At 35.4% G+C, this 72,089-nt stretch overlaps 4 protein-coding genes and 1 long non-coding RNA gene across 12 annotated transcripts; 4 read left to right on the forward strand and 1 right to left on the reverse strand.

Moving 5' to 3' along the window:
* The first annotated feature begins 19,571 nt into the window (after positions 1-19,571).
* LOC107899434 (uncharacterized) lies at positions 19,572-26,293 on the forward strand. Of its 5 annotated transcripts, none has more exons than XM_016825149.2 (6): positions 19,572-19,702; positions 20,110-21,061; positions 21,178-21,236; positions 21,311-21,410; positions 21,506-25,366; positions 25,880-26,293. In XM_016825149.2, the coding sequence occupies exons 2-5, from the start codon at positions 20,122-20,124 to the stop codon at positions 25,330-25,332; spliced, it is 4,926 nt and encodes a 1,641-aa protein (XP_016680638.1). In that variant the 5' UTR covers positions 19,572-19,702; positions 20,110-20,121; the 3' UTR covers positions 25,333-25,366; positions 25,880-26,293. The 5 variants fall into 5 exon arrangements, with proteins under 5 accessions (XP_016680638.1, XP_016680640.1, XP_016680641.1 ...); XM_016825151.2 differs by having other exon boundaries at positions 25,891-26,293; XM_016825152.2 differs by having other exon boundaries at positions 21,311-21,341.
* Positions 26,294-26,448: 155 nt separating this feature from the next.
* LOC107899436 (salt stress-induced hydrophobic peptide ESI3) lies at positions 26,449-26,951 on the forward strand. Its single transcript, XM_016825153.2, has 2 exons — positions 26,449-26,602; positions 26,696-26,951. The coding sequence occupies exons 1-2, from the start codon at positions 26,522-26,524 to the stop codon at positions 26,777-26,779; spliced, it is 165 nt and encodes a 54-aa protein (XP_016680642.1). The 5' UTR covers positions 26,449-26,521; the 3' UTR covers positions 26,780-26,951.
* Positions 26,952-34,492: 7,541 nt separating this feature from the next.
* Positions 34,493-35,167, forward strand: LOC107898219 (uncharacterized). Its single transcript, XM_016823751.1, has one exon. The coding sequence runs from the start codon at positions 34,493-34,495 to the stop codon at positions 35,165-35,167; it is 675 nt and encodes a 224-aa protein (XP_016679240.1).
* Positions 35,168-36,768: 1,601 nt separating this feature from the next.
* On the forward strand, positions 36,769-38,793 carry LOC107899437 (uncharacterized). 3 transcript variants are annotated; one of them, XR_001684683.2, is made up of 5 exons: positions 36,769-37,024; positions 37,594-37,661; positions 37,762-37,847; positions 38,428-38,475; positions 38,547-38,793. XR_001684683.2 is itself a non-coding variant. In XM_016825155.2 (5 exons), the coding sequence occupies exons 1-5, from the start codon at positions 36,982-36,984 to the stop codon at positions 38,751-38,753; spliced, it is 429 nt and encodes a 142-aa protein (XP_016680644.1). In that variant the 5' UTR covers positions 36,774-36,981; the 3' UTR covers positions 38,754-38,793. The 3 variants fall into 3 exon arrangements, 2 of the variants coding, with proteins under 2 accessions (XP_016680644.1, XP_016680645.1); XM_016825155.2 differs by having other exon boundaries at positions 36,774-37,024; positions 37,617-37,661; XM_016825156.2 differs by lacking the exon at positions 37,594-37,661 and having other exon boundaries at positions 36,780-37,024.
* Positions 38,794-56,362: 17,569 nt separating this feature from the next.
* Positions 56,363-58,611, reverse strand: LOC107899438 (uncharacterized). Of its 2 annotated transcripts, XR_001684684.2 has the most exons (3): positions 57,779-58,607; positions 57,308-57,669; positions 56,363-57,211 (listed from the first exon to the last, which is right to left on the reverse strand). It is a non-coding gene; the product is annotated as an uncharacterized lncRNA (long non-coding RNA). The 2 variants fall into 2 exon arrangements; XR_005912605.1 differs by lacking the exon at positions 56,363-57,211 and having other exon boundaries at positions 57,487-57,669; positions 57,779-58,611.
* Between the last annotated feature and the right edge of the window lie 13,478 nt (positions 58,612-72,089).

Here is a 72,089-nt window from a genome sequence, read left to right on the forward strand (position 1 = left end):
AAAGAGCCCTCCCTTGGCCGACCACACATGTGGCAAGGTTGATAGTTTCAACTTTGTTAATTTAGGCTTAGGGCAAATCTATAAAGCCACCAATTGTGGAGCGGTTTGAATGCAACTTGAACAAGTCTTCAAGGGCCTTTTTGCAAGCTTAAATAATCAGCTAATAAGTTGATTTGGGTCAGCTCTTGGGACGATTTTTGGGCTATCCATTTCTTGGTCGATTGGGTTCACTCGGTTCAGTTCAACTGGACCACTTTTTCATAATTAATTAATAATAATTTATTAACCCAAATTAAATTGGATATAAATTAAAATTAAGTATATTATTAATTAATACATATAATTTTGGATCGTCTTAGGCTGAAATTTAGTTCGCCTTAATACTTCAAATTGCTTCTCGGTTTTGCGCTTTTAGTAGTGTTTGCAGAGCCATTTTTCGTCCTTTGTGCAAATCTATTGAAAATAAACAAAATTCATCAAAACTAATTATAAAATTAACTAAAATTCAACATGTTCATATTTTAAGTGCACTTTAATTATTTTGTAAAAAATTAATTATTTTTTCGACAAGAATTTTATCGAAACTGTATGATTTTAAGTTAAAAAGGTTATGTAAAAATGTGTAAACTTTCGTGTTTCCATACATCCTCTACACCTCCTGTCCCACCTTGTAGAGTGAATATACCTGATGAGGCTGTAAACCCTCTGATGGAAGCTATGATTGCAGTGTTTCAGCGAATTGCTGGTGCTAACCCTACTCCTGCTCCTTCCAATCATATGCTTGTTAACCGAGGGTTGCCACTTGAACGTCTTTGGACATTGGGTGGTAAGGAATTTTCTGGAGTGAAAGGTACTAATTTGACTATAGCTAAATACTCGTTGAAAGGATCCTCGAGTAGATGTCATGTTCTGACGTGGAGAAGTTAGGTTGTGTTGTGTCCTTACTCGACTGTGAGGCTCATTGTTGGTGGAATACGGTTAGGAGAGGTATTGTTTCTGATAGATTGACTTGGAATTTCTTTCTTGAAGTTTTAAAAGAAGTTTATGGGTGAGCAATATATGGAGGCTCGTAAGCGTGATTTTTTTTATTTGGTTCAGGAGATTTGTCAGTGGTCGATTATGAGGTTGACTTTGTAAGACTTATCATTATGCTTCTTAGATGATACATTCTGAGAGGGACCATTGTAAGAGGTTTTGATTTGGGATTAATCATGAGATTTGGGTTTACTTGGCAACTCAGAATGTGGAGATGTTTGATGAGTTAAATGAGAAAGCCAAAGAAATTGAAGAGACTTTGGTTGATATGCCTCTTTCTGTGGTAACTAAATTGGGTTAGAGGACTTCTGATGATGCATCTTAACGACCTTCTGAGAGAAGACGTGATACTCAGGGTTCTGGTAGGAGTGCACAACACGAGTTATGACCAAGTCAGTCTCGGCAGCAAGATAGTGTTGTAGTTAGTACTGGTGGTTCGTCGGGTGGTTTTGGATAGATGCATTGTGCACATTGTGAGCATAGGCATTTGGGTGAGTGTCGTAAAGTAATAGGTGATTATTTTAAGTGTGGTTCAAAGGAACATTTTCTGAGGGGTTGTCCAAACAGATTTGAGCTTTCACAGACTCAGAGTTCGACACTTGCTTCTGAGCTAGCTAGAGGCCATGGTCGTGACAGAGGTAATGGGAGACCGTTTGGACAGCGAGTTGTTGCTCACACTTTTGCTTCACAGATTGAGTTTGGAGGTCCAACTCAGTTTTATGCTACTAGGGAGTCACAGGATTAAGACTCGAACGTCAAGATTGCGGGTATTTTTGTCTTGTGATCACTTCTTTTATTCTCATTGATAGATTTAGGTTCTATGCCTTCATAAATTTTAAGTGAATTAGTTAATAAGTAGAGAATCCCGATAGGGACTGGTGAATTAGGAAAAATGGTTACGATTTCTTTAGACGAGAGTGTCGTAGTGAGTAGAGGAAATTGTTAGCAAAGTTATTGTAGAATAAGTTCATGGTAGTGAATAGAATCGTTAAGAAAAGTACTAGAAAGTTAAAGGGAATAGGAATCAGAGTGCGCAGCAAAAGTGTGATTGTCAGTTTAGAAGTACAAGTAGCAAATTCTATGATTAAGCATGTAACGTCTTAATAAGGAATTTCGAGGATCAAATTCTTTTCAAAGGGGGAGAATTGTAACACCCCAAAACAGGGCCTAGGAGTTTTAGGAGCATTTTAAGGATTTTAGCCTTGGAGTGTTTGGAATTTTGCAACATGGTAGATTGGTTATGATTTTAATATGGTTTTTAAAAAATTAAATCAACTTCTGAAAATGAGTTTTAAATATCGTTAATTTTGAAAATAGGACTGATTTGTAAAAGGGTCAAAACTTTAGGTTTTTATAAAGTAATTTAACCAAAATTTTAAAAAAATCACCCTAATACTTCCCCCACCTATAGTTATTTCACGAAAAACCCTCCCCTTTTGTTTTGTGTTTACCGTCCCAAGTTCTCCCCAAATTTTCCCCTTCAATTTTATTTGTTAAACTTTATTCCTTTGGATTTCCATCATTCCTCTAGTATTAAACCTCCATAAATCTTCAAGAAGAACACCCAAAAAAACAATAGATTTCTCTATTGTTGAACTTTTTGAGATTTTCGGGTTTTTCGGTTTGTCGATCAAATGCTTGCATTTTTGTCAACTAAGATAATGAATCGTTTCCTTATTAGCTTTTAATGTTATCTGGTCTTTTAAATTGAGTTTTTAACCATTAAATCGTATGTTTTGAATAAAAGCCAATAGTTGGGTCATTAATGCTGAAATTCAGGATTTTGTATAAAAATGATGTTTCAAAGTGTTTTTCAATTAGTTTTGATGTATTAAAAGGTTTCTAAACTTGCTTTAAAGCTTTGATAAGGATTTAATGAATTTTCGTGAAAATAGTCATAAACATGTCAAAAATTTTGATATCAAGAATAGAGTAGTTTTGTGTAGTTTAAAGGTTGAGATTTAGTTGTAGGTGAATAATTCGGTCAAAGGAATTAGTTTTAGGTGAAAAGATCAAGTATAGAGGAAGATATTTGAGTTTCAATTTTGTTAGTTGAAATTTCAGTTTCATGAGAAATATAGCTTAGACTTGCATTTTTGGTTGGTTTAAGTGAGCCTTTGGCTTCATATTGATTGTGTAAATTGTTTGGTTATTATGTGTGAAGCGCCAGAACCGTTGGAACCTTCTTCAAACAAGGCAAAAGGCAAGGAAAAGCTAGTATAAGCTTTCAAATTTTTTGTGAAAGTGTAATTGGTGAGTGTTTGGGATTGCTACTAGTAGACAAGATTCATAATTATTGTTAAATGAATTATATATAAGTGAGTTGAGTGTAATTGCATGTAGGAGTATATGTTAGTTTTTTTATTTAATGAAACGTGAATATGATATTTTGACTTGATTAGAATATGGTTGTGAATGTGTTGTAGTATGCTCCTGTTTAACCTTTGATATTGTATGTACATTGTGGTTATTCTGAGCATTCACTAAGCTTGTTAAGCTCAACCACTCCTTTCTTAAAACCTTTGCATAGTAGTTAAGTGTCGGTGTGAGCGGTGTGGTTCCAAGGGGTGATCCAAGTAAGTCCTTTTCCGTTATTTCGTAGGTGTTATTGTTAATTGGTTACGTTTTGGGAATAAGGCAATGTGATAGACTTTTATTGATATTTTCCATGATGTTTTGGATGCTTCCATAGACTATATGCTCCTAAGTTTATGAGATTTGTTTCGTATTATGTTGTTTATAGCTCGGACTTACTTGTAACAGCCTGATTTTCAGTGGTGTCAGAAAATAGTGGTTTGAGACCACCAAATCCGACGACTAAGCTAGTAAATTTTATTTTTTAGTATTTAAGAGTCAAATGTGATTTTAGAAAGATTTTTGAATTAGTAATTTGTGTTTTATAAGGATTTATTAGGTTAAGTGGTTTAGAAAATGAGGTATCAAGACCTCGATTTTATAAACTGAGTCGTAAATATTTACGGAGTGTCATTAAGGTAGTATTAAAGTTTCGTTAGAAAATTTTAACATTTTGATAGTTAATTAATTAAAAAAGACTAAATTGAAAAGGTGCAAAACTTGTTAACTAAAGAAATAGTGATTAAATGGCCTAAATGGTAAATACGGAGGACTTAAAGAGTAAATTGTCCTAAGTGAAGTGGCTGAGGCGGCATAAGCAGAAAAAAAATCTTGAAATTAGGTGATTTAAGGGAAAAATTGGAAATAAAATCAAATTAAAATAGCTAAAATAGGATTTTAAAGGTTTCTAGCCAATTCTTCTCCAATTTTCAACCAAAAACAGCCACATGAGAACTCTTAAAGCTGGTTTTTTTATATTTTTACTTCAAGTGAGTTCAATTCTTGCTTATTTCTTGTAATTTTATGTTTTTGAGACTTTTACAATTAGGTCCAATTAGATAATACCTTAGTTTTTGGTTTGATTGAAGATTTTGGAAGTTACCATTGAAGAATAAAGGATGTATTAGATAAATAAACATAGATTTAGAGCTTTAATTTTTTTGTATGATGATTTTATAAAGTGATTTTGTTAACTATTGATTTTAGGACCAAATTGTGATGAATTAAATTTTTGTTTATCAAGGGCTGTATGATAGCCTAGAATATTTAGATAAATTGTGAATTGAGAAAAATTAGTTCATTTGATAAACTAATTAGTAAGGGACTAAATTGCAAAAAAATATAAAAGTTAGGGTAATTGAGTAATTTTGAAAATTAAGGGGTATTAAGTGTAAAGTGAATTGGAACTGAAATATATGCTAATAAATAAATAATTTTTTATTTTAGATCAAGAGTCTGTAGACAATCGTGAAAAAGGGAAATTAGCATAATAGTCCCTGAACTACTACAAATCTTACAATTTAATCCAGGTAAGTTTGTATGGTTAAAGTTTAATAATTATATTGAATTGATGTATGATATTATGTATTTAGTATATTGTTGAAAATGGAATAATTTTAAATTATGAAATTGAAGTGAATATCCGATTTAAATAGAACGCGGGATTGAATATAATCATTGTGTGGCGATCAGCAAAGGAAGAATTGACGGGAATTTACCCAAGCAAATCGAGGTTCAGCATTTGTTGCGAAATTTAGTTTTTATCCGTTTAGCTCTCACGAGCTTCTGTTTAACTCATATAAGTTTCCGTTCAACCCTAATAGGTTTATGTTCAGCTCTTTTGAACTTCTTTTTAACCCTTATGAGTTTCTGTTCAGCTCTTATGAGCTTTCGTTTAACCCTTATGGGTTTCTATTTAGCACTTATGTGCTTCTGTTCAGCCTTCGGGATTCTGAAAATGATGTACTCATATCCGTAAGCCATTCTCTGATTCGGTAAGATTTGGTAAATGATTTATGTGATAGAAACTGAAAGATTTATTGTTTATTATTGATATTGATTTGAAAGAAGTGTGTTCATCGACTGATATTATGATTGACAAGGAGAGTGCATGAATAATTTACTATTTAATTTGTTATATTAAGTTCGGTAAGATTTATGTTTAACCTATCGAACTTACTAAGCTTCATTAAGCTTACTTGTGTTGTTTAATGTTCTTGTAGATTAACGTGAGTTCAGGAGATCGGATCATCACATTAAGTCACACTATCCAACTTAATCCGGTAGCTCTTGCAACATCTACTAAGGTTTATATGGCATGTATAGGGTTGGAATGGTTTTAAGTAAAGTTGGTTTGTGTAAATATTATGAGTTACACTTTGTTTATATTTCCAATCCACTTATATAAGTATGGATTAATCATGCATAAGATGTATTTGAAATGGTTAAATGATGGTTAAGTAATAGGCATAATTGAAGCATGGTTTGAGCTAGTGAATTTAGTAAAATATGTATATAGGTGTATATGGTTAATTTGGTAGGTTAGGATATTTGAATATATGTGATGATATGTTAGGTATAAAACTTGGTTTTAGTTTGAATTGAAAGTTTTTTTTGTGATTTGTGAATGTGCAAGTGATTGTGCCTAGGTTGATATCAAGATTGGGTGAGAAAAGTGGCCATAAAATGGTCTATTTTCGTCCACACGGGCAGAGACACGGGCGTGTGTCTTAGCCGTGTGTGACACACGGCCTAACGCATCGAATGCCCAGGCATATGGTTTGGCCGTGTGTCCCCTACGTCTTTAAAATTGAGAAACAAAATGCCCAAGTTTTTGCACACGGCCTATCACACGGGTGTATGGCTTGGCCATGTGACCCCTATACCTTAATTTCATAACACACAGCCTAGCACACGGGCATGTGGCTTGGCCGTGTGACCCAAGTCAGAGAGTTACCACGGGATGGACATGGGTTGGGACACGGTCGTGTGCCTTACATCGAATGCCTACACGGCCTAAGACACGGGCGTGTTTCTTGGCCGTGTGGCACACAGGCGTGTGTCCCCTGCACCTAAGGGAAATTTTGAAATTTTGAGAAAAATTCTCTGAGTTTCTGGTTTAGTCTCAGTTTACTTCTAATGTGTATTTTTGGGCCTCGAGGGCTCATACAATGGACAACATGAGTGATTTATAATTGGTTTCTGATATGTATATTAAATGTTATGAAGTGTTCGTATCTAATCTGAAAAGTTTGGTAATGCTCTATAACCCTGTTCTGGCGACGGATAGGGTTAAAGGTGTTATATTACTTCCAATGTTTGGGACTAGTATTACGGTCGTTTTGATGTTTATTTGATGACGATATGTTAGAATGATGGATTGGTACCTATTGGAATGATTTATATGCTCAAGTATGTTGTATCTTTTTGGTCTGGAGCAGAGGTATCTATATTCATGTTGTAAAAATGATACCTTTGTAATTTTGAAATGTGTAGAAAGGCAGTAACATAATTTGGTATTGATACCTTATCACTAGTATCGATACTTGAGGTAGTAATATCGATACTTTGGCAGAGGTACCGGTAATTTTTGAGGTTTGGGTTGTTAAGCAAGAAACAATAAGCAGCTTTGGTACTGATTTTCCAATCAGTATCGATACCCCTTGATAGAATTATCGATACCTCACCTTCAATATTGATACCAACGTGGTCAGTTTTGAGATTCTACTAAGTTGTCCTAATGCATGTTTAATTTTTATTAAAAGTTTCTCTAAAGTATGTTTGGCACATTATAATGATATTGATATATGTTTAACTGAAAATTCATAAGATTGCAAATAAAGACGATGATTTCTTAATAATATGACAATTTACTATGAGTATGATGTGTGACGGTGGTTTGACATCCTGATATTCGGACTGGGCGATCGGGCCAACTATAGCGTGTTACAAAAATCGCCAATCCCCTTGGTACCCTAGGTACAGTACACCGACTACGTATAAATACAAACTTAATATGTCGCCAGAACTCCACGGAACTCCTTCGTCATCCACATAATCTCACCTTATGCACATGCAATATGTCATACTATCTCATACATAGCCATAAATCAATATTTTTCACATTTAGTTGGCACTTTCAATACATGCCCTCAATTATCATATACTTTCAGAATATGGAATCAATAACCCAACTTTCAAACTACCATAAATATGGTAATATTCCCAAAACAAAATTTCATGTACCTTCATATTTTTTTCTGTGTGCATGTACAGTAGTCTTTCAAATGTTCTTGTCCATACTTGTCCCATACGTTATCTCTTACACTTATCATACTTTCAGAGTCCTATCTTTACTTTTCCTTTAAAGGACCATTCATACCCTTCTTTCCTAATTCCTTACACACCATTCATTTAAAATGTGACGTGAAGGCATTCCTTCAGTTAAATAACCACAAAGGCTTCCTTTGTATTCTCTATAAGGGCTTTCCTTTATAGAGTTGCCACTAAGGCATCCTATTCTTAGGTTGTGCCACAAAGGCGTTCCTTTTCATATATATCCACGAAGGCTTCCTTTACGGAGATTGCCTCAAAGGCTTTCCTATCTAGAGTTTTCCACAGAGGCTTTCCTTTGACAGAGATCACCACAAAGGTGTGTTCTTTCAAAGATTTGCCACAAAGGTTGTCCTTTAATAGGTTCACCACAAAGGCTTACCTTTCTAGAGTTTTTCCACAAATGCTTTCCTTTAACAGGTTTGCAAAAAGGCTTACTTTTCTAGAGTTTTTCCATAAAGGATGTCCTTTAACAAGTTCGCCACAAATGCTTACCTTTCCAGAGTTTTGCCACAAAGAATGTCCTTTAACAAAGATTGCCATAAAGGTTTTTCTTTTCCTGGTGATTTACGCGATAAGGATTTGCTTAGACTCGCACTTAGTGAGGTTTGCCCCTCATCATCTTGGGACGCACAGAAGACCACATTAAGTAATAACCTTAATTTTTCCTATATGATGCCATAACCCACCAATTACAATCTTACACGATATGGTCTTCTTTCTATATCATGCCATAACCCACTAGTTACGGTCTTACATAGTATGGTATTCTTTCCATATGATGACATAACCCACCATTACAATCTTTCACGATACGGTCTTCTTTCCTATTTATAAACTTGTCCTTTTAGAGATTCGGGTTTTTAGTCCCGATAGACCCCTTTGACGACTCCAAAGATAGACACAAACTCTTCATACTTAGACCCATCTTTCATGAACTCATCATATCTTGACTTACTCATAACAGACATATTAACACATTTCCATTATCCAGACACAAACATCCTTTAACCTAAAGATTCATGTTTCATACTTGACCACGAAACATCATGTTATCCATACATGCAAGTCCATAATTCGTATGTTCCTTGTTAGAGTCATCACATCATATTTTACTAGTTATATTTCACGATTTGGTTACTTAACATAGAAGTTTCTAAAAGGCATATTATGCATGCATGAGTCAGTTTATGGACTCACATGATAACCACAAAGGGAAGCTTAGCCTTCAAATCCATCATTCAGCAAAATGCTACAACCTCCTTTGCCTTGTAGAATATAAACACTTTGTTAGAACCCATTCGGGTAACCATTATCATCATTTCAAAACCGAAACATCTCTTAAAGCCATATTTCTTTAATCATACTTACAAATCTATATTTCCTTGACAGAAAGAGTCATGAAACATACCTTGTAGTGAAGAAAATCACTAGAAACATCCAAGATTCCAAACTCAGCTCAAAGCAATGATTCTATATCTTTTTAGCCCAAAATCCTTTTTATTTTTAGAGGAAAAAGGGAAAGAAGATAATCTTTTTCTTAACCCAACCGGAGTGTCCTTTTAAATTAACTCAAATCTTTATGGGAACTTGGTAAATGTCACATCAAGACTGAGTGGCATTATTAAATTCTACCATATCTAAGAACTTATTCGATTACTCATTTAGCCTTTAACCCTTCTAGTTCATGTTTTGTTAATTCCTAACTAGATTTCCTTACAATTTAGCTAGCACAGGACCATAATGACTACATGGTGTAGTATGCCACTAAAATGGACTCATATCTTAAAAATAATTTTACATAGCCATAAGCCTTATTTCACTACTCATAGTTATCTGACGCGGAATCCTTATTTACTTATTTTCTTTTCGGAGTCAACCCACTCTATACACCACAATGGGCTTTTAGGTGAACATTACTTCACCACTCGCACTTCTTTATAAATATGCGCCATATTTATATATATACATTCTTACTAGTACTCATTGATTCATCATACTTACCTTTCTTCAGAGTTAGCCATAAGCTTTCTTCTTTTAGAATATCTTATATGCTACACATACCAAAGTTAACCATGGATTCCTTTCCTTTCGCTTAGAATCCACCAGACTAGGGCATCACTAGCGCAATCAGAAAGTCCCTACATTTAATCAAATCCTAACATTGTGCACTTGAAACTTACCCTTCAGCCTTACTTTTATAAACAACACTTAAATAGTCAAAACTTCTCTAAATGGGATGTTACAAGCAAATATTAGCTCACTGGTTGTCTAATGTTTAACTAATATTAAGCGGTATTATGTGGTTGGATCATAATACAAAAAAACAACTTATATTAGTTGACTAACGTAAATGTGTCCTTAATCGGATAATTAGTCCCTAGATGGCATTCCCATTCACCGCTTTCGTCAGCTAAAACTTCTATAATCTTGTCCATGTTAATATTCTGGAAAAGCGTCAAATCAATTTCTTACACAAAATCGTACAAAAACAAAGGAACATTATAATATTTAGAAATTTCTGATGGGGAATTTTTTTTTCTTTTCCCTGAACTATTGTCCACGACCACAACGCTTCTCCCAATCGCTTTAAATTAGCTTTTTTCAACTCGGCGTAGAACTCTTGAACAACTAGGATGCTTGCAGATTTGGTTGGAAGTCTACAAAAAATTTCCCATCTATGGTAACAAACTATTTCTCGAGTAGCATCGTTTAGCACGAATAAGGATTTGAAACCTCTTTCTTGAAGAGGTGTTTTTCTCTTAATCTTTTGGAAATAACTTTTAAACTTCTTTTCCTTTTCTTTGATTTGAACAAAGTTGTCAGAATAGGATTCACTATCGAGAATGTGGTTGTGCATGTTTTTGAGGATGAAAAACACAAACAATTATGCAAAAAAAATTTACTAATGAGTTGTTTTGATGTTTCAAGGTGGCTTGGGACTTTGGCTGTTGATCAAGGGGAATTTTTAAGGGTTTTTAGTGCAACTTTGGCATGTAATCTTTTTGAAATATAGACGGTTTCATTTGGGCTAGAAAAAGGAAAGTTGTGGAATTTAATTGGTGTGTCACAACAAAATGAGGGCATGTCGCGACACGATGTTGAATTTCCACAATCTGGCTAGTTCAATTTTGTTGTGTCACAACACAAAGATTGTGTGCCACAACACTACTTTGATATCTCCTATTTTCATGTTTTAAAGTTGTATGTCTCAACATAAGGTTGCTTGTGTCACAACACAACATGGAATATGCCAAATTTCTTCTTTTGGTGCAAGTCAAAGCCCTTTAGTTGTCTATAGTTACCTTGGGCAGCTTCGTGCTTCATTTCTTGCTTCCTAAAACCTTTTATCTACTAAATCTAATACAAATATTAAAAAAATCATAAAATTCAAAACAAAAATTTAATATACAATATGTACAAGTTTAATTTAGTTATTAATGGTTCAATAACTATGTATTGCTACCGGAATTGTCCAATAATTTGTCAAGTTTCACCATCAACTTTTGCAGCCTTTGTTGATCATATTCATCCACCAATAGATTTCATTCCAATCAGGATCTTTACATTTCTCTCGTTTCCTTGAATTAGACTCACCTGCACTTACACAACTACACACATACCTTCAATTAAGGTCATTAGGGGTTAAATCGCACAAAACAAAACATTCTTTCCCTAATAATTCCTCCATTTAAGAATCATGGTGACATTTGAACAATTCTATTTTTCCATTGATTTTCATTATCAATTCTTTTTTTTCAAGGTCAATGGTCAATATAGATGTGGCCAAAAATGGCCTACCCAACAGAATGGGAATTTCTTGATCCTACTCAAAATTGAAGACTACAAAGTCTACCGGTATTATGAAGCCCCCTCACTTTAACTAATACATCTTCAAACACACCTTTAGGGTGTATTAAAGATCTATCGGCAAACTGTAGTGTTATCAAAGTATTTTTTAACTGCCCTAATATGAGTTTTTGGTAGATCAATACAGGTATCACATTAATGCTAGCACCTAAATCACAAAGTGCTTTGCTGAAATGCCTATACCCTATTTCTACTAGAATTGTAAAATCCTCGGGTCTTTTAATTTAAGGGGGTATCTTTCTCATAATAATAGCACTACAAGAGGCATTAATGTCGATTTGTTCACCCTTTTTCAATTTTTTATGGCTTGCAATGATTTATTTTTGGTACTTTGCATATTTAGGAATTTTATCTATGAGTTTTAAGAATGGTAAATTAACATTGACAGATTTAAATAAATTAAGGAAACTTACAAAATTAGTTTCATCCCTCTTTTGTTTGATTTTGAGATTACTGGTTCAACTACTGGTTCCATTACTTCTTCAGTCGACTTTTCGTTCTCAGTTTCTTCCACAGGCTTATCAACATATTCAGACAATTTCTCCTCTTCATTTATAGGTGCACTTAGGTTGTCGAGTTTCTTATCCGATTGCAGAACAATCGCATTCACATGTTTTTTCCCATCTCTCCAAGGGTTGTTCTCTGTGTTACTAGAGATGCCTTGGTCGATTTGTTTTTGTAATAAACCCATCATTTGGCGCATTTGTTCCTTCATGTCATTCATATCTACACGCATGGCTTTCATCTCCCATTTGATTCGAAGGAATCATTGACCACATGCAATATGGTCGTATCCAATGGATCTTTCTTGAGTTCTTTGTACATGTGGTGGTTGGTATGGAGGGTTCGGTCTTTTGTACACTGTGTGCTCTCCTTATTTTATGTTCGAATGATCCTTTCAACCAGGATTATATGTATTTAAATAGGGATTTCTACCCCCTATTACCAATATAGCTAACATCCTCTGGTTGGTTCTCCATGTATGACTCTATTCTCATAAGTTTGATGGAGGTTTCTAATCGATTCAACTTCTCCAAAAATTTTTGATATTTGTCTTCTTTGCTGATTGTTTTCATGGTTAGAGATTTTGGTTTGCATGTGAATCTTTCATTTGGCCACATATATGAGTTCATCTCCATGTCATTTATGATTTGATATGCTCTCTCGTATGTGTAGCTCATAAGAGATCCTTCGGCTGCTCCACCTATACTAGCCTTTATGTTACCATCTACACCATTGTAGAAAATTTGAATCTAAAGGCACTCTTTTAATACATGGTAAAGGCACTTTCGTATCATCGATTTGAATCACTCTCAGGCCTCATATAGTGTTTCACCTTTGAATTATTTAAATTTGACGATATCATGTCTAAGTTAAATGGTTTGGCTTATATGGAAAATTTTTTAAAATTTATGGAAAACGTTTTCCTCTAGTTCATCCATGTTGTTATGGAACCTAGTTCCAATGAATCAAACCACTCAGTTGCATTATCACATAATGAGATTGGAAATAACCGCAAATGAACATAATCATTAGTTACCTCATTATACTTAAAGGTGTTACAAAGTTGAAGGAATCGCTTCAAATGTTTATTTGGATCCTCCATCATATTTCCTTTGAACTACAACATGTTCTGGATCATCAATATTGTAGTCATCTTTATCTTAAAATCATTGGCATTGATTGCCGATCTTTCAATACTATCTCGCATGTTGTTATGTGAACTCGCGCAATATTCGTTGAGCCATCAGTAGCTCTCAATGGATTTGTTCTTGATGTTCAGGTGGATCATCAAACAATGTGTTCTCCCGAAGTAAATCAATTATTGCGGTTGGACTGTCTTCCCTTGTTTAACGATGACACCTTAAGAGTTGCTCTGGATCAGGGTATGCCTCGATTGGGATGCTTCCACTTTGAGTCATACACTAAAACCTAAGGCAAAAAAATAAAAGTTAGTAATTAAACAGAAAATAAAAGAAATTGTATCTATAAATTCTAGCTTTCTTATTTATCTTATTAATTTTAGAAAATAAAATTTTTATTTAATGCGAAAACCTCCTCGGCAACGGCACCAACAACTTGACCACCGCCAAACATACGAACATTTGACTAGAAAATAACACATCGAAATATATAAAATTAAGTAAGCAATGTTCGCAAGTATACGAGTCAAATTATAATATAGTAAAGTATTACAACGGAACATAGGGAAGTATTCTGGGGATTGTACCCAAGAGAGGACGAATTAAATCTGAAATCTACTTCTAAAATAAGAAGTCTAAATAATAATTAAAATCTATATTACGAAAACTAATAAAAGAGATAAAAATCATAAACTAAATTAAACTAAATTAAATTATATAAAATAAACTAACAACTAAATCAGGTTAACAGGCAAAAGAGTAACTCATTTAAGTGGTTGTAGTTAACTTTAAAAATTGCGTTTAAACATAATTAACTTTTAATTAACTAGTATTACCTCTCATCCTCTACTAATTAACTAATCGACAGGTACTCGTTTATCTCCCGACCTCATTTTCCCTATCAAGATAAATTACAATTTACTTGGCAAATTTATCCCCAACCTCATTTAACCTAGATGACTTCCTAGGGTTGTTAATCCCAGGGTTTATGCACACATAATTTAAAACCAGTTAATTCCTATAGGAAACCCATATTCCTCCGTTAACTACTACCACATCTTCTCGTTAATCTTCCTAAAGACTTAGCCTCTCATGGATCTAGATGTCATAACTCTTAGATTTAATTTAAACATGCAAAATAACACAATTAAATTAAAATAAGAGAAAGGTAAGAAATTGTTCAATTAATTGAATTGGATGTGTTCGAAGTTGCGTAATCTCTTGATAATTAATTAATCTTTGATGTTTGCAAAAGAAAAATAAAATAAACTGTTGAATACTTCAATAGAAAAGACTTAGGTTCAAACTAAACCTAGTCGAAAAGAACAAAATTATTTTGAAACAGAAAATAAAACGAACTAAAACCTAAATCTACTAAATACGGCTCCTAAAGGCTTGCTTACATATTAGCAATAACCTTTATATTTATACTGATGTTTAGAAACCCTAATTAGGTTTATTGCAAGCCCTAATCTTGTAAACTATTGATTGTATGGACGTTTATAGCCTTGTCGAGTCTTGTGTCCACGTTCAGACCTATGTCATGACATAGATAAGGTGTGTAGCGACACGACACCAATTTCCCTAGCTAGGATGTTCGATTTCACGTGTTGTGTCTCGACAAACTTGTGCTACACTCAGGTGTCGTACATAAAGTTGTTGGCCTGTTAAATACACATCCTACACACTTAATTAAACATATTAGAACTACCTAAGGCCCGAATTGGCCTAATAGGTCAACTAACAGCAATTCTTTCATAAAAATGCTTATTTTGCAAAAATTTAACCTAAAATACGAAAGCTAAAAATACGATAATTAAATATAAAATGGCCAAAAAAAAGCTCCTTAAGTGTCGAAATGTACTAAAACTACCACTATGTTTGGCTGCAGGTTAATAATGTAGCATACCTAAATCCTGAGTGGATGACAGACTATGTATGCGTGACATATATACTTTGATGTAAGTAAAATCTTGAGTTCAAATAGATAAGAAATCGAAAGCTAGTGTGTTGGGTATACAACTTTTATAGTATGTAATGCCATTCACAACAGTGGAATTCATAGCCCGAGACATGAGTAAATGATATCCTCTCACTGACATTACATGGTTGATGAAAAGTAAACATGGTCACAGGTTGTTCGTCATTGTGATGTACTTGATTACTATTTTATAATAATTGACTTTTCATGAAGAAAGATGTAATGGTTATCATGAGATAAAATAAGATCATATTGGGGGAACAGATATTATCCCAAAGAGATTAAGGATATCCTTTGAGGGTAACACACTTATGGCAAGGTCATTGGACGAGCATTCATATACTTGCTTTCATAATGGTATGTCATTGAAAAGAGCTTAGTCACGATACTATAGTGGAATGACTTCATGACTAAATGAGTTTATAATTAATAGGCGAAAAGCTAGAACTTAATTATAAATCATTTAAGCCCTAATCCCATATGTCCAATTGGTCACTCTGCTAGCTCGTTGAAACCAGAAATGAATTGCATGTTAAATCAAATGAAGAGAAATTGATAGAAATGGTGAAAATGGAAAAATGAGAAACATTTGGAAATGAATGTGGTTTTCTCAAAAATGGAAATGAAAATGACCTGGAAATGAATTTATGGTTTTTGAATTAAAAGAAGTTTGAAAGTGGAAATAAATCATTTGGTCATAGTAGACTCGTTGAATGTGGAAATATTAAATATGCTTTCTTATAAATTCTTTTACGGTAAAGTTGGCATGATTTTAACGGAATTAGAATTAGGTTGAGAAGATTATTTAATTGAGAAATTAATTTATTAACTTGAGATGTTTATTTTGGGAATTAGAAAAATAAATATTGGGTTGGATCGAATTATAAAGTATTGGTTAAAAGTCCAGGAAGTACTTGTAATTGGATCTGATATGGGAGAGGTCCAAAAGCTCCTTATGTTAAAAGGAGGGATGGAAAACCCTAGTATTAACTAGGGTTGTCATCCTCTATACTTATAGTTAGACTAGGAGATCGTTTTTCTATTTGAAATAAACTTATAGAATTCAACAAGGGTTTTACTTTTTCTTCCTATAAATAGATGGCACCGATAAGGCTAAAAAACACAACTTTAAGATATTGTTATTTTGCCCAAAAATAGTAAGTTTATTCTCTAATTAAATATATTTTTCGGAATAACAATTCTGTCAGTTTTTATAGAGAAAAATTTTTTGTTTTCACACTAAAAAGTAAAGAAAACTAATTTTGGTTTTGTGTTTGATTCGAATCATTCAAGCCTACACTCAAAATAGTTTGTGGTACGAAAATAGCGGAGAAGGTTGTTTGGTTGAAAGCCAGGAACGAAAATGATCTATCTAGTTGAAAACACAAGTGCGGTTTCAGTAAAGGGTTTATTGTTATAAATATCACAAATCAGTTCGGTTTTCAAAATTTTTACTTTTCAATGTGCAAGAAAATTGTTTTTGAACTAGATTTTTTTTCCAACACCATATACCCCAACAATTGACCTATATAGTATAGGTTAGGGGTTTGAATCCCACCAAGGGTAAGACGCTCACGTTACTTCTTAGTGGGTGAGCATACATCCACGTACAGTTCAGGCATCCCCTTCGTGAACCATACACGGGTCTTCGGGAGTGTGGGACAAAACCCTTCCCCGAGGGACAATACCTTTATTTGTTAAGGAACGGGGTTGGAGTCCCCAAAGACGACACTTTGAAGACTTTTCTTGTAGGAGCTGGCCACCCCCTCAACATAAAAGACTCCTTTTATTGTTGAGGGTGGATCGACTCCTCTAGGAAAATTTTTCAAAGTGTCATCCTCGAGGACGCCAATTCAATCACTCAACAATGGGAGTTATTGTCTTTTTATTCTTGAGGAGGGTCAGGTCCTTTGAGAGAAGTCTTTGAAGTGACGTCTTCGGGGATGCTGACCTGGTACCTCAACAATGGAAGGTATTGTCCCTTGGAGGAGAGTTTCGTCCCCTATTCTGCGAAGAGTCATGTACAGTTTACAAAAAGGGGCACTTCAAACGTACATGGACATACGATCACCCACCAAGAGGCAACGTGAGTGTCTTGCCCTTGGTGGGATTCAAACCCCTAACCTGTACTATATAGGTCAATTGTTGGGGGTATATGGTACCATATACCCCCAACAATTGACCTATATAGTTTACGTTAAGGGTTCGAATCCCACCAAGGGCGAGATGCTTATAATGCCTCTTAGTGAGTGGTTGTATGTCTATGTACGGTTGAGGTGCCCATTTTTATGAACCGTACACAACTCTCTGTGGGATGGGGGACAAAACCCTCTCTCGAGGTACAATACATTCCATTGTTGAAGAACCGAATCGACATCCTCAAAAATAATATTTCGAAGACTTCTCATAAAAGGATTAACACCCAACAAAAACCTGAGTGAATCATTTAGAAAGAAGATAACACATTGAGTCATAAAAAGGGTCATTTAAGACCATGCATAAAATGCTTCCAAGCTTGCCACAAAAAAATCTCTGGGCCGATTCTTTATTTGAATTGATCCATTATGGCAATTAATTTTATTAACATATGTTTGCCAGTTCACCATCATTGAAATACACCTAATATCATAATTTGATGTCACTTACTGAAATTTAAATTTAAACCGGAAGAAAAATTAATATATTTAATATTGATTTAAATTAAAATAATTAAAAATAATATTTAAATTATTTGATTCTAATTTTAAATTAAAATAGTACATAAAAAGCAAGTACATGGGAATGAAACACCATGCTTCGACCGCTTCTTTAATTCCTTATAAAAGTTTCTAGCAAATGCTTAAAATCCAATGATAATAAGGCACGTAAAATATCACCGTTTAAAACCTGGATTTCGCAACAGCTTTTATATTGGGAATTAATTTATTTTTTTTACTTCATAATATTTTTGTATATTAGAACCTAAATTTTAAGGGTTTTTAAGAAAATATTAAAAATTAATTTGGACAAAAAAATTTAAATTTAAATATAAAAATAATTATCAAGTTTAAATAAAAAGATTTAAACCTAAATTTAAACATAATTATTAAATTTAAGAAGTAATTTGAACTAAAAATATTTTAAACCCATATAAGAATAATTATTAACTTTAATTAAACCTAAAAAATAATTTAATTCAAACCGTATAAATATCTTTTGATGAGAGTGATGACAAAAAAGTGAAAAGGACAACAACCCATAATTTAATATGTATTTTTTTAATTTATTTTGATTCTTAAATTTGAGAATTAAATTTATTTTAGTTTTTGAATTTAAAAAATATAAAAGATTTGAAGATGTCGAATTTTGGGATTGTGCCATATTATTATTTAAAAATAAAAAAATTATATAAATTTTAAGATGATAACATAATACTAGAGGTGTTCATGGGTTAGATCAGGCCCAAGTATGGCAGTAACACACTTTATTTTTGCCTAAGCTCCGACTCAAAATATGAGTCTAAAATTTTGTCCAATTATGTTCATATTTGTAAAAAAATTAATCAATTCTATTTTAGGCTCAATTATATTATTTTTAAAAAAAATTAAAAATATATAGTTATATTATTTTTAATTTAATATTTTTAACTTATTAAATTTTTATATATAGTGATCTTAACATTTTTTAATGTTTACATTATACTACTTTAATTTTTATGTATTATAAATTATATAATATATAAATATAATATAATATAAAACATCACTAACTTCAAAAAAGAGGTTACATCAGGCCGAGCTCAGGCATTGAATATTCAAATATGGAGTCTAACTCATATCTTTAACCAGCCCCATTTTTTGGGCATAATAAATTTGCCCAAACAATCCAAAATTTCGAGAATAATCCTGCCCGTGAAAAGGTCGTCATGGTCATTAATTTTAGAGTTCACATACAAAGTCCTAATAACTGAACCAGTAGTTGAGCTGGTCAGACAATTGATCCCTGATTCAATCAGTTCAACTACTAGACCAACAATAATTATATAAATAATTAAAAATTCATATTTTAAAAAAAGTTTATTAAACGAGTTCAACTACAAGTTTTTGTCTCTCAAGTTTCGCTGGATTCAAGTAGTTTCTAAATTAATTAATCCCTTTGTTTAGACTAGTGTATTGATTGGTTCTCGGTCCAATTGGTTTAATCGACCAATCTAGTCATGTTGGAAAAACACTAATCATATTATTAACTCTTGACGAAATCCAAGTTCAGAAATCAAATGGATCTCGTTGTCAAGTTTAAGTATCTAAAAGAAAAGTATAGTGCCAAAATGGACCTAGTTACTAACTTAAAGGGCCAAAAATTATATTATTGCTTTTGTTTATTGTCTTTGGATCTCTTAAATAAATCCTCCGTTCTCTCTTCGGTACTATTTTTCATTCTCTCTTTCAAAACTCAAATCATCCTCAGGCCACCCTTTTCTGTTGTCTTGCCACGAGGTTTTTCGAAGGTAAACATAAATTCTTTACCTTCAGATCTTATCTCTTTAGTTTATGAAATAAAATTTTCATCATTTTCTTTTCCTTTCATTTCTCCTACGATTTCTCAGTTTGAAGGTATCTTTATATTTGTTTTAGTTTTTGTCATTAGGGTTCATCAGAATTTCCACTTTTTTCCTTCTTTGGGAAGTTTAAATTCTGAAGCTTTTTTTTAATGATTTTGAGTAACACCTAGGATTTTTATGGATGAAGCTAAGGAAATAGTTTGCTTAGTTAGTGAAACAGTTGCTGAGTTCTTTTATCACTATAATTTATATGGTCTGAAAATGTCTATTTTATCGGTTTCTATTTTTTTCTTTTTTCTTCTATAAATTTCAGTCTTGGAGCTTTAATTTTGATGATTTTGGAAAATACCCAGATCGGTTATTGAATGGATGAGGCAAAAGAGAAGGGTGATTCAGTGAGTACTGTTTCAGGATCTTCAGTAACTGTTAGTGAAACTGTGGTTGAAACAATGGCTTGCGAGGATCGAATTCGGATCAAGGAAGGAGGTGAAGCGGGTCTTGGTAATGGAGATGATGTAACGGTGGAGGTTTTAGATTCTCATGTTCATATTGATGGGGGAGATGGAGGGGCAGTTCAGGCCCGTTCTATTGATGAAGCGGTTTGTGGTAATCAAGAGTCCAGTAAAGTTGGTTTGGAGGTTAACATGAGAACCTTAGATAGTGAATGCCATGCGGTAGGTGGTTTGGGTTCAAGGAATGAGGTTTTGGGTGGTGAAGCTAGGGCTCAGAATGAGGTAAACGGAGGTGTGGTTCGGTCTTGTTCTAATGATGTAGTTTGTGGTTGTGATGAGTCCGATGAAGTTGGTTTGGAGGGTAATCCGAGTACCTTAGATAGTGAAGGTGATTTAGCTGGTGATTTGGGTTCAAGGTATGAGGTTTCAAGGGGTGAAGCTAAGGCTTGGAATGAGGTAAATGGAGCCAGGGTTTTAGGTTTCAGTGCACTTGATAGTTCTGCAGGTAAGAACGCAGAGCAGTCTAGCGGAATTAATGAAGGTGGGGGAGATTTGAATCAAGCTACGGAGACAGGTAAAGTTGGTAATTTGGATAGTTATGAATTGAATCATGGAAACCAGAAACGAGTTGTATGTTTGTCTGCTGCATCCGAAGATTCAGGTGTACAAACTAAAATTGTTGAGGAAGCTGCAATGGCAATTGATGAGGAAGATTTGAATGCCTTAGATGGTGGTCAAGAAACTCCTATATCTGAACCGATAAAGAAAGCTGCGAGTGTCAATGTAGATGCCGCATCCTTGAATGTCAATACACTGGTTACTGCTGAATGTGTTCCTGATTCTGAAGCTAAAGGTATGAAAAAGTGACATTTAGTGCTTTTGATCATAATTTGAAAATTCAAGTTGAAGAACAGCCATGAAGTTTGAGATTAGGTGTTAGCACTGAAAATCTCGACATTATATATGCAGATCCGGTCTATTCATGTCAGTCAACTGGATCGATTGCCGCAGGCCAATTAAACGAGAAGGTACTTCCAAATTCTATTAGTCCGATGGTAAAAATATGCATCTTTGGACCAGACTGATTCATCGTCTTTTGCAGGTTAGTTCCAACATGGAAATTGACAAGCAAGGTACTGATTCCGAGCAACAGCAGATGGAGGTTAAAACTCCTCATCTAAGCACCCAAAAACATGATACGGGTGAAGTTGAAAGAGTTGATTATTTTAAATTGATTTTCTTTTTTTTTTTTTTTGGTTCTGACAATGTTGATTTGGTCGGGGTTTATCTTGTGCAGGTAATGTCCAATCCTTAAAACCTGAGCCAATTATTGACGGAGGAGAGGGAGTTGGTTTAAGCACGGTGGAAGCAGTGCTTGCTGAAAAGCAGGTTTCCGATGCTAAAGAAGTCGGTTTTGATGCAGAGCAAGATGTTAAAGTTGAGAAAATGGGAGTTAGCCCAAAAAATCACGATGCAAGTGATGTTTCGGAACCATTAGGTCACCAAATGGATGTATTTGTTGGTAGTGGTGAAGGTGAAGCCTCAAAAGTTGATAACAATGTTTTGAACCAAATATCTCCTGCTGTTGCTTCTGATAAGGAGTTACAGTCGTCAGGAAATGAAGATCCGTTGGCTAAAAATGTGGTTTCTGAGGACGATTCAAGTGTAGGGCAAGAAATGAATGTTGAAGATCAAATTACTAGTGATGAACCGGATTGTTTAGAGCAAGTGGAAGAACGTGATAGCGACTCTGACCAGCCAACCAACGTAGATGAACAAACTGTTAAACAGACATCTCTCAAGTCCTTGAGTGGCGTAAAGATGCATCAAGCCCAGCAGCTTCTGTCCGAGGAAGGAGGATTTTCAGTTTCTGATTTAGTCTGGGGTAAGGTCAAGAGCCATCCATGGTGGCCAGGACAGATATTTGATCCTTCTGATGCTTCCAAGAAGGCAGTGAAGTATCAAAAGAAGGACAGCTTTCTGGTAGCATACTTTGGGGATCGGACATTTGCTTGGAATGAACCATCTGTTTTGAAGCCGTTCCGAACACATTTCTCTCAAATAGTAAAGCAAAGTAATTTAGAATCATTCGAGAATGCAGTCAATTGTGCTTTGGAAGAAGTTTCTAGACGAGTCGAGCTCGGTCTGGCTTGCCCTTGCATACCGAAGTATGCCTATGACAGGATAAAATTCCAAAAAGTTGAGAATACCGGAGTTCAGGAAGAATCAAGTTTAAGAGATGGTGTTGATGTATCTTTAAGTGTTAGTTCTTTTGAGCCAGACAAATTAATTGACTATATGAAAGCATTAGCGGAGTCTCCATACAGTAGGGGTGATCGAATCAACCTTGTGATTGCTAAAGCTCAATTGTTGGCATTCTATCGTTTAAAAGGTTATCATCAGCTGCCTGAATCCCAATTTTCTGAGGAGAAAAGGCTCGAGGTAGTTGATTGTGCTACTCCTATGGATACGGATGGTGAGCAAAAATCCGAGGCTTCGAAGACTCGGAGAAGATCTTACCTTAAACGGAAGCATAATCTGAAGGATGGATTGTATCCTAGTAAAAAGGAGAGAAGCTTGTCCGAATTAATGAGCGAGACATTTGATTCTCCTGATGGTGAAATCGGGTCTGATGTGATGGGTAATAAGCCCCCTTCATCATCATTTGGCAAGAAAAGAAAAGCCATTGATTCCTCGGAAGACTCAGTGATGCAGGACCGGAGGAAGACATCTAAAGGGTCTCTAAGCACGCCTCATTTCCCGAAGCCTTCCTTTAAGATCGGTGAGCGTATCAGTAGAGCTGCAAGCCAAATGGCTGGATCCCCGTCGATTCTAAAGTCCAGTGGTGATAGGTTACAGAAGCTTGATGGTGGCTGTGAAACTCCTGCCACGTGTGGATATGATGTTCCCATTGATAATCTTGAGGATGCAGGGCGAAAGCGGATGGGCATTTTGACTGAATATTCATCACTTGACGAGTTGTTGTTGCAACTTCACTTGGCAGCATGTGATCCGATGAAAGGTTACAGTTCTCTTAATATTATTATTAGCTTCTTCTCAGATTTCAGAGATTCGATAGTTCTGGATCGACTTTCCAGGGACAAAGCAGTTGGCCAAAGGAAGAAGTCACCAAATTCTATCATTGGTTTTTCAGAAACTTTTGAGTTTGAGGACATGAGTGACACTTATTGGACTGACAGAATAGTCCAAAACGGTTCCGAGGAGCAGCCATCACTTGGTACCGATAGGGGACAATATCAATTTGTGCCTGTCGAATTAGATAAACCAATTCAAAAAGTCCGTAAGTCTCGAAAGCGGTATTCTGATGCCAGTCATGATTTGAGAGCACAGAAACCCCCTGGCTACGTTGATGAGAGGGCCCCAGCAGAAATTGTTATGAGCTTTCCTGAGATCAATTCTGTTCCTTCAGAAACAAAGCTAAATAAGATGTTGAAGCACTTTGGACCATTAAAGGAATCCGAGACAGAAGTTGATTGCGAAACCAGCCGTGCCAGAGTTGTTTTTAGAAGATCATCCGATGCAGAAGTTGCTTACAATAGTGCCAGGAAATTCAACATCTTTGGGCCGGTGTCTGTAACTTATCAACTCAACTACACTATTTCGGAATCATTCAAAGCTTCATTGTATGCTCCAATCCTAGCTGAGGAGAATCCATTCATTGCTTCAGCCCCTTGTGGGGACCATGCACTTATTGCCCCAAGCCTAGGTGAGGAAGCTTCATTCATGGTTTCAACCCTTGGTGATGAAACTTTACCCATTGCTACTACATTCCATGAGGAGCCTTGGTTCATAGCCTCAACTACAGGTGAGGATACTTTGGCCATTCCCACGACCTTAGCAGATGGAGCTTCGGATGTTGCTACAACCATGTATGAGAAAACATTGCCTGTTACAACGACTGCAGGTGTGGAAACAATGGCTGGTGCTACAACTATTGTTGACAAAACCTTTACTGTTGCCACAACTGTAGGCGAACAATCTTTGCCTGTTTTCACAACCATTGATGAGCAAACTTCAACTGCTGCTGCAAGCTTGGTTGACGAAGCTTCATTTTCCCATTTAACTTCGAGCAAAGGAACTTCGACTATGACCACAACCTTGGGTGATCAAACTTCAAGCATTGCTACCTTCCATCCAGAAATTCCTAGTGTTCCTGCAACTGTGGGTGAAGAAACTTGTAGCATTCCGGCACCCTCGGGTGAAGAAACTTGTAGTATTCTTCCAAACTTGGATGCAGAAACTCCTATCCATCCTGTGACCTTGGCAGAGGAATCCCCTAGTATTTCTAGAACCTTGGGCGAAGATACTCCATCTGTCCCTGCAGCCTCCAATGAAGAAGCTCCGGTAGGTACTCTGATCTTCAGTGGAGGAACTCACACCCTTCCTGGAAAATTGGATTGTGAAACTAAGACCGTTCCTGCAACCTTGTGTGAGGAAACAACCATGCCTGCAACGTTAGGTCAAGAAACTCCTACCCTTCCTGCAACATTGGGTGAAGAAACTCATAGTATTCCCTCAACCTCGAGTGACGAAAATCGTGGCATTCCAACTAACTTGGATGAAGAAACTCCTACTGATCCTGTGACCTTGGCAGAGGAAAGCCCCAGTATTCCTGAAACCTTGGGTGAAGAAACTCCATCTGTTCCTCCAATATTCAGTGAAGAAACTCCAGCTGTTCCTCCGTCATTCAGTGAAGGAACCACTATTCCTCCTTCCTTCAATGAGGAAACTCCTACTGTTCCTGTAACATTGGGTCCAGAAACTCTAACCATTTCTACAACCACGAGTGAGGAAACTGCAAAGATTCCTGCGACCTCGGGTGAGGAAACTACAAGTGCTCCTGTGACCCTGCATGAGGAAACTCTGGCTATTCCGACAACTTTGGATGAGGGCAGTCCAACTATGACCACAAAATTGGATGAGGAAACTTCAACCAGTCCCACAAACTTAGCTGAGGAAACTTTGACTACTCCCACATCCTCTGGTGTGGAAGCTTCAACAGTTCTCACAACTAACAGCGAGGAAACATGTGCTGTTTCTACAACTACGGAAATGGAAACTTTACCCCCTGCGGGTGCTGAAAGTGTAGAACCTGCAACTTAATAGCTTTACTGTCAAAACTACTCAGAAATTTCAGGTATTACTTTTCTTTTGCATCTCTTGAAAGATTTTAACTTGATGGTGTTAGAATAATTGGAAACTATTTGAGAGCATGGTTCGAGTGATATCTTGCAATCTCATGCACTTAATTCAGTTAAAGAATTGTATTTTCGTCTTTTGAGTGTTTACTGGTGTTGAAGAGGTCAAAACCTAAATCTATATTACTGTATATGGCATCACTAAGTCAATGGGTAGAAATAGGAGCAGCTGTTTGGGCTTGTAGGGTCAAGATAAATGCTTCGGGTTTTACATCTTTTCTTATAATGTATTTATGAGGTTGGAGTTGATTCTTAAATTAGATGTTCATCTTCAATGTATCTCTTGGTTCAAAGTAGAGAAACCTACATGATTGCTGCATCACGTGAGTTTACCCTATATCGGTGTTCCCTAAGACCTGTACTTGTCTTTATTTATGTGCTTTAGTTTCTTGGTTTCTCATTTATTTTATCTCCGTTAGTTTCCTGGTTCTCTTATCGTGATCTTTTGGCAGAATTGTTGTAGGGGAGAACACACCAGTGGTTCTGATTCGAGTTGCCATAAAAGAAAGCAAGGAGGCGGCAGATGGCTCGTCTGGTGCAACTCGAGTCTCTTGTGCTCGGATTCTTTCTTTGTCAAATTATGCTGTACTGAGTGCATTGCCATTCACATATGCTCCGGCTAGTGTAATATATGATATGACGTTTTTCACTGATGTTAATTCCTAGAGGAGAGGACCTAGAGAATTGTTTAATTGAATGTATTTCTTTCTGCTGCTTAATCATATCGATGTCGTATAGGGGATTATCAGCTCCTGATAATTGTTTTGGTTCCTCGTGAATTTGATCTGTAAAGAATGAATGCTAATGATGTTCTTTTGCCAAAACTGGCTTGTTCAGTTAATCAAAATGGAATCCATAACTTTTCAGGTTGGACTTGACGTGAATAATAAAAATATATTCAAATGGGAAAATGGTAAATTAAGTTTGCTTGGAGCCGAATAAGAATTTATGATTGGAGTAAAATCCAAATCCGAATGCAAAGGGGAATGATCGCCATCTGTAAGGTCTAAGCTCCATAATTTTGCCACCTGTCCTTCAGCCCTGCTATTTGAAGCCGAAGAAATGGAAAAGAAATTGAGTTTAATTTGGAAAAAATGGGTTCAGAGACTTTGATTGAAGTGATTCTTGCAATTCTTCTTCCTCCTGTTGGAGTTTTTCTTCGTTATGGCTTAGGGGTATTTCACTTTCCCTTTCTCTTTCTCTTCATATATATATATATATATATATTGGTATATGATGTGGATTACAAAATGATGATGGGTTGGCAGGTGGAATTCTGGATTGATTTGGTGCTGACATTGGTGGGTTATCTTCCAGGAATTATATATGCAATTTATGTATTAGTAGTATAGCAAAGTGCAGATATTTTCTGCTTTTGTTTTATAATTTGGTGTATTTTAGGTTTAGATCTTGATGGAAATTAGCTGTGTTTTCAGTTAATGAGATATGTTTTCTTCCATGAGTATCTCAATTGTAAAGCAAAGGATTAGAAGTGATTTGATTTTATAAACATCTTTTCCTGCATTTTTTTTTATTCTTTATCAATAAGCATTAATATTTGGTATCTACATTATTAGATTGAATTTGATTATCAAAAACCTTGTAAAGAAGATATCCTTTTAGCCTACATTCTCTCCTAATTCTCATTCTATTTCTTCTTTAATAAATATTAATCACTTTCTACCATACCCTGAAAATTTGTAGATAGGCTCTTCCTTCCTCTCATCCACCACCGCAATTTACTTTACAGCATTTTCCTTTATTTTACATATTCCCACTCCCCCTTGCTCGACCACACTGCCTCATAACCCATTCATCCATGGCCCTCCACATCAGGTTTCTTCTTTTTCTCCACACAACTTGGATTCTCATAAGTGATGATCTTAACTTTTATAAAATCAAGATTTGGGCAAATTTCTGAACATGGATTTGGATTTCAACAAATCCCAGAAATTTTTTAAAATTCTCAAAATTCAAATATCATAAACTTTTCTTCTAAATTGAAAACTATATCCTTGCTCTCACTTTTTCTTTTTGGTTTTTTCAAGTTTCCAATACAATTTTCTTTTCAAAAATAAATTATTAGTTTAAGGGTAAAAGAATTTACTAAAAAATATTAGTAATTTTTCTTGATCATAAGAACTCAAAAGATTTTTTTTTATCAAATTTAAAATATATTTTTATTTTTTTTAAATTACTGGCATGCCATGTCCATTTTCTTGATTTTTCTTGACGGATGGATATTTTTTCTTGATCATATGAACTCAATAGGATGACTTCTTTTTTTTTTTAATACATAATTTAAAATTCGTATATTACAATTTGTAATATCCCATACCTGATCAAATCTTATTTGAGCTATAAAATATTATATTCGTTGTCAGAGCAACTATAATCTTATTTATAAATCACTTGAATAATTTATACGTATTATTAAGCTTAACACATAATTACATCATGCTATGCAACCAAATCTGAGATTCAAATGTGTTGAAAAATATGGACATCACGTATATAACAAAAGTAATTGCAAGTGATACGAACCTGATTACGGGGGTAATTGAGTCGTTGAAATGCCCAATCGTCAAATTAAGTAGTTCTCGTTTCGGTTTAACAAAAGGTTTATATTTTAAAGAAAATGGTTTAAAACCGCGGATAAAAATGAAGATAGGTTGAATAGATGGATATAACGAACTTAAAACAAGAATAAACCTTTAATAGAAATTAAAGACTTGATTCTTAAACGTTTCAAGGTGATTGGCGGAAAGTTGGATAGAACCGAGACCCGCTATCTAGTAAGATAGGAACCAACGGTATAAGGGATGAACGCCATACTCGAAAGTGATAAGTTCAAGAATGGGGATAGGATGACGCTACTAGCAATGCTAAATAAGTCAGATCAAATCACCAAGAACAATGAGAGTTGGAAAAAAACTCACAAAGTCTGAAATATTTCATAAAATATCAAGATGAATAAAGTTGATCAAGTTGTGTAAGTTGTGTAACCTTCAAACAATTTACAAGAAGCTATTTATAAGCTGCCAGTAGTCCAATCGAATAGCCACATGAATAATTCTATCTTAAATGCAATCTATTGACTTAATTTTAGCTGAAAACATCCAATGTATGATTTCAATAATCGGTTGTCCATTGAGTTCCACGAGCAATCTTGATGAGATACCCTTTGGTGTGCACGAACAGCCTTTGAGCTGACTTGAATTAATTGATACTGAAAATGCATTTAGATGGTTGGTCAAAGGTGTTTAATGGCTGAGTAAAAACTCCCTTGAGGCTGCCGAATACATGAACAGAAATTGAATGGAAATGGAATTGGTTTATGAACTTAGTAGATTCATGCTCAACCGAATGGTCATGGGTGTGAACATTGAGCCTGGAACGGTCACTAGAGTTGATGGCTGATCAATCATTAAAATTGGTTCATGAAATTCATGCTTCAGCCGAATGGACACTTTCATCCCCTTTGGCACGTTCATGCATGCTCAGCTAAGATGTTTATTAGTTGAAATAAATTCTACCTTAATGCATGAATCGACAAGTGAATCGAGATGGAACGCCGAATGGTCATAGGGGCTGGCTGTTCAGCTCACAATTGTCGGCTCTTTGTTTTCATGAAGAGCCAACTGAATAATGCACAATCAACTCCTAAGTTGCATTCACATGCAGGTGTATGGTCCTTCATTAACTAGCTTCGATGTATCAGTTAGATACATGAATTCCCAGATGTATGTTCAGCCCCCTGAATGTCTAGCTGCTTGCTGCCTTTAATTGCCGTACATTGAGCCTATTGAGAGCAGCAAATACAACCTGCCTTCAGGACAAACAATAAGGACGGATTAAATGTGGTTAAAAGAAACAACTGGACACAATTAATTTGTCTAAGCATTAGACACAATTAATGTGTCCGAAATAAGACCCAAATAAACATATAGTAAAGCTGTATGAAACAAGACAAAATTAATATACCTAAAACATATTTAAAACGTCCAGCTTATGACATATTTAAACACTTGCTTAAAATATCAACAAGACAAAATAAACACAAATAAATATGTAATAGAGAGGATGTATGCTTTGAGTCCATGTATCTTTGAGAGTCTGCCTTATTCTTTTGAATATTATGGCAGTTAGGAGGTTTCTGAGGGAGTTGTTTTGATGTCTTTGTTTTTGTTGATTCTTCCCGGTGTAAAGTCGTGGTTGCGTTTGGGCGCTGGTGGTTCGCGGCGTGTTTTATCGCCCTCTCTCCGAATCGGTCTTCTCCTTTTCTCTTGGAGATTAACCGGTTTCCTTGCGGTGTTTTCTTGGCTTTACATCTCTTTCGTTGTTTTCCTTGTCTGTTGCTGATTCTTGTGATTCTTTTTTATTATTTTTTCTGTTCTTGTGGGTCGCTTGTGTTTTCTTTGTTGTGGGCCCTTGAGGGTCTCAAGGGTTTCTTTCTTTAGGGTTTTCTTACGTAGAGTTGGTGGTGTTTTCATGCATGAAAAGTTTCTTGTTGTGGTTTTGCTTTCTTTACTTGTTTTTGAATCCCTTGTGCTAGGTCTTTGGGAGGGAAAGACTGGGCTTATTTCTTTCTGTATTAATGGATGAAATTAATGAACTGTTAGGAAGATTAAATTTCTCGGAGGAAGAATCTTCCCTGGTTGTTAATACAGGAGAAGCGGATAGGGCTCAAAGCTGGGAGGCATGGGCGATGGGAAAAATTATGGCTACTGATTTATCGAACAGGGAGGCGATGTATAGGGTCTTTAAGTCGCTTTGGTTCACAAAAGAGGAAGTTGACTTCGTTGCCCTAAAAGATAAGGTGATTATTGTGAAGTTTGGGTGTCAAGAGGATAGAAGCCGTATTTTAAACCTCTCTCCATGGCTGTTCGATAGGTGTTTATTTTCGATGCTCCCCTTCGTGAAAGAACAGGACATGGAATCCTATGAATTCCAAATGGTACCATTCTGGTTGAGGATTTACAACATCCCTATTGAACTTATGGACCGTCAAACAGCTTTGGATGTTGGAAATTCGATTGGTGAGTTGGTGGCAATTGATTGGAAGGATAGATATGGGAGTTGGACAGAATTCATGAGATTGAAAGTCAAAATCGCTGTGTCAAAACCCCTGAGAAGGATTGTGAAATTTATGGATAGAGATGGCATTGAAAGAATAGGTCTGCTGAAATATGAAAGGCTTCCAGATTTTTGTCATTTGTGTGGGATCATAGGGCATTCCTTGAAAGGGTGCACGAAAAATATGCTGGAGGGCGGAATAAGACTTACGAACCTTCAATTTGGAAACTGGATGAGGGCACCTGCTGTTAACCAAAATCAGGATAAGGGGATGAGAAGAAATGGGGTGGAAGTGTTTAACTCAGAAAACCGAGCGAAAACAAGGATGAAAGCTTGACCAGATCAAGTAACGAAAGCTGGAAACCAAGTATGGACGGAAAGGAAAGGATGCCTGAGGAGGAATCTCTATCTACCTCTCCTTTGGAAAATAGAAAGTTTAAACAGATCAAGGAGGGGAATGGAAAGTCCAAAAGCAAGAGAAAGAGACAAAAGAGTTTACAATGCTACTTTGCGTTCGAAAGTCTAGCGAGACAAGTTAAAAGAAGGCTTGGTGGTTCTTTTTCACCTTCAGAGGCGGCGGCTGGTGACCAGCCCCGCCAAGAGCAATGAAAATCTTTTGTTGGAACTGTCGCGGGGTTGGGAACCCGGCGATAGTTCGCGAGTTGAAGCAACTCCTGGTTGCTAATGTCCCTGATATTCTTTTTCTTTGCGAAACTAAAGTCCATTCTAACGAGTTTTCTCGTATTCAATCTAGGTGCAGGATGGGAGGCTGCCTTACTGTTAGCTCTGAAGGGAAAAGCGGCGGTCTGGCTATGATGTGGAGGGAAGATGTTGATGTTACTATCCAGACTTACTCCAAGTTCCACATTGACTCGTTGATTAAGTTGGACAATGGCGAGGTTATTCGGTTCACTGGTTCCTATGGCCACCCTAATCCTAATTTACGTCATCATGCGTGGGATATGTTAAAGAAGGTGAAAGATAAGGTTAATGAAGGGTGGATTGTTGGAGGGGACTTCAACGTTATCCTTAATAATTCGGAAAAAGAAAGGGGTTGCAGAAAGCCTACGAACATGATGGATGATTTTTGGGATATCTTGGATGTTTTAAACCTGAGTGACGTTAAAACCAAGAATGGGTGGTTTACTTGGACCAATAATAGAGAGGGCACTGGGGTTATCAAGGAAAGGCTGGATAGATTCCTCATTTCGGATATTATTATTGAGAAGATGCCATTCATTACTTCGAGCATTGTTCGCCAATCTAAGTCGGACCATGAGGCTATTTTATTGGATTTGTATGGCAACAATCCTAAGGAGAAGGGTTATGATCTTAGAGCTTGGTTTAGGTACGACATTTGTTGGGCCAAGGAGCAGGAAGCTAAGGACATTATCTCTAAGGCCTGGTCTATGGAGGGTTGTAATACGGTAGATAAGATGAAGCTGGTGAAAGACAAGCTGGGTCCCTGGCAGTACAATAGGGTCAGAAAGTTAAGAAACATTATCAAAGGGTTGGAGAAGGATATTCACAACCTTATGGATGGTCAAATTAGTGAGAGTTCAACGAACCTTCTGAAAATCGCAAGGAGCAAGTTGGGCTACCACTACGAGGTGGAAGAAAAATATTGGGCCACGAGGGTGCGGACACAATGGTTGAAGGAGGGGGATATGAACACCCGCTTTTTCCATGCGAAAGCTTCTAGCCGTAGATCAAAGAATAGTATCGACAGCCTTAAAGATGAGCAGGGTGTGTGGCGCGTTGATAAGAAGGAGATTTGTCAGATTGCTTGGAACTATTTTTATAATTTGTTTAATGCTCCGAGTCATAGGGGGAATGGGTGCGTCACGCATCTGATCCCCAAGTGTATTGACGAGGATGTTAACAAGAGACTGTTGGTGGAGTTTACTGATAGTGAGATTATAAAGGCTTTCAACCAAATGGACCCTCGGAAGGCTCCTGGAATTGACGGGTTGTTGGGTAGCTTTTTCAAAGAAAATTGGTCTATCGTGGGGAAAGACGTGCTTAGCCTGTGCCATTCCATCCTTAAAGGCGACAGAAGCGCTGAGTGCATCAATGAAACTCTTATTGTTTTGATTCCCAAGATAAAGAACCCTTGCGTTATGTCTAACTTTCGCCCGATTAGCCTTTGTAGGGTGGTTTACAAAATTATCTCAAAGGTGCTGGCTAACCGTCTTAAGGAGAACCTTCATTTATGTATCAGCCATTACCAGAGCGCTTTTGTCCCCAATCGGATGATCCATGATAGTGTTGTAGTGGCCCACGAGTTGGTTCACAACCTGCATAACTCGAATAAATGGTCAAACAAGGGGTGTGTGGTTAAGCTCGATATGAGCAAAGCCTACGATATGGTGGATTGGCTTTTCCTTAAAAATGTTATGCTGAAGATGGGGTTTGCTCATGAGTGGGTGAATATTATTATGGACTGCGTTAGTACTGTTCGGTATAGAGTAAAATGTAACAGGACTCTTTCCGAGCTTATTACCCCTAAAAGGGGTCTTAGACAAGGGGATCCCCTTTCCCCTTACCTTTTTCTCTTTTGCATGGATGCTTTGTCTCGCATGCTTACCCATGCTCAAGAGACAAAAAGCATCAAAGGCCTTAGGGCTAGTAAGAATGGCCCGAGTATTAATCATTTGTTTTTTGCTGATGATGCTTTATTGTTTGTTAGGAACTCGTAGCATGAAGCAAAGTCAGTCATGAGGATCCTGGATACTTTCGAAAAAAGTTTTGAGCAAAGCATCAACTTTGACAAGTCGATGATTTTCTTCAATCCTAACACTCCGGACGTGAAACGCACAACCCTTAGCAGATTGCTGAAAATGAAGGTGGTGGATAACATTGATGGGTACCTTGGTCTGCCTATCCCGGTGGGTAAGAAGAAGTTGGTGGTCTTTCAGAACATCATTGATCGTGTTGCCAATAGGATCAACAGCTGGTCTAAGAGACTGTTATAATGGTGGAAAAGAGATCTTCATCAAAGCCATCATTCAGTCCATCCCGACCTATGCTTTCTTGGTGTTCTTTATCCCGAATGGTGTTATTGATAAGATTCAGTCCCTGCTCCGTAGGGTGTGGTGGGGGGGTAAAGATAAGAACAGGGGTTAGAATATGCTGGCCTGGGATAGGTTGTGCCTCCCGAAGGGCATGAAAGGCCTGGGATTTAGAGACTTAAGGCGTTTTAATGTTGCTTTATGTGGCGCCTAATGAGCTATAAAGACATGCTTTACTACAAAGTTTTGAAGGCTAAGTACTTCCCTGATGGTGACATCTTCCACTCTAAGCGAGTCGTCAGTCCGTCCTTCACTTGGCAGAGTATTCAAAAGGCGGCCACGTGGCTTCAAGAGGGTTTCGGGTGGAGGGTTGAGAACGGCTGCAAGATTGATATCTGGAATGATAACTGGGGTTTTGAAGGCTTATCCGGTAAGTCCATCTGTATTGATAGAAGGCTGGTTCAGTAAAACAAGGTTTGTGATCTTTTGAACGGTAATAAAGATGGGTAGAATACTTGCAGGGTTAAGTTGATTTTCGGGGAGATTATGGGGGACTATATAAGTAAAATTCCCTTTCTTCCTAATGGCTCGGATGACCTTCGTATATGGTTTCATAACCCCCAGGGCTCTTATTCCACCAAGTCTGCTTACTCTTGGCTAACGTTGAAGAAAGTGGGCTATGGCCCCCATCGCTTCTTCTGGAACCTCACTTGGAAATTGCAAACCTTGCCAAAAATTAAGATTTTTTGTTAGCGTTTAGGGCACGACATTTTGCCAACTTACGAGAATATATCTAGAATTCGGAGGGACTTCAACAACTTGTGCCCGAGATGCGGTATTGAGAGGGAAACCCTCATCCATGCTTTGAGAGATTGTCCTAGCGCTAGGTCTGTGTTGCGGTATGGGGGTTTGAATCAGAAGCTGCTCCAGGGCACCTATGATCGGTGCGTGGACTAGATCGAGGATGCTGCCCGAGTGATGGATAAGAAGGCTATGTCGGATTTTATTGCTACCCTATGGAATATTTGGAATGGTAGAAACAGTAAAGTGTTTCGTAACGTGGAGGAGGATGCCAAGGTGATTTGGGACAAGGCTGCGGCTTTGAATAAGGATTTCCATATTTTTAATCTGTTGGATAGGCCGATGATCCCTAAGCCCATTGTGGAAAGAGTCTGGCAGAAGCCTGAGGCAGGGTTTATCAAGATCAACTTTGATGCTACTATTCAGGAGAGCTTGGTGTTTTATGGTCTGGTGGCAAGGGATGCTGATGGTTTCGTTTACGGGGGGCATGTGGGCATGATTGACAAAGTTTCGAGTATTGAGTGGGCGGAGATGTATGCCTTGGATGAGAGTATCAAGTACGCTCGGTCTAAAAACTGGAAGTATGTGTCGGTGGAGTCTGATTGTGCAAGCATTGTTAATCGTTTCAATAGCAGAAAGGAGGACTTGACGTTGATAGGCCACCAGGTGAAAGAGATTCGTAAGCACACTGCTGGTTTCAATTTTTTTAAGGCTAATTGGGCCCCTCGGTGTTGTAACAAAGTAGCTGATGCTCTTTGTAAATGGGCTTTTATTAACAAGAGTTGTATGGATTTTAACATGGATTTTCCGACGGAGATCCATGATCTTGTTTTAAAGGATGCGATCAATTAAAGTTTTAACCTTCGGGTTTTTTTCAAAAAAATAATAAATATGTAATAAATCTGTCTGAAATTGGACATGCTTAATGGACCATCAATGACATGAATTAAATATGTAATGACTTAAATATGCAGCATGCTAAGACAAAATAATGACCGAATGATAATGATAAAATTATAAACAAATCAATCAGACATGTAATTAAGCTGTAGAAACTTAAAACAAAGCTAATTAAACCGAAATAATCAAGAATGTTTGAAACTTATTCAACAGCTAGTTTAGCTAGCTAAATGGCAAATCAGCTTGAAGTAAAGTGCAAAGGATCTAGACGAGCAATCCCAAGCTCGATCGGTGGAAGCCTTTTTCCAAATCTGTCCACCAAAGCCGAATTTGCTTCTTTGAATGCTTGGATCGAGCTCGATTAATTGGACTAATTTGTAGCTTGATTGGATCTCGATTGAAGTTAGCTGAGTCCCTGGGTGGGTTCGTATCAACAAGTTATTATTTACTATCATAATAGATTAGCCCAATTTAATAGTGATCTAATTTGATTAAGGTTTATCGAATTTTAATTATTAAATAAAGTATGAGTCAAATATATGTAAATATTCTAATAACTAATTTCTAATTAATGATGGGTTGATTAGAAATTAGGATTAATATGCAAAAGTTATATATTAGGGCTATGCTTCCCAAATTACACATCAGATAACTTTACTAATATTTCATATTTAGTTTCTCTAAATTTCTTGTGTGCTAATTTGGATTTCAAGAAATCAATGAACTTAGGTACGCTTCCATATCTAGTTTTGTTTTAAGTGATTTGACATAACAGATCCTGATTTATAGTTTTAAGTTTATATTAGATCTTGTTTTTACAGTTCTAACAATTGAGAATTAATGTTTTTAGATTAATTTGTTCTTAGGAGTATTTGGAATTATGTTAAAATTTTTAGTTTTGATTAGTTATGAATTAAGTTTTTAAAGTTTTCTTAATAATTTAGATTGAATATATAACATGAGATTGTTGATTGGGCAATTGCATGATTGGAATGTAATTCTTGATTTATAATTCACATCAATTTTTTTTCCTTCATTGGTTACTCATAAAATTACTAGAAGTCAGGATATGCATGCGATATATTTAGAATATCATATAGTGTGATATTATAGATTCTTATGATCTTTTGAAAAATATATTATGATATTCATATTTTTTATTATAATTTTTTAATCATTAGAACCATGAACTCAAAAGTTCATGGTAGACGGCTATGTTGATTTAGGGTGAGTTTGGATGGACGATTGAGTGCGGTGTGGCGCATTTACTTACTTTTTTTCTCACGCTACAGTATCTAATCTCACCACTACCGCTATTTTTACACTAATCGCAGATAAACGCACTGTCCATCCAAACTCACCTTTAATGTAAAACAAATATGAATCTTAGAAAAGCACGTGTAAAGTGTCAAAAGTTATAAATGCTTTGTAAGTAGATTATATGGCTATGGGCTCTAAATTAACCCTATTTCTATGGGAATAACAACTTTATATCATGTTTGGTTGAGTGTAATCCCATAACTTTTACTTGTCTATTCGGTAGGCCCAATTTATTACTTTGTTTGGTTGGGGGTATTTGCGAATAGGCCGGTAATGGAAACCGACTGTATTACGGGAAGGCTCGTAATACACATTCCGTCACATGGGTTAAGAATTGCGATTCCATTCAGGATGGAATGAAAATGAAACCATAGCTGGACCAAAATGTCCCCTCTTGCTTTCCCCAATTATTTTCCCAAATTGAAACCTGGGTTGAAATCAACGATATGCATAAGCTCACCCGCTTCAGATTGTTCATCCTGATTAAAGGTAAGTTATGTTAAAATTTTCATATTATTCGTTCTTCATCTTCATCTCTCTTCAAAAGATTTACTTTTTTTTGAGGATTTTTTGTTTCCCTGAATTTGGCTTAATTTGGGGATGATTTTTTCCCAGATTAACAAAGAAAAGTGAAGATTTAAAAAATAAATTTGTTTTTTTTTCTGGAACTTGTTTTCCCCTAACTATTACTCTGCCAACGCTTTTTTAGATGAACCAAAAAATTTGTAGAAATAAAAAGAATTTGATTTTATCAGGTCTTTTTCTTTTTGTTTCCCCCAAGTTTTCATTAATTCGACAATGTTTTTTTTTCTAGATTTAAAAAAAATTCAAGATTTCCAGAAAAAAATTGATTTGTTTCAAGACTTATTTCTTGTTTCCCATTGAATTTTACTTATATGTTTCTTGATCTGTAAAATTTTCGCAACTGGCTTGTTGCTTATTTTGGAATTATATTAATTTTTCATTTTGCTTTTATTTTGCAAGTAAGCAATCTGGAAGTTTACGATTTCTACTAGTTGATTTCCAAACATTTTAACATTTAAACATGCATATTGCAGACGTAAAAAACGATTATTTGTAGGTATTTTATCAAGGCTGGATATAAGGTTATCTTTTTATATTGGAGGTGAATTTTACTTTTGTTGATTGTTTATTTGTATGGTTGATTGTTTTTTGTTTGTGTTCAGTGGATATTTGTATTGATTCTGCAACTTGTGTGTGTGTAGGGGAACCTACCAGTCGTATTGCAGGTCTCTTCTTGAGGATCCTTTGCTGGAATGCTTTGTGCTCGTTGATGATTTCAATTTTCAAGGTTTGTGGATTATCTTTCTCTATGTTTTATAATTTGACATTGATCATGACTCGAATGCATTAAATTGGCTTTGTATAGGTTATTTTGTATGATATGAGTTATTGAATTACTTCATTAAAGAACTCTATAAGAGGATGGTGTCATAATTTAATAGAAATGTGCTTCTTTGTTTCATGTTGTTTTCTATATATGTTACGACATTTGATGCTGTTCAACTTGTTTTAGAGGAGTTTGGTCGAAGCATCGGTGAAATTTTTTAGAATTTTGATGTAAATCCTCTTGGTTCTGCATCAATCGCACATGTATTACTTTTTCATTTCTTTACCTGGCTTGAAGTTTTATATGAGCATGCTGGGAAGGGTATTGGTTTATGTATTTAAACATATAAAATCTTTGAAGGCTGAGCATTTTCATTAAATAAGCTTCATGCTTGCCAACATACAACAGGATATGACACATTTGCTGTTTTAATGCTACCATAAAGTTTAACAGTTTTGCGGGGTTCTCGGGTTCTGAAAATAGGATAATGCTTACAAGAATCTAGTGGATATACCTTAACATATGTTTGTATCTGAATTAGGTTCATCAAGCAGGATTGAGAGGTGATAAGATCGATGTTGTTGTTAAGGTAAGTCCCCTTGAAAATGATTTTAAAACCTCATATGTCTATGTGATTTTGACCATTCAAGCTTATGGCAGGTGCAACATCCGGGAATCCAGGATCTTATGATGAACGACATTCGTAACTTGCAAGCATTTGCACTATACATTCAGAAGAATGATATCAAATTTTATCTGTTTTCCGCTACCAAGGAAATGGAAAAACAGGTATCTGTATTCACACTGATGTTCCTTGCAAAACACATCTATCATTCTTTTATGTATTTTTCAGATTATGTAAATTGACAGTATCGTTCCACTTGGATTTGGATTTCTTTTTTCTTCAGCATGTCGTTAATTATTTATCCTTTTTGCTATGTAGAGAATTTGCGATTTATTATACGAGAATAACTTAAAGAACTATGAGTTTTTGAATAACATAAAATGAGAAATGGCTTTTGAGACAAAGGGATTACAGATCTCAGCTCCTTCTGTATTTATGTCGAGTTTTCTTCATGTTTTTGAATAACATAAAGAACTATGAGTTTTTGAATAACATAAGATCAAAGGACTATGAGTTTTGATTTTTTATTTCACATATGAAAAGAACTAATGTTATTAAAATTTAGTAATTTTCATGTAAAATTTGAAGCTTTTTATTTCACCAAAAGATTGCTATAAATAATTAATTTATTAAAGAGTATACCTTATAATTAATTGTTGTTATCATGTTATTATAAAGGATAAAATAAAATATAAAAAAAATGTTTTCTATTAAAATTGACTATTAAAATAAAATGTTATCATAGGATTATCATACCGTATGTTAAACTCATTTTTATATTGGCGATTGTGACCCAAGAGAACAGGTGAGAGGTTAGATTGAAGCAAATATATTAGAAATTGAAATATTCTTAATAATAATATTATATTAAAATTATTATTAAATATTATTAATAATTATATTAAGAATGTTATTAAATTATATATATTATTTTATTAAATTTTATTTAATAATAATTATGTTAAAATATGATTAAATTATTTATTTTTATTTTTATTTGAAATATATTTAATAATAATCTTATTATAATTTAATAACAATAATCATTTACCTACAAAAATTATGTTAAGGGTACTTTGGTCGTTTAAGAATTTTTACTTATACTATTACAACATCTATTCTATTTAACCAAACACAAGAATTCTATTACAGCTCTATTCCATTCAATTCAACCAAACAATTGAATTACTGGTTACAGCTCTATTTCATTACAACTTTATTCTATTACAACTCTATTCAATTACAACTTTATTCTATTACAGTGAATCAAACGTACCCTTAGTATTGTTGTCTTTATACTACCCTTATAAGTATATATGACAATATATGATTTTGTTAAGGTATATATTTTATTTGTAAATCATATATGTTCAAGCCCATTTTTGCGCGGGACCCAATATGACCCAAACAAAACCAGTTAAAAGTCCATAATCAAACAAATGTTCATTTACAAACCCAAATTAAATCTAACCCAACAGCCCCAAACCCAAATTTTAAAAAAACCCTAGGCGGCCCAATGACCCAAAATGTTTAAACATTTTTCAGAAAATCCTAGCCTCCCTAACTCTTTTCAGCCGCCAGCCTCCACGCATGCCCACTGCCGTCGCCGCACACCAGCGCCCCATCCACGCGCATCTGACACTACTCTGTCACTTACAAAAGACCACCAAACAAAGCAACAGTAGCAGTAAATGACAAAAGACAAAGAATAGAAAATCAACGGTTGTAATATGGCTATAAAAGCCAAAATATTCTCGTTGTACATTTTTTTTACACGCACTTTAGAAATAAAAGGCAGAACAGAGGTTTTTTAAAGGTTGAACTTTTACTGTTTTCTTTTATATTTATTTATTGTTATTTATTTATCTTTTTTACAACTTCATTTTAACAAAAATAACATAGTAATAAAAAAGGCACCTGATTCGCTTCGAGATTCCGTCGACGGGGGCTCCCCTCTCGCATTCGTCTTTCGCCGTTGGCCGTTTGCCATAATGGCAGCGCGTCGGGACGCCGGGGAATCCCAAATAAATGGAGGAGGGTAGATTTTTGAGAGAGTTTTAGAGGCTCTCTGATTTTTTTTTGTTCAAAATGAAAGATGAAGTGTTTTTTTGTGTGAAATTTTTTATTTATATGGGATCAATACGGCGCCATTTTGAGCCCCTTGCATCAGTGGCTAAAACGACGTCGTTTCTTCTTAGACCTGAAATCGACCCGACCCAGTATCCAGGATCCGCGCGTTTTGGCTTTGAGGGGCTATTTGCACAATCAGCCCCCCCGCCTTTCCAGTGTGCGCAATCGGTCCTATTTATTTTTTTTAATTTTGCCCCATGATTTTTCTGCGTATTTCATGCTGGTCCGCGTGAAACGGTGCGCATGGGCATGGTAATAATTCTTTCTTCAGTCCTCACGCCCTTGCGCGTGTCTTATTTTAGTCCCTGACCTTTTAAGTTCATTTTTTTTAATTTGTTTTTGTTTATTTTTATTAGTTTTCATGTTTATTTTGATTTCATTTTTATTTACTTTTTAAACTGTTTAGATTTTTTTTATATTATTTCATGTAAACAATTTTATTATTATTTATTTTAAAGATTTTTATGTATTATTTATATTAAACAGTTTTAGTTTATATATATTACTCTAAGTTTCCTTTCCTATATTACATTCCAAACTTTTATATAAGATACTGACTTGCTTTTATAAATTATTTATTTATTTATTTATTTTTTCATGATAAGATGTATTATATATTTGTCAAATATTATAAACTGCTTTCTACTATTTTCTTTTATATTGTCATTTTTATCTTTATTTTGAACTCATTTTATGTATTATTTAGTTAAAATTGTTTTATTATTTAAAATTGTTTTACATATCTTTTAAGGGCAATTTACCAATAAAAGCCCTTTTTTTTAAAAATTACCGAAATGGGCCCATTATTTTATTATTTACCGGAATGGTCCTTTTTTGGTAAATATCGTCCACGTCAGCGCGATGTCAGTGCACGCGCCAGGCGCTGACGTGGACGCGATGTCCTCCGTGCGTGAACAATACCTAACAATAAAAAATTTGACTGTTGCCCCCCCCCAACGGTAAAAAAAAAAACTATAAATACCCCCCACCCCTTTTTATTTTTTCACAAACAAATCCTCTCTCATATTTCCTCTCAATTCCTCTCAATTTCCTTCCAAAATTCTCTCAAATCTATATTTAATTTCAATTTCCTCTTAATTTCCTTCAAAAATTCTCTCAAATCCATATATAATTTCAATTTCTTCTCAATTTCCTTTTTTTAAAATAATTTTAATTTTTTTATATTTTTATAAATCGTAAAAATTTGTTTGATTTCATTAATGGCCGAATCATTGACTCGTCTTGATAGGCATCACATATCGGTGGAACAAATGACAATGGTAAGTGTTAAATTTAATTTTTAAAAATTATTTAAGAATTTTTTATTTATGCATTTTTAGATAATTATTAATTTATTATTTGTTATAAAAGTTTGTAGATCGGGTATTGGAATGCAATATCTGGAATATGCATGCTCCTCCATCACCGTTGGTAGAGAACTACCTGCGGGAAGCGGGTTTTTGGCACGTGGCGACGGTGGGCCGGGGATGCAAGTTGGACCCGAAACTGATCAGTGCGTTGATCGAGAGGTGGAGACTCGAGACGCACACATTCCATCTTCCATGTGGAGAGTGCACTATCACTCTAGAAGATGTTAGTCTGCAGTTGGGATTGCCGGTGGACGGGCACCCAGTCACCGGGTCTGCCCAATCTAGCAATTGGGAGGCGGTGTGCTACGAGCTTTTGGGCGCTATTCCGGAGAAAATGGAGGGAGGTAACGTCGAGATGGGCTGGTTACGTGACACATTCCCTGATCCGGATGAAGATTCAACCGAAATTGAAAGAATTCGATATGCTCGGGCATACTTTCTTCAATTAATTGGAGGTTATCTGATGCCCGACACGTCACGGAGCCGCGTACATCTAAGATGGTTGCTAAAACTCGTTGATTTTAGAGCAACCGGTGAATTTAGTTGGGGGTCTGTCGTCTTGGCAACATTATATCGGGAGATGTGCGGGGCGACGCGACCGAGGAGAGCAAACATCGGAGGTTGCCTGTCACTACTGCAGTCATGGGCATGGTTTCGGTTTCCATTTCTACGTACTCGAGTGAACCACCCATATACATTCCCACTCATAACGAGGTAAATTTTATTATATTACATTTTACAATTATTATGTAGATTTTTAAAAATAAAAGTATGCTAAAAATTTATTTAATTAGGTGGAACCATCCGACAAGTTATGCTCGATTACCGTCCTCTCTTGAAGATATACGGCTTCTATTGGACCAACAGTCGGAAGTAGAAGTAAGTATTATTGCAAATAGATATTTCCATACATTCGCTATTTGATTGATATTTAGTATTTAGTATTATGTATGTATATAACAAATATTTCTATCATGTTCATATAGTTTCAATGGACACCATACGAGGATCCGGCAATTCGGGCAGTAATCCCGGAAGAGTTTTTACAAAATCCACAAGCTTGGCACGTGAAAGTTGTGTTGGTCAACTACACAACCGTGGAGCCGCACTAGACAGACAGAGTGCTACGACAGTTTGGATGTAGACAACCGATTCGGGTGGATCCTGAGGTGTTTGACGATCAACACAAAGTCGACCTTTGGCAATTGAATACGGATTAGCTGAGATACTGGTCTGGGTACACGGAAACGTGGGAAGATCGGTATGAATATCTACCTATTCGGGAACCAATCATCGTTCTAGAGTTATCGTGCGTTCCAGAATACATGTCATGGTTTAGGATCCATGGCAAGCTGTATTTACTGATGCTAGAGGAGAGGCAGCGGCAAATACGTGTCGAAAGGGTAAGGTGCGGGCCTCTAAATCCAAGACGACAAGACGAAGGCAGCCCCTCAACGAGGCCCAGACATTCACCCGGCTCATCATCAGCGGCCATGCAATCACTAGGCTCAACGAGAGCACCGGCGCAGTCACCCGACGTAGCAGTTCAACCGATGATACCCACGCAACTGCCTTTTCAGATGATGCCAGGTGCGTTTCCTAGCCCTTATATATACCCTAACCCTTATATGTATCCTTTTCCGAGTCCTATGGCAGGTTGGAGCCAAATGCCCGGTTCAGCTCCATTTCCTATTATGCCGATCGGACCGCCAATGTATAGGCCAGCGGCATAGGAGGGATCGCAAGGGGGGCCGTCGGGGAGCTCTCCTTTTTACCAATCCCCACCAACGTATGGGTTTCAAACACCGTCGTCGTTCCTGATGCAAACACCTCCACATACACTATTCTTTGAAGGTGGATCATCGTCCCAAGTATGAAAACCAGATGTCGAATCGGAAGAACCAGAATCCCCACCGGAGGAACAACAACCGCCGCCGAAAGCTAGAGAAAGGAGGAATCCAGCGCGTAACCGTCGACGGCCGCCATGTGGCACTGAATCCCCCAAGCATAGACATCGATGGCCTAGCCTAATTTATTTGTACAAATATTTTGAATATTTTGATATTATTTTATGTAAAAAAATAGAAATTTTTTGAGTTATTTTGATATTATTTGATGTAATAAAATAGAAGTTTATTTGATGTAATAAAAACCCTAGCCTAATTTAATTAAAAACCCTAACCTAATTTAATTAAAAACCCTAGCCTAACCTAATTTAATTAAAAACCCTAACCTAATTTAATTAAAAACCCTAAACCCTTAACTTAAAAACCCTAACCTAATTTGATTAAAAACCCTAGCCTAACCTAATTTAATTAAAAACCCTAACCTAATTTAATTAAAAAACCCTAAACCCTTAACTTAAAAACCCTAACCTAATTTGATTAAAAACCCTAGCCTAATTTAATTAAAAACCCTAATCTAATTTAATTAAAAACCCTAACCTAATTTAATTAAAAACCCTAAACCCTTAACTTAAAAACCCTAACCTAATTCAATTAAAAACCCTAACCTAATTTAATTAAAAACCCTAACCTAATTTAATTAAAAACCCTAAACCCTTAATTAAAAATCCTAACCCTAACCTAATTTAATTAAAAACTCTAAACCCTTAACTTAAAAATCCTAACTTAATTCAATTAAAAACCCTAACCTAATTTAATTAAAAACCCTAACCTAATTTAATTAAAAACCATAACCTAATTTAATTAAAAACCCTAAACCCTTAATTAAAAACCATAACCCTAACCTAATTCAATTAAAAACCCTAAACCCTTAACTTAAAAACCCTAACTTTAATGTAATGTTAGATTTGGAAAATTGTTTTGACTGGTACTAACAAATAATAATTTTACATAATTTGATAATTTTACTAACCATTAATACAATTTTTTGACTTAATAATTTTACATTCACATAATGTTAGATTTGGAAAATTTTTTTGACTGGTACTAACATTTAATAATTGTATATAATTTGATAATTTTACTAACCATTAATACAATTTTTTAACTTAATACAATTTATCAATTAATAATTTCACAAACTTAATTTTTTTACAATTACATTCAACTATTGCGATTAGGGCATGATCGACTTGTATGGCCTGGATTCCTACACCATCCGCACAACTTCGTTTGAGTGGCTATTTCTCGGATATCCATATTGTTACGTATTCTAGTAGAGTAAGGTCGACCCTTTGATTTGCGACGTAATTCTCTATCCGGTAACAGCTTAAAAGGAGCAAGGGATACGGGCGGCCACTTATGTTCATCTGGGATCGGTGGGAAAACGTGTCTCCATACGTTGTACATGTTTTCTAATTTGTACACTTCGTCCACATAACTCATCGGATCCAGACGGAGTTTCTGACAAGCTACAATAACATGAGCGCATGGATACCGAAGTGCATCAAACATGCCACAGTCACAACCCCTATTTCACAAGTGTACACAATATTGCCCGCCAACAACACCTTGGTGCGGTCTGTCAAACTCTGTCATGCGAAACCATAAATTGTCTCGATCGTGACACACTATGTGCATGGTGTTTGCCCTCGCCTTGGCCTTGTTAATTTCTTGAACTACCTTAATGCACCATACATGGCCTCCCTGCATCTCGCCTGCATAACTTGCTGCTCGCTTTGGAAATAGCGCCGCCAAACAAAAATATGTCTCTTGCACAACCGATGTTATCGGTAGATGGCGCGTTCCTTTAAGACCAGAATTTATGCATTCTGCCAGGTTCGACGTCATATGGCTATATCGTAGGCCGCCGTCGTATGCTTGCGCCCACTATTCGAAACGTATGTTACAAAGGTAGTCTGCCCCTTCGCCGTTTTGGGATCGTAAAATTGCCAACATCTCGTGAAAACAATCTTTATTTATTTCATACCCTGCCAATATAATATCATAGCGAATAATTTATACCACTTCTACCAATAAAACTAATTCAAATTGACAAACGAAATAACACAGATATAGACTAAATACCCATGTTGGTCACTTGTCGTCGTTCACTCTTAGATGGATATTGCCTGTAGTAGTTCGAAGCAACGTGTCTTAGGCAATATCTATGGTGTGTCCCCTGCCATAAGCTTCCCTCTCGATCAAATGCAGCTAGTATACCTGCGTCCCGATCTGAAATAACACAGATATCAGGTTGGGGGCACACATGCCTCCTTAACCTAGAGAGAAAGAAATCCCAGTCATCAGACGACTCCCCCAGTGTTATTGTAAAAGCAATTGGAAGAATTCTCCCACCGCCATCTCGTGCCACTGTAAGCAATAGCCGATGAGTATACCTACCGAACATGAAGGTACCGTCAATTTGTACCAACAACTTGCAGTATGGAAATGCGTCTCGGCATTGCTTAAAGGTCCAAAACAGGCATTTGAACACTTGGCATCCACGTAGAAATCGGCCGTTGTAGTACGCATGTTCCGTTTCAAGGTCTGTGATGGTACCGGGGACGTATCTCTCTAGCACCTGACACCACTGCCATATTTCATTATATGAGACGTTCCACCCACTATGCATCTTCTCCAACGCCTTTTGCTTAGCTATCCAAGCCTTGCGGTAAGAGGGCGTGTACCCCATTTGGCTACGGATATTGGCAATTAATACCGGCACTGAAGTCCTAGGATTTGCTTTTATCGTGGGCAGTATTAAGCTAGCTAACATAGCTAAATCCATTTTCGGATGATCTTGTGAAACACATACAAAAGGAGTACATTAAATAATTAATAATTGCATAATAAAAGTATTATTCAGATATAGTTAATACTATACTTGCAGCACATGTATGTGGACCTTTGTACTTTTTTATCTCCCACAACCCTGTCCTTTTCCTTAACGAGACATAGATTTTCCATGAACATGTACCGTCTTGCACCGCACACTTCGCCTCAAACTTATCAGATTTTGATTTAACGACGTGGTAGTTAACGTCGTTTTTGATGCTATGTTGTTTCAAAGCACCAATAAAACTATCCTTGTTGGTAAACTGATTACCAACTACAAGTTCACCGAAATCTACCCCCCGAACTTGTACGATCACGCAACCGGTGTGGTAGATCTGGAAACTCTAACGCATCATCTGCAGACAGATCGACATTATGCATGTGGGCTGGAGGTGAGTATGCTCTGAATTGTGGATTTTCTTCCTCATCTGAACTCCTGTCAGCATCTTCAGCCTCTGTTGGAATAGGCTCCGGTTCAGAAAATAAGCCAACTTCTGCACCATCTGGCCCGGGCTCTCGAGATGGATCCACATCCGAGTCATCTTCTAACCCACAATCATCTGCAGTGTACGAGGTCCCCTCACCGGTTGACGTCGTAGGGAGTACATCATCCCTTCTTCTGGGCATTTGATAACGTCCTCAATTGGATGTACATTGCCACCCACTAGAACTTGATGCCCCTCCCCAGTACGTATTTCCAGCATCAAACATCGAGCCACCGACGTACATATCCCATCCACCGATAGAGTGTCTTGCAGGGGATATGCAATCGACACCGCTACCGAACATGGGCTGTTCCATATTTTGTAACCCGCTGACCGAGTGTCGGCCAGGGGTGGTGTATACATCTTGAACACCGGTCGCTGGTACATCAGTTGGCGATGTAAATTGTACATATAACTCAATATAAGCTGCTCCACTAGCAAGATGAGTCTGCACCATTGCCTCCAAGCTACGAGCACCTTTTATGTCGAACGAGTCATATGTCATCGGATCAACAGAAGAACAAAATCGATACGTGATAGACAGAACTTTCATTGGCGTCGTTCCAAAAATTTTACGCCTAATCCTTTTACGAAGTTCTGTCAAATCTATGTTCTGGTTAAAAACCAGTCGCACCGTATTCTCCGACAAAAAAAAACACCATTCTCGGTGTGGCAAACCTCACATCGTAGTAAATAACAGCACTAATACATTCACTCATATTTGAAACTCTAACCTTCTTAGCCTCTCTAAATTGTTTTTGCTGTGACTTATGCATTCTGAGAACATTTTCTGCCTAATTTATAGCCTCAGCCCAAACATGCTACTGTAGCAAAATCGCGTCCACGAGGGCGCGATTTCACAAGTTCTTCTCAAATAGCATCTTGGTAGAAGCGATTTTATATTATTTGCTCAGAAACGTCAAAAAAAATTATTTCTTACATGACCTACTGTAGCAAAAGCGCACTGACGAGGCCGCAATTTCACAAATTCTTCTCAAATAGCATCCTGCTAGAACCGATTTTATACTATTTGCTCAGAAACGTCAAAAAAATAATTATTTCTTCCGTGACCTACTGTAGCAAAAGCGCGTCCACGAGGGCGTGATTTCACAAATTCTTCTCAAATACCATCCTGCTAGAAGCGATTTTATATTATTTTATCAGAAACGTCAACTCGAAATTATTTCTTCTAGGACCCTAAAACCCTAAAAAGCCTGAACCCTAAACCCTAAAAGCCAAAAAACCTAACGTGGGAAAAACTGCGAAATCGCGTCCATGTCATCGCGATGTCAATGCACGTCAGCAACTCGCGCTGAGGTGGACGCGATGTCCTGGTGCATGCACTGACATCACGCTGACGTGGATGCGATTTCGCGGTTTTTGGACCATTCCGGTAAATAATAAAATAATGGGCCCATTTCGATAATTTTTGAAAAAAATAGCTTTTATTGGTAAATTGCCCATCTTTTAAACGCAACTTATTTATTTAAAAATGTTTTATTTATTTTTCGTTTCAAATATTTTTCTTTTCCTTCATATTACTTAATTTATAGTTTTATATATACACATTATTTGTTTTATCTTATTTATATATATCATTTTTTTTATTTTTTTGTATATTATTAACCTTAAATCTCTTGTTTTGCATTATCTATTTTAGACACATCATTATCATTTTAATTTTTTTTATGTTTTATTTTATTTTAATTTGCTTTATACCTTCTAAATTATTATTTAATTTATTGGTCTTTATTTATCGATGATTGTATTTGAATGATGAATGTTGTGAGATTATTGCTATTGTGTATACTTTATCTCGTTTATTCGCTTTCATATCATTGGCATTCACTCGCATAAATATTGTATTCGTATATTATTGCTCTGTGCGCGCTACTATATTTTATTTCATGTCATTGCATCGTGGATGTTCCCACGATTTTTGTTTGATATAATCCACTTCATTTCATTACCAAATGAAATAAATGTATGCCTTTAAGTGTTGTACCCGCAACTATTCAAGAATAATTTTTTTAAAATAAGACATATTTTGCGTTTTGGTAATTCGAGGAGTCGTACCCTAACTTATGGGGCTTCGACTTTCTCGTTAAGCCTAAATAGCAAAGTACCCTTTTAAAGCTTCAAAATCAAAGAAATTTCGTTATATGGCAACATTTCGCTTTTCGGGTGATTCGAGAAATCGTACCCGAACTTACGGGGTTTTGATTTTCTCATTAAGCTTAAATGGAGAAATGTCCCCTTAAATTTTATTTCAATAAAAATTAAAGTCAAGTTTATTCTCTAAAATTTCAAATGCCGCGCCCTAACTTACGGGGTGTAACATTTCGTTACTTTGGAATAGGCGGGTCTTTAAATCATTTTCAAATTTACTCAAACAATTTTTAAATGCACATCAATAAAAATGGATTGTATTTTAATTTTCTTTTCAAATTTTTAAATTTCTGCATTTAGACATTTATTAATCAATGAGGTACCAATTTTTGTTCGCATCGGGGGTGCTAACCCTTCCTCATGCGTAACCGACTCCCGGGCCCGATCTCTTAAATTATCGTAGACCAAAATCATCGTTTTGATAAATCGAAATATTTTATTAAATCGACTATTGCTAGGTGATCCGATCACACTTCATCAAAAAAGATTGGTGTCGACTCCCACATTTGTTTTCATTTTTCAAAACCCAAGTCGACCCTGTTTTCGCAAAAAAATGGTGTCAACAATATAAATGTGTAAATTTATCGGTAGACTTAATTCGGTTTGCTTTATGGTTTTAAGTTTTGTGTTCATTTATGTTAAAATTATTGATAATTTTTTTTATGAATTCAATTATGATTTTCTGGACATTCATTGAAGTTGTTATTTTTTTCGGTTTGGATATATATATATTTAATTTTATGGGCGTTTTGATGTAAATTCATGTTAAACTTATGCATGTTTAAGGGATTTAATTTTAAGTTCAGTTCTATAATATTAGGTTTTGACATCTTATAGTTTCAAATATTTGGTTTATGATGAATTATGGAATATTATAGAATATTGTATGAATTATGGAATATGCCAAAATTATGAAAACATGTGTTTGTTAATTATTCGGCCTTGAATCACTACATTATTTCAGTTTGGTTTGACATATATGGTTTTTTTTTTAATCAGTCAAAGTTTAAGGTTTCTAGTTTTTTAATTGCACTATTAAGGCAACCTTATTTTGAGTTATTTTGGAATCTGAAATGTAATAAAAATTTCTAGTTTTGACCTTTGACTATTGGGTAAATTTTAAATTTGAATATTGGTATAATTATATATTTATTTTAAAATAACTTAATTAAAATAATAAGTTGCCAAAGTGAACTCTGATATTGAAATTATTTTGTTTTAAAATATAAAAGGTTGTATGTATGTAACTTAAGCTACATTAATGTTGATTGGCCCAAAGGAAGATTAATATTTAACAAAATTACATGTGCAACTGTTGCAATAAGTATGTGACGATTATTCGGTTTTACATGTGAACAAGAACTCGGCCAAAGGAAGATTCATTGTTCAACATGTTCTTATTGTCAGCGTTTGATTACTACACCAAGATATCACTTACAAGTTAATATTTTTTATCCAAAGATGAAATATTAGTGGAGTGTTCGATATCTTAAGATGGGGTTTACCTTTATTCAAAAATTATTTTGGTTTAAATTTGAAGTCTTATGTGAGGTTGTTTTTGATTTATTCAACTATGATTATATTTGCCAACATCATTGTATGTTGTTTTGGGATAAATATATATAAATATATATACTATTATCTTTTAATTTGATTGAAAGATGAAATTAAGAGAAATATTTTGAAACAAATAAATTTAGATTTTGACATTGGGATCTAATTAAGAATGTCTAATATTTTAGATAGATTAGTTGAAACAAAATGTCGCCAAAGTGATCTCTTTTGCGTAGATTAGTTTATTTAAAATATAAAGATGATTATATGTTTTTGTGGTTCATGCATTTATTAATTGACCCAAAGGTAAGTCAATATTTGGCAAAATTTCAACGACATATGTGGTGATAAATGTGTGACAATTATAAGGTACTTTATGTGAGCAATATGTTAGTCCAAAGATTAATTCATTGTTAGACATATTTTATTGTCAATGTTTGATTGCTACAACAAGAGTGCTGCTTACTGTTGATATTACTGTCCAAAGACTTGATATTAATGTTGTGTTTGGTATCTTGAAATGAGATTACCCATTATCCTGAATTTATTGTTTACTTATGAATATCGATGTAAGCTTGTTTTTATTTATTTTTTGTTCTATATTCAGCTAGTTAATCTTCTGCTGTCACAATATCTGCTAATATAAATTCTATACACATACTTAATGAGACTAATTTCAATGAATGGAAAATGCACTTACTTATAGTGCTTGGCTATATAGACATAAACCTTGCACTAAGGGAAGAACAACCCGCACCTCTTATTGCGGAAAGCACCCCTTATGTTAAAAGGGATTTTGAGAGGTGGGATCCTTCAAACCGCATGAGTCTAAATATCATTAAGCACAATATTCCAGAAGCCTTTAGGGGCATAGAATTTGAAGAGATTGCTCAAGCCAAGGTCTCTTTGACGAAATTGAGAAACGTTTTGCTACAAACGATAAGATTGAGATAACATCACTTTTGACTTCTTCGATGTCTATGAACTATAAGGGTCAAGTAAATTCTGAGCGATCTAGGGGCTATGAGTTTTATGATCCCATTAATTAGGAATATTTTGAGATGAGAATTGCAACATTTTTTTTAGGATGTTGAGTTTGGAGGAAAAAATAAGGTTAGAGACATTGCTTTTGGGGAGGAATTGGATTCTAACTCAGTTCTTACTATCACTTTTGATGATATTCAGGTTCTCATGCCTATCATTGATTAAGAAGAGACTCTAGAACCTTAACAAGACAATGTTGAGCAATTCCCTATTCAAGATGAGGTAATTGTTCCATAAGAACAAACTCAAGAAACCTCAACAACGAATGTCATTAAAAAAGTCCACTAGAGAAAGGGTTATAACGGCTTTAGTGGAATATTTTGACCTTAAACTGTATTAAATGAATGTTAAGTTAATGGTAACATTGATTATACATTTATATGGTGCAACTAAAAAACTTTGTGTCTGATGATGTAAAGTTAATTATTTGCAAATTAAAGAACTTCATCTATGGGCTTAAGCAGACTTCTCGTCAATAGTATTACAAATTTTACCAAATGATTATCTTATTCAATTTAAAGATGAATTTGATAGATAATTGTATATACCTCAAGTTTAGTGGGGGTAAGGTTCTATATTTAGTTTTATATGTTAATGACATACTACTTGTCAATAATAAGTTAAGCCTTGACCAATACCCCAAGAATGATTTTAAGATTAAGGAAATGCAAAAGATTCCCTACGTCCGAAGAGTAGAGAGTCTAATGTATGTTTAGGTTTATACACATTTGGATATTGTGTTACAATGTTGGGATGTTAGGCAGATATTCAGGCAACATTGGTTTGAACCATTGGATAGCATCGAAGAGGATTATGAGGTATCTTCAGAGAACAAAAGATTACATGCTCACATATCGGAGGTCTGATAAGCTAGAGATCATCAAGTATACATACTTTGATTTCGATGGGGTATTGATGCAAAATTTTGTCACTAGGGTGCAAATTGTAACAATAATTGGTAGTCCTTTATTCTAATAACAACAAGAGCACATTAAAGTCAAAACACACAGACTTTAAGTTCCTAGTTGTTAAAGTAAAAGATCAAAGTGGTTAGGTGCCTATAAAGCATATTGGGACAAACTCCATGATTGTGGATCCGCTTACTAAGGGACTACCACCCAAGGTTTTTCATGAGCACACTACTCATATGGGTGTAATGTCATTTGAGGATATTTGGTTTTAGTGAGAGTTTGTACTTTTTAATGTTTTTATGTTATAGACACATTTTCAATTATTTTAGCTTACGAATATTAAGTTTATTTTCTGCAGAAATAAAGTTTATTTAGCTTATTTACACTCTGATTTTGTAAGGTTTGATCTCACTAAGACTTAAGGAGGACTAGTTGAAAATAAATATGTTTAGATCATATTGCATGTAATTTTCATGCTACACATCCATACTTGATCTATGTCATTTGGTTGTGTTAATATACGTGATCAGGGATGGATTTAGTTACGATATATGTAACGAAAGTTGTCTTGGTTCTATGTTAACATAATTAATGGACGAGATTGTTTAGAATACCTTTTTGGATATGATAGTAAAGTTTTGAGCTCATAAGGTTATATAATGACATGTAATTATAGAGTAATTAATATATATGGTCCAAGTGGGAGATTGTTGGAAAATGTGGACATCACATATATAATAAGGGTAATTACATGTTATTATTTACAATCATAATAGGCTAGCCCAAATTAAAAGTGATCTAATTTAGTTAAGATTTATTGGCCTTTAATTATTAAATAAAGTCTGAGTCAAATATGTGTAGATACTCTAGTAACTAGTTTCTAATTAATGATGGACTGATATATATTAGGGTTATGGTCCCCAAATTACACATAAGATAACTTTTCTAATATTTCATCTTTAGTAAAGAGATAGCAAACACTCTCTGAATTTCTTGTGTGCTAATTTGGAAGATCAAAATCGCAAGATCCATAGATTTTAAGAAATCGATGAATTCAAGTACGCTTTGGTATCTAGTTTTGTTCTTGATTTTTTCTTGGTGATTTGCCATGATAGATCCTGGTTTATAGTTTTAAGTTTATTGTCCAAGGAATATAAATGCGATAAAACTATACTTCTAATTAATATTAGAGTCCTAAAGTACATCAAACTTATCTTGATCTTGATGGATATCTATTTAATAAAAAAAATATTTATAACACTCCCTTTTGATGTCTATTGATAAATAATATGCCTCGTTAAAACCTAACTAAGATAAAACTTTGTGGGGGAAATTCCTAATGAAGGAAAAATAGTACACATATCTATAATACACATAACATTTGCCTCATTAAGAACCTTACCAGAAAAACCCAGTGGGACAAAATCTTGGTTAAGGGAAAAGAGTACAATGTGTATTTACTCCCCCTCATTACAATATCACATCATATATCATATTCTACGCATTCCAATCTTGAATACTAGCTTTTCAAATAATCACTTGAATGAATTTAATAAACGTTTATATTATTAATCTTCTGAATGTCATGAGTGAGGAAATTTTTGGGAAATATATTTTGATCTCTTTAGGAGTCCCAACAATAATCATAACAAACTTTGATAATAATCATTCTATAAAAATACATATAGGTATTTTGGATAATTTTATAATCTTCATTCAACTACTATTCACTAGGTCAAATTTATCATATATTTGCAAATCGTTTCAATTTATGTAAATGTTTACGCAAACATATTTGATAATTTCCTAATAATTTCTATATGGTTCCACATTCTAAATCCTTCAAGTATTTTAGTATAAACTTCCACTATATAATGATTTATATAAATATTGTAACAACAATCATAAGACGCATGTCAAATCTTTCATGAATTGCTACACTAATAATATATCTAAAGGTTATTACATCGACCACTAGAGAATATCTTTTCATAATCATTTCTAGGATTTAACAAAAAACTTCATTTTTCTTATTTCATTTTCACAAATCTACCTATTTGTACCCCTACTGGCTTTATATCTTTAGACGTTTCGGCTATTGGTTAAAAACTTCATGAATTTAACTATACTTGAATTGCGTGTTTCTATTTTGTCCAATCTATTTCATGTCTATAATTCTCAACAAATTTATTCAAGATCCTTATTTTCTTTCATTATCTTAACAATAAAATTGCATGAAAAATCGTTGTCAACGACTTTTCATTCTTGCGGTTCCATATTTTCTCGTATTTATAGAACTTATCAACATCTCTTTATTTTCATTATTTCCACCATCAATTTCAAATACATGAATCTCTTATGGAGCTTTAATGATTAGTTATGTCTTGGGTTTCTTCGGGAGCACTTGTCTCCATTATATGACCATCTATATTTATTATTTTCTACAAGAATTTCATCTTTTGAATCCAATCAATCTACCATGCTTCAAGCTTGCATTACTTCCATTTATACAAGTTGTCATGTTGAGACTTTAATTCAAATCAAAACATTAGTTGATATATAATATTTGGTTGTTTTCATTATGTCAAAAAATACATTTAGCAGTTAACTTGCAATAAAGTGAATTATCATTTTTGAATATCTTGTTCAAATTACTTTATTTATTAAAGTTTTTTTTACCCTAAAGCCAAAATTATTTAAAAGTTATATCGAAGTTTCTATAACTACATTCTTTTACAAAAAAAAATGGATAAGAAAGTACAAACATTAATATTATTTTAGTAGCAAAAATAACATAAATAAACATATTTGGCTACTTTTTTTTGGTTTTCTTTCAATTTTTTAATATAGTTTTAAAAATTTTCAGTTTAGCCCTCAAAAATTTAAGAAAGAACAAAAATCAACTTTCTTTTATAAGTAAAATAATTTAATAATAAAAATGAATTAATATTAGTTATGAATGTGAATTATATTTTGTATGTGAAATAATTTTATCTAATTTTAAAAAATATATAGTTTTTTTATTAATTATTATTAATTGATTCTTATTAAAATTTAAAATGATCAAGACCTAAATCTTAATTTAATAATAGGTTTTAGAGCTTGGAGTTGAGATTTATTTAATATGTGTTATCATTGTCATAGTATTTTTCCACTTATAATTTATAAACAAATCAATTCTAAAATTTTTAAAGTTCAAAACAACTTGAAATTCAAATTCAAATTTTAATTATTTAAACAATGAATTTGAATTAATTAAAAATCTTGCATTTGATTGGAAATCATGAATTTCAAATCTAATTTTTGAAAATCCAAATTCAAGTTTAAATTTCCAATGGCTACTTAATGGAATTTTGGAATCTCATATAAATATTTAGAAATTCTTAATGGAGTCTTAGAATCTCATGCTCGTTAACAAGGACCACGACATTCATGATCAAACTTTGACTCAATTTCAACCTTTTCCCTTATTCACTAATTATATATATACTATAGTTTACAAAAAAAAAATCCTACGTGGCATAGCTTATAAACTATCATTTCTTAGGGTGATAATTTGCACTAAAGATTTTCGAAATTATTGCACTCATCAAAGAGAGAAGGCAAATTGCAAGGCGCAAAGGTCTGTCAGGGAGTCCTGCTGTGACACTTTTTTTCGCAGATGATAGCATTGTCTTTGGCGAAGCCACTGAAGATGGGGGTCAAGACATTTTGAGGAGACATGAGAGTGCATCTGGTCAACAGGTTAACTTCTAAAAGTCCTTGATTTTTTTCAGTTCCAATGTTCCTGAAGACACTTGTAATCAGGTTACGCATCAGTTGGGTGTCAGAAGAGCATTTTGCATGGAACGCTACTTGGGTCTCCCAACCATGGTGGGAATGAGGGAAAAAAGAAGAAGCTTTTTAGCAGATTTGTGATCGGATGAGGGCGAAAGTTAATAGTTGGGATGCTCGGCTGTTGTAGTATTACAAGCACTTCCAACGTACTCTATGTCGTGTTTCTTGCTACCCAAGACTTTGTGCTCGGATTTAGACAAGATTATGAATTGATTTTGGTGGCAGAAAAGCTCGAGTCGGAAAGGAATGCACCGGAGTAAATGGGCCGATTTGTGTTTGCCAAAAGAGAGTGAAGGTATGAGTTTCTATGATTTCTGTATATTCAATATTGCACACCCTTCGTATGTTTGAAAAAGCATATATGCGTCACGAAAATTTGCTGGAAGACAGGATTGGTTCGAGAGTGGGATCTGACACCCAAAATTCAGTTTGGAGAGATAGATGGCTTCCGCGATGAGCTGGTGGACAAATTCAACAAACAAGAGTTCATGGGAATATAGAAAGGGTGGCAGATTTGATAGATCACTCGTCTAAAAGTTGGAAGGGCTCATTACCAGTACTTTTACTCCTGATGAAGCTGCAGCCATTCGGTGTATTCCCTTATCCAAAAGGGTTGATGTTGACAAGATTGTTTGGTGGGGTGAGAATAGAGGAGAATACTCTGTCCGGAGAGGCTATAGAACTCTAATCAGCAACCAGATGACAGTGGACGACATACGTGGGAGCAGAGAAATTAACAAAAAACTCTGGCAATTACAGATTCCTCCTAAAATAAAAATTGCAAACAGGCAAATACTACATAATTACATCCCTAAAGCCTATATTCTATACAAAAAAAGGATTGCGGCCTCCTCGACATGTCCCAGATATGGCGGTGAGCCTGAAACATCGATGCATGTCATGACAAGGTGTGGCCCTGCAAAAGAGGCATGAGATTTAATTAGTATTGGTTGGCCTTCGAGTCTTAATACTGATTATATATGGGCCTGGTTTGACTTTGTTTTAAAGCATGGAAGTAATTATACCTGCAAAGTTGTAGCGATCACAGTTTGGGCAATTTGGCATGCTCGAAACAAGCAGGTCATGCAAGGCAAGCAACAAACAGCTCAGGATATTACTATCAGAGTGGCTAGTCTAGTACGGGAGTTTGATGAGATAAACCGGAAATTACTTGACCAGAGAGAGACCATGAAAACTCACTAGAAACCTCCACAGGACCCAAACGTAAAAGCGAACTTTGATGCAGCGTTCAAACCGCAAATACACCAATTGTGCTCTAGGTTCGTTATCAGAAATGAGATAGGGTTAATAGTGGGCAGTGGTGCAGTTAAGAATGATTATATCTCAAACTCTTTTTCTCCTGGAGCTATAGCATGTATCCAAGCTCTAAAGTTTGCGGAAGAGATGGGATTTAGACAGCTTGGAGTGGAGGGCGATTCCCAAATTATAATCGTGAAAATCAACCAAGGCGTAGTAGACAGATCTAATATGGTTGTCTATATTGAGGAGATTAAAGCTATGGCAACATGCTTTCAAAGGATTTCCTTCAAGCATGCAGACAAAAATGCTAATGGTGTAGCTCATATAATCGCCCAGTAGAGATTTAATTTGACTGAAAATACGTTTTGGGTTGAGGAGGTACCTCTAGAGGCAGTCGAAGCGGTGAATCAAGATAATCAAATTCCGACTCCTTCAAATTGAAGCAAGATGATCTCTTCCCAGCTAATGCATGGCTGTTATGCGATCCGAAAATGGGTTATGAAGCTTCGAGATTTCTTTCTGGTTTTGTGTTTTTTACTGTTTCGACCCTTCAGCTCACCCGGGCTACCCAGATATTTCTTTTGTTTATGGTATTTATTAAATGTTATGTTTTGGTTTTGTTTATTAATAAATAATATCTTGGTATTTTCTTTCAAAAAAAAAAGAAAAAAAACTATTTACTATAATTTAAAAAAAATCAATTCTAAGGCAAATTCCTTATAAGAAATATAGTGATAATTTTGGAATAAAAAATCCATATATTTTGTTAATATTTCCAACATTCTCATTGTATAATAAAAAGTATTGTATTGTATTGTATTATATTTAGTATAAAAATTGATTACGGGAATAAAAAATTCAAATTCAAATTACAATTTACTTTTATTTGATATAAAATCTGAAATGGAAATTATATAATTTTTATTAATTATAATAATATGAGATTACATAATATTAACAATACATATTGCTTACTTAAGAAAAAATACAATATGTTGCTATATTTAATTCATTAATTAATTTTAAAAATATTTATATTTATTGGTCATTGTATCGATGCATTTAGAGTTACATTTTATTTTCAATATTTTATTATTCGTCATATTTTTGTTGAATGAAATCAACACAAGATTATGCATATATAAATGTACTTTATTTTGCATCAATATTTTCATGTGATATTTAATTTAAATAATATATGCTCTAAACCTGCATATATTGAAATAAATATGGATATATTAAATATACACTCAAAATACAAACTATAAACTTCAAAATTACCTTTAAGAATTAACTTTTAATGACGACAATATTAAAATCATTTTAAACTTAAATTATATTTTTAAATAAAGACACGTTTTGATATCAATAATTCCATTAATTTCTTTTCAAATCATTACTCAATTTAAGCAAAAACTAAAATTATAAAAATATTATAATTTTAATACATATCAACAACACGTGCATTGCACAGAAATTCAAGTTAACATATGTACTATAACAATATGAGATTACAATAAAAGAAATAATTTCTATGTGGCATAACTTATAAAAATTTATTTGTTATGATAATAATTTGTCACGTGTAATTGTTTACTATATTTAAAAAAAATCAATTCAAAGTAAATTTCTTATAAAGATATAATGACAAATTTGGAATAAACAAGTTTCATATATTTTATTAATATCTCGAACATCCTCATTGTATAAAAATGTAATAGACTATATTTGGTATAAAAAATGATTACCATAATAAAAATTCTAAATTTCAATTCCAATTTAATTTATTTGATATAAAATCTAAAATGAAAATTATATAATTTTAATAATTATATTAATACGATTCATAATATATGTTATTTACTTTTAAAAAACTCAATAAGTTGCTATGTTTAATTTATTAATTCTTTTTTTAAATATATATTTATTGGTCATAATATTGATGCACTAAGACTTATTTTATTTGAGATATATTATTATATGTTATATATTTTTTGAATAAAATCAACAATTTTTATATAAATACAAAGTTATATATGGGCATAGTACAAAAAAGGCCATTTCCTAAATTATTTACGGAACTGGGCCGCTCCAAAAAATAATTACTGAAATGGATTGAAAATATTAAAACGCGTTGATGTGGACGCGTTTTCAGGGGAAAACATGAAAAAGCGTGCTAAGGTGGACGCGCTTTAGGCAAAAGCGCTAACGAGGACGTGTTTTTCCTCGTGTTTGATTAGGATTTTTGGTTTATTTGCAAATTAGGACTTAGGACTTAGGTTTAGGGTTTAGAGTTTGTTTTTTAATTAGGGATAGGGTTAGGTTTAGGGTTTGTTTTTTAAGAAAAAAGAAATTAGGGTTTATTTTTTTAATTGTTAAGTATTGTTTTGAAAGAAATAAATTTGACAAGATGGGATATGAAAAAATAAATTTGACGTGATGTGTTTTGAAAAAATTATTTTGACGAAATGGATTTTGTTTTTTTTTATATAGTCAGTAATAGTATAGAAAAAGCCTCCAGCTGGACGCTTTTTCTGTATTGTTGATTTTGAAAAAATAATTTTGAGAAGATGGTTCTGAAAAAATATCCTGGGATTCCCGAGAAATTTGATAGTTGGGGTTAAAAATGCTTCAAGTAGGATGCACTGTCAGCAAAAGTACTGAAAAAGCTCACAGCTAGACGCTCTTTTTAGTAGTGCTGGTGACAGTGCATCCCACTATCCCTTAGGCTATAAATGACTCAAATTTCATTCTCTTGTTGCATAAGTTATAGCAAGAGAAATTGAAGAAGTTGAGAAGGTATAAGTTGGTTTATTGTGTTAATATTTATACAAATCATTATATTTTTGCATAATGTTTTTTATTTTGAATTTCTTTCGACAGATAATTTGGTTGAAAATGAGCGGACATATTAGTGCTGTTATTTACAACGACGATGAGGTCCGTGACACCGAGAACGGCGTTATTTTTTTATCGGAGAACACAACGCAACTGGTTTTTAACCATAATATAAAATTGACAGAACTTCGTAAAAGAATTAGGTGCAAAATCTTTGGAACAAAGCCAATGAGAGTTTTGTCTATTAAGTATCGATTTTGTGCTTCGGCTAATCCTGTGACATATGACTCATTTGATATCAAAGGTTCTCGTGACTTGGAGGCTATGGTACAGACGCACCTCGTTAGTGGATCACCCTATCTTGAGTTATATGTGGAATTTTCAACGCCAAATGAAGCACTTGCGACTTCAACATCTACTATTGTTCGAGAGGAATACATGACCCCTACCCGACATTCCGTTAATGGGAGGTAGAACATGGAACCGTCCATTTTTTATGGCAGTACGAAATACACGACCTTGCACGACATTCTGTTAGTGGATGGGACATGCACCTCAGTGGGTCGATGTTTAATGTTGGAAATACTTATTGGGGAATGGGAGCAACTTCTAGTGGTTAGAAATCCAGATCTGATTGGGACATTCTGAAATGTACACGAGAATGGGTGATGTACTCCCTACGATGTCTCCCGATGAGGGGACCTCCTACATTGCAGATGTTGGTGGGTCAGATGATGACTCCGATGTGGATCCACCCCAAGAGCCCGATGCCAATAGTGCAGAAGTTACATTATTTTCTGAACTGGAGCTTGTTCGAACTGAACCTAAAGACGGTGAAAGGGGTTAAAGTGAAGAAGAAGAAGAAGATTCGTGATTCATGGCATACTCGCCTCTAGCCCACATGCATAATGTCGATCTGTCGACAGATGATGCGTTGGAGTTTCTAGATCTACCATACAGAAAATGTAGCCACATAAGTTCGTAGTTAGATTCGGGTGAATAGAACGTTGGTAAGGAGTTTTCTAGTAATGATGGTTTTTTCGGTGCATTGAAGCAATATAGCATCATGAACGGGGTTAACAACCACGTGGTTAAATCCAAATCTAAGAAGTTCAAGGTCAAGTGTGCAGTGCGAGACAGTATATATTCATGGAAAATTATGGCTTCTATTAAGAAGATGACAAGGTTGTGGGAGATAAAGAAGTTCACCGGTCCGCATACATGTTTACCTCTGATACAGTATCATTGGGTGTTTAGGGTTTTTGAATATTACTGTAATTATTTAATGTTTCATTATTTAACGTACTCATGGGTTGACAGGTGTTTCACAAGATCATCCCAAGCTGGATTTAGAGATGATAGCGGGCTTAATACTACCGATGGTAAAAATAGATTGTAGGACTACTATGTCGGTCTTAATTACCAATACTTTTAGCCTATTCAAGTACATGCCTTCTTACCGCAAGGCCTAGATAGCTATGTAGAAGGCGTTGGAGAAGATGTACAGTGGGTGGGACGTTTCATACAATGAGGTGTAACAGTGGTGTCAGGTGTAGGAGAGGTACATTTCAGGTTGCATAACAGACCTTGAAACGTTCCTGCATACTATAACGATCGCTTGCTCATGAATTCCAAGTGTTCAAGCGCCTGTTTTGGAGCTTTCAGTAATGTCGGGATGCATTTTACTACTGCAAGTCATTGGTAATTGCGGCACAAGATGGTGACGGGAGGATCCTTCCTGTTATGTTTGCAATAACACCGGAAGAGTCAGGTGACGACTGAGATTTCTTTTTTTCTAGGTTGAGGAGGCATGTTTGCCCCCAACCTGATATATGCGTTATATCAAATCGGGGCACTGGAATACTAGTCGCAATTGAAAAACAGGGAAGCCTCTGGGATCTTACACACCATCGGTATTGTCTAAGGTATGTTACGTCCAACTACTACGGGCAATATTGGTCTACCGCTGAACGATGACAAGTGACTAACATGGGCATTTAATCACCACCAATATTATTTGGTTTGTAATATTCAATTTGTTCTGAATGGAAGAGTGGTATGTGATTATCGCAATCCATTTATATTGATAGGGTACGAGATCAATAATGACTGTTTTCATGAGATGTTTGTGATTTTACAGTTAATTATCGATCAAGGCGCAAACTACCTCTGTAACATACCTTTTGATCAGTGGACACAATCATGTAATTGCGGCCTACGATATGGTCAGATGACCTCAAACCTGACTGAATGCATCAATTTTGTTTTAAAAGAAACGCGTCATTTGCTGATAACCTCGATTGTACGAAAGACATATTTTCATTTTACGACACTGTTTCCAAAACGAGTAGTGAGTTATAAAGGCCAAATGTAAGGAGGTCATGTATGGTGCCGGAAGGTAGTACACGAAATTAATAAGGCCAAAGCACGGGGCAACTCCATGCACACAGTGTGTCACGATCGTGACAACCTATGGTTTTGTGTAACAGAGTTTGAAAAATTGAACCAAGGTATTCCTGGTGGACAATATCATGTACACCTGAGAAATAGGACTTGCGATTATGGGAGGTTTGACGCACTTCGTTATCCATACGCTCATGTAATTGTAGCTTGTCAGAATCTCTGTTTGGATCCTATGAGCTATGTCGACGATGTGTACAAATTAGAATACATGTACAACGTGTGGAGACACGTATTCCCACTAGTCTTAGATGAGCGTAAGTGGTCGTTTGTATCGCTTGTTCCATTTAAATTGTTATTGGATAGAGAATTGTGTTGCAAACTAAAAGGTCGGCCGTGCTCGACTAGAATACGTGATAATAAGGATATCTAGAAAAGAACAAACCAACAGAAGTTATGTGGGTGGTGCAGGAACCAGGTTCATACAATGCCAATATGTCCACATCAAAATAACTCTTAATTTATTAAATAAAATAATATAAAAATAATTTGTAAAAACATATTCAAAAGAACTTCTATTTTATTAAATGAAACAATATAAAAATAAATTGTACAAAAATATTCAAAAATAAATCAATGCATGTGCCGGTCAGAATTAGTGTCACATGGGGGTAGTCGATGGTTATACTCTAGATTCCTTCTTGGTTCAGCTTCTGACCAGGGTTGTGGTTGTTCGGGATCAGCTTCTTGTTGTGGGTGTTGAGAAGATGACCCACCTTGATAGAACAAAGATTGTAGAGGTGTTTGCATCACCCATGGTGAATGAGTGTAACCGACTCGAATCCCATAAGGCGATGGGGATTGGAAATGAGTTGAGCTCCCCGACGGTGCCTCGTGCGGTTCCTCCTATGATGATGCCCTATATATCATCAGTTGACTCTGAGTCATCGAAAAATGAGATGCACAGGGCCATGTATTCCAACCTTGCATAGGAGTGGAAAAAGGAAACATATAAGGATTAGTATACACATAAGGGTTAGGATACGCACTTGGCATAATCTGATGGTGTAACACCCCGAACCCGAGACCGACACTGGAGTCGGACACGAGATGTAACAAACTTTGAAAAATTTTTCCAGACACTGCCCAGTCTGAGTACTAGTCGCTTCAAAAATCATATCTTGAGTTTCAAAACTCGAAAATCAGTTTTGTGATTTTTCCCTGAAACTAGACTCATGTCCCCACCTATGTATTTTTTTCTAGAATTTTTGGTCGGGCCAATTAGTACAGTTTATTAGTCAAAGTCTCCCATGTTACAGGGGTCGACTACACTGACCTTTTCCCATTACGACTTGGATATCTCTCTGCACAGAGCTTCAATACTGATGCCGTTTGTTTCTATGGAAACTAGACTCAGAGAGGAATCCATACATATATGGTATGACCCCTAATTATCTCTGGTCAATTTATAGTGAATTTCCAAAATCGGAACAGGGAATCCAGAAACTGTTCTGGCCCTGTTCCACAAGAACCCGAATATCTCTTACTGTACTGTTCATATGATTGTTGCGTTACTTTCATATGAAAGTAGATTCATCAAGGTTCGATTACATAATTTATTTACTATTTAATTCCACTCCTAAGAATTCTTGTGATTTTTCCAATCCACACTACTGCTGCTGTCAGCCTCTGTTTTCAAAGTAAACCTTACCTATTTTCGGGGTTTTATGGACCAACTAGGGCCTTGTCATACATATGCCCACATATGATCATACTTAGCCATTCCAATGGCTGATCATTTGCTCAACACTTCCATTCCAACTATAGTTACATCATGAAACCATCTATACATTCATAAACACGAATGGTCTAATGCCATACTCCACTTCTACAAGCCATTTTCGCATGGCTGTACACTTATACATTTCATAAAGTACTCGAAAAACAACAATGGGTAGTCCTATACATGCCATATCAAAATTCAACCAAATAGTACCCAAAAGAGCCTTGGATAGTGTGGGCGACTTCGACTTCAAGATCTCGAGTCCGATAGCTGGAGAACCAAAAATCTATAAAACAGAGGAGCAGTGTAACGAGTAAGCAATTTATGCTTAGTAAGTTTTGAGCAAGGAATTCCAGCATAAACAAAGAATAACACACATTTAGCTAAACGGAATATTTCACAATACGCAATTTACCGATATCAAACTTGCTTCACAACATTAACAACCCTTATGTACATACACAATAGACTAACTTAGCCGAAGGCCGGTAGCTCGTTTATCAACTGAGCGAACATTTATTTGTAAGGGCTCGATTATATTCAACACATACGTAACATATCCCCATATTGGGATGTTTTTCGAGTATTCGCTGGAATTTTACAGCAAGCTCATTCATTACCAAATCACGTACCTTCGGGATTTAACCGGATATAGCTCCTCGTTCAAATGCCTTCGGGACATAGCCCGGTTTTAGTAACTCGCACGAATGCCTTCGGGACTTAACCCGGATTTAGTATCTCGCACAAAGGCCTTCGGGGCTTAACCCGGAATTTGTATCTCGCACAAATGCCTTCGGATCTTAGTCCGGATATATTCACTTAGCATAAAGCCTTCGGGACTTAGCCCGGACAGCATTCAATTAATCATGCACATCTAACAATAATTCATGGCACATTCATATTTCATTTTCATTTGCGAAACTCAAACACAAGGCACATATCGTCCTTGCACATTCGGCTCAATAGCCACACATAGAGCATGATTTAATCACATCGTAATTTAAGCTCTCTTACTCAAGAACTTACCTCGGGTGTTGTCGAACGATTCCGCTAACTATTCGACCACTTTTTCCTTCCCTTTATCGGATTTATTTCCCCTTTGCTCTTGAGCTTAATTAAACAAATAAATTGATTTCATCATTTAGGCATCAAAAAGATGAACACAAGGCACTTAGCCCATATTTATACATTAGACATTAAAGTCTCATACATGCAAAAATCATGCATCAACACAACATATTAGCTAATTTCTTTCCCCTTGGCCGAATATGCATGTCTATTTTTGGGGTCGATTTCAACACTTAATACACACATATACACACTAGTAAAGCATCCTCCCCCTTTTCATCAATTTAACACATGCATTGCTCATTAACATGCAAAGTTACATTCGGCCTTAGCACACATCTTGCTAGCCGATTCTTCTCCATTTAGCAACCAATGCACATATGTGCTCACACAAAAATGCTAAAAAGGAGGTTCAAGAATCATCAAGCCATCATCACATGCATCATTAACAAGCTTCATATTTTGCATGCAATGGCATTAACACAACCTCCACCTAGGCCGAATCTTAACTCATCCTCATGCCTCATCACCACAACATCAAACACCAACCAAGAATGATGCATCCATGGTCAAGTGCCATTTCCATCACATAGCAAGATTTAGACCATGGGCTAGGTAGAACTCAAGCTAACAACTAAAACATGCATGCATCTCATGGAACATCATCACACATACCTTAGCCTAGCTACATGCATGGCCGAATCTCTTCACCTTTCTTCTTCTTTCCTCCTTAAAATTTTTGGCCAAGGATGAACCAAAGGATGAGAAATTTTTTTCTTTGTTTTTCTTTCTAATTTAGGCTAAATGAAGGTGAGAAAAGGATGAACAAAGATCTTCTCCTCTCTTTTCTTTAGCTCACGGCAATGGGGGGGAAAAGAATCAACTACACACTTTTTTTTTGTGTAATCATCATACTCCTTTTCATTATTTAATTTCCATGCCTATTATTTTATTTTTTCCACCCATGATGCACCAACAAAACATGTCTATGACATGTCTTGGCCATCAAACTTGGTCTACCATGCTTGTCATGGCCGGCCACTACTAGTAGGGGGGAATTTGACATGCAAGTCCCCCCTTTGTCCACATGCACTAATAGGTCCTCACACATTGACCTATCACATTTTAGAATTTTCTCACATAAGTCCTATTGACTAAATTCACATGAAATCGACCAAATTGAAGCTTGAAATTTTCACACATTCATAATTACATATTCTAGACAATAAGTATCACATTCAAACATTTCGGTGACTCGGTTTAGCGGTCCCGAAACCACTTCCCGACTAGGGTCAACTTTGGGCTGTCACAACTCTCCCCCACTTAAGAAATTTTCGTCCCCGAAAATCTTACCGGTAAATAGGTTTGGGTATCGTTCTTTCATCGAGCTCTCGGTCTCCCAAGTAGCTTCCTCGATCCCGTGTTTGAGCCATAACACCTTTACTAGCGGAACTCTTTGTTTCGCAACTCCTTCACTTCACGAGCTAGGATACGCATCGGTTCTTCTTCATAGCTCATGTCGACTTGAATTTCAACCTCTGATGGGCTAATTATATGCGATGGATCAGATCGATAGCGTCGAAGCATCGAAACATGAAAGACGTCATGAATCTTTTCAAGCTCCGGGGGCAAAATCAATCTATATGCAACTGGACCAACTCGTTCGGAGATTTCGTACGGCCCAATGAATCTTGGGCTCAACTTGCCCTTACGGCCGAACCTGAGTATCTTTTTCCAAGGTGAAACCTTAAGGAACACTTTGTCTCCCACCTGATACTCGATGTCTTTTCGTTTCAAATCTGCGTACGACTTCTGACGATCCGTGGCTACCTTCAGACTTTCACGGATTACCTTTACTTTCTGTTCAGCATCTTTAATCAAATCAACTCCGAAAATTTTACCTTCACCGAGCTCGGTCCAAAACAATGGTGTACGGCATTTACGACCGTACAAAGCCTCGTAAGGTGCCATCTTAATACTTGATTGAAAACTATTGTTGTAAGCGAATTCAATCAAAGGTAAATACCATTCCCATGAACTACTGAACTCGAGGATGCAACATCTCAACATATCCTCAAGTATCTGAATTATCCGCTCGGATTGACCATCGGTTTGGGGGTGAAAAGCAGTGCTAAAATGCAGCTTGGTACCCAGAGCTTCTTGCAATTTCTTCCAAAATCGTGAGGTGAATCTCGGATCTCTATCCGACACGATAGAAACAGGTACCCCGTGTAATCTCACAATTTGAGAAACGTATAATTCAGCTAGTTTATCCAATGAAGAATCCGTATGTACGGGGATGAAATGAGCCGACTTAATCAGCCTATCAACAACAACCCAAATCGCATCCTTCTTACTTGCTGACAATGGCAGTCCAGACACAAAGTCCATTGTGACTCGATCCCACTTCCACTCGGGTATCATGATCGGCTGGAGTAATCCTGAAGGCACTTGATGTTCCGCTTTCACTTGTTGACATATTAAACATCTCGAAACAAAGTCGGAGATGTCCCGTTTCATACCATGCCACCAAAATTGACGTTTCAAATCGTTGTACATTTTCAAACTCCCCGGGTGAATTGACATTTGGCTACAATGGGCTTCGTTCAGAATCATCGAAATGAGTTCCGAATTCCTTGGAACACACAAACGATTTCTGAACCTCAAACAATCATCATCATCAATTTGAAACTCCGATTCCTCGTTCGGAACACACTTAGCCCGTTTTGCAACCAATTCATCATCGACTTTCTGGGCCTGACGAATTTGGTGAGTCAATAATGGTTTAGCTTTTAATTCAGCTACCAACACATTGTCTGGTAGAACAGACAAACACACATTCATCGCTCGTAAAGCAAACAATGACTTCCGGCTTAAGGCGTCCGCAACCACGTTAGCCTTTCCCGGGTGGTAATCAATGACAAGCTCGTAATCTTTGAACAACTCAAGCCAACGTCTTTGTCGCAGATTCAAGTCTCGTTGAGTCATCAAATATTTGAGACTTTTGTGATCCGAAAATACATGGCACTTCTCACCAAACAATGATGTCGCCATATTTTCAAAGCAAATACGATGGCGGCTAGTTCGAGATCATGGGTCGGATAATTTCTCTCGTGTGGCTTCAATTGTCTCGACGCATAGGCCACAACTCGACCGTCTTGCATCAATACGGAACCCAACCCAAGTAGGGATGCGTCACTATAAATGACAAACTCTTTACCCGATTCGGGTTGCACTAAAATTGGAGCTTCAGTCAAGTGAGTTTTTAGTTGATCAAAACTTTTCTGACACTTCTCCGTCCATTCGAACTTAACGTCCTTTTGAAGTAGCTTCGTCATTGGTGTGGCTATCATCGAGAAACCTTCGACAAATCGTCGGTAATAACCGGCGAGCCCCAAAAAGCTCCGAACCTCAGTAATATTTCTCGGAGGTTTCCAGTCAAGTATGGCTGAAATTTTGTTCGGGTCAACTCGAATACCCGACGCGGATACCACATGACCCAAGAAGCTAACCTCTCTTAACCAGAACTCACACTTACTGAACTTAGCATATAACTGCTTTTCCCGCAAAATTTGCAGCACTAGCCTCAGATGCTCAGCATGTTCGGTCTCATCTCTTGAATAGACCAAAATGTCATCAAGTACATACGCAAGGTATGCTTCGCACCCTCTTCTTACATATTTCTGTGCCAACATTGCTGATATTACAGCTGGCATCCCCTCCAAGTCCGCAGATTCAACTCGGATTACTTCGTTATTTGCGCACCTCAAATCAATAGTCTTGCTCTTGCAATTCACAACCGCATCATGCGCGGTCAACCAATCCAAACCAATGATAACATCAAATTCATCAAACGGCAAAAGCATCAAGTTCGCCGGGAAACAGGAACCTCGAATTTCCAGGGGACATTTCTTACACACTTTGTCGACAAGCACGTGACGACCCAAGGGATTTGACACCCGAATTACGAATATTGGTTATGGTTTGATAGTGACATGGGAAAATTTCTCGGTGTTTTGAGTGAGTTGTCGAGACCAACTCAAGGTATGCAACTTATTCAATGCATGATCCCAAAGGTTACTCAACGACATTTGTAAGATTTTTGGTCGTTATGCTCGAGTGTTAGGATCAACAATATTAATCATTTGTCTAACGTTAGGGTTCAAGAAAGTGAGCCATGGTTTTTGGTAAACACAAACAATATTTTCAATGGTTGTGTCTGTTGCGAGGATAAACACAAAGTTTATTTGTTTGAGGTAAGCCATTGAACTAGCTAGTGGCATGGATGATATTAATGTAGTAAAAATAATCTTTATGTTTTATATTTGTGACATGGACCAACAAAAGTATGGAAACGAACTCAAATGATGAATGAATATGGATATTTTAGCAATCATTGACTTCGGCTTTATTTGTTAATAAGAAAGATAGGTCATTACAATTATATATCAATAATCCTCGGTTGAATAAGCTAACAATTAAAAATAAATATCTTTTGCCTCAAATTAATGACTTGTTTGGTCAATTACAAAATGTTTAATTTCAATGTTTTCTAAGACCTATTTGAGGTCCAGATATTATGAGTTGAAGGTTAGGGTGTGATGTGCCGAAGATAGCATTTCAGACATGGTACGAGCATTATGAATTTTTAGTGATGTCTTTTGGGCTAACAAATGTTATTGTGGCGTTCATGGATCTCATGAACTGCGTTTTTAGTTTTATCTAGATCAGTTTGTGGTGGTTTTTATTGATGATATCTTGATAAATTCGAAGTCTATGGATGAACATGATCAAAATCTTAAAATTGTGTGACAAGTGTTACGTGAGAAGTAGTTGTACAGAAGGCTTAGCAAATGTACGTTTTGGTTAACCGGGGTAGTGTTTCTAGGACACGTGATATATAATGACCTGATTTTCAATTGTACCAGAAAATATGATTTTGGAACCCTATTTTCGTAAATTAAGTTTGTAAATATAAAATAGGAATATTTACGGAGTTAATATAAATATATGCTAAAGAATGGTCAAATAATTTGGCCGATAAAATAGTCAATTAAAGCTTAAAGACTACATTTTAAAAGTACAATCACTATTGAGTTTTAATTAATAAAAAGTTTGAGGACCTAGATAGCAATTAATCAAAAGCCTAAAATGATAAATAAACCATTTTAAAATGAGAGTTAGTGGATGATGCTCCACAAGTATGAATAATGAATAGTTGAAGTAAATTAAACCATGATTAGGTTAATTAAGTTAAATTAATTAAGCTTTAAACTTTGGAAAAACGGGTTTGGAAAATGCAGCGAAAGATAAGTTTAAGGAAAAATCAGACTTTTAAAATTTTTTTCAAAACTAGAACTTGATTGTGATATCTAAAATAATTAACACTTAATCAAAATTATACATTTTCTATTCATCTAGGATGAATGCTTCGACCGAGTAGTCTTCTTCGCTATCCTCAAGCTCACATTTGCTGAGTTTGGGCTCATTTGAAAATAGAAATTTTTCACAAAAATTACCAGTGAGGTAATTTCGTAATTTCTCTAAACTTCTAGATTAAATTGTAAATAAGAAAATATCTCTAGAAATCTTCTAAAATAATGTATTCATAGAATTTTCTCTCTATAACTTTCTCTTGAATTCAAGTATGTGAAAAATAATGACCAATGGTTCTCTTTATATAGGAGAGTTTAGATAGTTCAACTATAATTAAACTTAATCACTTTAATATTAAATTAATATAATACTTATCAAGATTAATACTAGATTAAATTTAATATTAATTCCATTAAATTAATAGAATACTTATCTACAAGATAAATATTAAATTGAATTTAATATTAAGGTAATCACTTTAATATAAATTAATAAAATACTATCAAGATAAATATTACATTAAATTTAATATTAGAACTATTAAAATAATATTATTTTTGGAATAGATAATCTGAAATCAAATTATCTGGTAGAGTCCTAGTAGGAGTGTG

The sequence above is a fragment of the Gossypium hirsutum genome, chromosome D04 (genome assembly GCF_007990345.1).
Source record: "Gossypium hirsutum isolate 1008001.06 chromosome D04, Gossypium_hirsutum_v2.1, whole genome shotgun sequence".
NCBI lineage: Eukaryota > Viridiplantae > Streptophyta > Magnoliopsida > Malvales > Malvaceae > Gossypium > Gossypium hirsutum.

Bases quoted from the DNA above. Each gene is read 5' to 3' on its own strand.
- LOC107899434 (XM_016825149.2), top strand. From the start codon at position 20,122: ATGGATGAGGCAAAAGAGAAGGGTGATTCAGTGAGTACTGTTTCAGGA. The intron at 21,062-21,177 runs GTATGAAAAAGT...TTATATATGCAG, and splicing joins TCCTGATTCTGAAGCTAAAG to ATCCGGTCTATTCATGTCAG. The intron at 21,237-21,310 runs GTACTTCCAAAT...CGTCTTTTGCAG, and splicing joins CAGGCCAATTAAACGAGAAG to GTTAGTTCCAACATGGAAAT.
- LOC107899437 (XM_016825155.2), top strand. From the start codon at position 36,982: ATGCATAAGCTCACCCGCTTCAGATTGTTCATCCTGATTAAAG. The intron at 37,025-37,616 runs GTAAGTTATGTT...GATTATTTGTAG, and splicing joins ATTGTTCATCCTGATTAAAG to GTATTTTATCAAGGCTGGAT. The intron at 37,848-38,427 runs GTTTGTGGATTA...TATCTGAATTAG, and splicing joins TGATGATTTCAATTTTCAAG to GTTCATCAAGCAGGATTGAG.
- LOC107898219 (XM_016823751.1), top strand. From the start codon at position 34,493: ATGGATAAGAAGGCTATGTCGGATTTTATTGCTACCCTATGGAATATT.
- LOC107899436 (XM_016825153.2), top strand. From the start codon at position 26,522: ATGGGTTCAGAGACTTTGATTGAAGTGATTCTTGCAATTCTTCTTCCT. The intron at 26,603-26,695 runs GTATTTCACTTT...ATGGGTTGGCAG, and splicing joins TTCTTCGTTATGGCTTAGGG to GTGGAATTCTGGATTGATTT.